Genomic DNA, 72,089 nt, shown 5'->3' with positions numbered 1-72,089 from the left:
AATTGGTGGGAGAAAACATGGACTTTTCAACAAATGATGCTAGGAAAGTAGGATAGTTATCTGGAGCAAAATGAAGTTAGATCCACAGGTCACACTGCACTCAGAATAAGTTCCAAATGAAGCAAAGATTTAAATATTTTAAAAATGAAATAATTTGGAATTATATACATCAAAGTAATAATTGTGTATACCATACTACTGGGAAACAGTGTAAGTTTGACAGGGGTAATATTTAGTTTTATGTGTCAACTTGACTGGGTTAAATATTTGGTGAAACACCAGAATGTGGCCAGAATGTGGCTGTGAAAGTCTTTTTTAGATGAGCTAAACATTTAAATCAGTAGACTTTGAGCAAAGTAGATTATCCTTTCTAATGGGGGAGGGGGGCCATCCAATCAGCAGAAGGCCTGAAGAGAAAGACTAAGGTCCTCTGAGGAAAAAGGAAATCCTTCCTTCAGACTATCTTCAGACACAAGCTGCAACATCTCCTCTTCCCTGGGCCACCAACCTGCCAGCCTGCCCTGCAAATCTTGGACTTGACACCTTCCACAGTTGCAGGAGCCAATTCCTTAAACTAAACCAATCTGTCTCTGCATGTGCGCGCACACACACACGCCTGCACACACACACACGCCTGCACACACACATCCTATTGGTTCTGTTTCTCTGGAGAACCTTGACAAATACAATGGGGCACAGGATATATCTCAAAGCCTATCCCCACCGTTAATGTATTAATTGCAATGGGCAAAAAGAGAACTTCGCAGTGGAGAGACCAGGAGGGTACCACCTTACCTGAGTGATCAACAATAATGGAACACGTTGACATCACATGCCTCTTAATGCGTTGCACTGAGAAGGATCCAACATCATTTAGGTAGAAACCCTGCCACAGATGAGCAACCTGATTCTAATCAAGACAGCTGATTATAATAGCTAGGAAACAAAGATAAAATGGGGAAATAATCTACAAAGCACATGGCCTGTAGCCCTACAAAATGCCAATGTCATGAAAGACAAATATATATATATATAATTGAAGACCAAAACCAAAAGGCTGAGGAACTGGTCCTGATAAAGGAAAGTAAAGACACATGATGACCAAATACAAGTTACAATCCTGGGCTAGATCCTGGATCAGAAAGAAATGTTTTAAAGGACATTACTGGGCAGCTGGTTAGGGTTAGAAAAGGATTGCTTTTTGTTTTTTTGTTTGAGACAGAGTCTCGCTCTGTCACCCAGGCCAGAGTGCAATGGCACGATCTTGGCTCGCTGCAACCTCCGTTTCCCAAGTTCAAACGATCCTCCTGCCTCAGCCTCCCAAGTAGCTGGGATTACAGGCATGTGCCACCATGCCTGGCTAATTTTTATATTTTTAATAGAGGCAGGTGATACCCCCGGCTCGGCCTCCCAAAGTGCTGGGCTTACAGGTGTGAGCCCCTGCATCCAGGCTACTAGAAGAGTGTTATTATTCAATCTCCTGACTCTGACTGATTGTACTCTAGTTAGGTAACAGAATGCCTTTGTTCTTACAAGAGAGAGAGAAAAGAGAAAGAGAATGAGAGCAAGAAAGCAAACATGTAACGATGGCTAGAATTGGTGGATTCAGGTAAAGAGTGTATGAAATTCGTTGAATTCGTTGTTCTATGTTTTAGTAGAACAGGCTGGAGTGCAGTGGCACGATCGTGGCTCACTGCAACCTCCGCCTCTGGATTCAAGCAATCCTCCCTGCCTCAGCCTCCTGAGTAGCTGGGATTACAGGCGCCCACCACCATGTCTGGCTAATTTTTGTATTTTTTAGTAGAGACGAGGTTTCGCCATGTTGGCCAGGAGAGGTCAGTTGGCCACTCCTGACCTCACGTGATTACCTGCCTTGGCCTCCCAGAATGCTGGCATTACAAGCGTGAGTCACTGTGCCCAGCCTCATTGTTCTATTGTTGTAACTTTTCTGATGCCTGAGATTTTCTTCAGGGTAAAAATTTTGAATAAAAAATGAAAACGTAAGCATCGTAAATTGTTAAATCAAGTATTAACAAGCTTGCTTTGTAAAGACAGATGTAAAAGAATTTCCAATTCAATTAATTATATGGTAAATATTTCTGAGCATCCGTTCCAGGCATATAATCAAGATGAAGTAAGATATCATAGCAGGGAGCTTGCCCTCTCCCCATTACCTGCTCTGGGATCTCATGGGGTCCTCACTCCCATTAACTGATATCATCAGTGTCAGTTCCAAACCAGGTGTTATCTGGCTTGCTACAAGAGCTATTTTTAAAAACGCCTGTACCTATGATGTATTTTTCTTCGTTTATCTGTTTATTCCAAAGATTTCTTGAATACCAGTGTATTTTGCCCTAACAGTCTGACCAAGCCTGCTTCTACACTTAATCAATATGGCAGCCGTGCGGTTGCCACAGGGTTTTCAGAAAAAGCCAGTACAGGAGCAGAACCTACTCAGTCTAGAGAGTGGGGCTCAGCCAGCCAACAGCCACAGGAAGGGGCCATGCAGTGGGACCAAGGCTTAGACTCTGAGAGATGGAAAGTTCTTTCAGAGAACCTGACAATGGACAGTAGGGGCAGAGCCATGAACGCAGGACTTCAAAGGTAGACTTAGGGCATGAGGCGAGATCCCAGTGCTAGAGGGACCAAGGCCTCTGGACCAAAGAACTCAGACCAGGAGCAGGACAAGAGAAGGTCCAGTGCTAAAATGCTAGTACCAACCAGGGCCCTGGGCTCAAAGGAGAAATGCAGCTGTCCCTTCCTTTGGAAGAAAAGGAGATTAGTGGAGGGTAAGCTGTAAGACTAATGTCACAAGCTTTTGAGCTCACAACTTCTCCAGCTATTTTGGTTATCCCTTGACCTTTGCCCTTCTTGTTCTTCATTGTCCCCACCCCAACCCCTCCACAGACCAGTCATGGAGAATGAGGTAGAGTCAGCCTGAAGGTCTTTGTGATCTCATATGCATCAAATGTTTATTTTGGCCAAATGGGAATGGTTGAAAGTAAAATTCAATATTGAGCTGACGCTGAAGCCAAAAATAATCATCAAAGACTGAACCTCTGGACTACAAAAATAAATCTGAAATTTCAACAAAAATTATTTATTATGTCAATGTTATCAAGAATTTTAGAAGTCAGTTTTTAAATTTTGACATTTCAACACAAAACCGATTTCTTTCATTTCAACACAAAACCAATTTCTTTCGTGGCCACAAAACCACGTTTTTGTGAGATTGGTCACTCACTTTCCAATAAAATCGGTGGGGGAGCAAGATTTCTGGGGGGTTACCTTTGCCAGGGCAAGGCATTGGGGTTGATCATGTTTCACCAAGATATTAAGCTTCCCTTCCTCTCTAAGTGGCAAGCGACAAAGGCAAAGATGTATTTGTTCTTTAACTCCTGAGCTGACAGATTTGATCAATGGCAAAAATGCAAACTCATCAAAGCAATCCCATTAACTAAGACCTATGCATTGCTTAAAAAATGTGTTTTCTGGGTGTTTTTATTACACATTAATCTGGAATATTTACTCATATTTGAAAGCAAGTATTCAGGTATAATAATAAACCTGAACAGCATTCATCACTACATTGATTAGACTTAATGGTAACCTAGGTACATGAGGTCAGGATGTCCAAAAAAGCAATGAAGTTTGCTGTCAGACACTGCAAAGGCAATCCTAACTGCAAAGCTGAATTACAGACTTTGGCCAAATGCATAGGCTAAATGAAACTTCCTGGCATCCTTATCTGCTACCAGATGCTTTTCAAGGTTTCCAAAGGTTTCCCAGTCTTTCCACTGAACAGTTTTCAGGAATATGAGAGACACAGAACTCAGACTACATGGCAGACGATTCCCAAGGATCCCTGGTCACTGCCAGGACCACTTAAGCATCCCTGGGGATGCAAGGCTCAGATCCCACAGCTTGCCACATTTCTTCAATCTGTTGGGGCATACAGAGGCAGAATCTGTCCTAAATCCATACCATCTAGAGTAGGGTCCAGTGCAGAGTTGGCCATCGATACATTTGTGTTAAAAGGAATCAACAAGTGAATGAATGTGTGGTCGGCAGAATGTGGCAATGTTGATATTTCATTCAAGATGAGACCAGCAGTTATCCACCTTGAAAACATCGGGCAATGACCTATCTGGAGGCAGAGGATTTGAATTTGTGATTTCTTTGCCATCTTTTTTGACATCTGATTGTTTTGTTAGAAACCCACTGTATAGATGCCTGAGGCCTTGAGGGAATGCTTTAGAAACAGTAGAACACCCACTCCACTCAGAGCTCCAAAAGCCATAGAGGGGACAGGGGCTGCAGTTCCAGAAAGGACTAGATTGGGAAAAGAGGACTTGGAGGGAAGACAAAAAAACGTCCACGTGTAGCAGCCGTGACTCCCTGGCAGGTTCTTCCTCTGCGTAGGTGTCAGTGCCCGAGCCACCCCGTGGAGCAGGCTTCTTTACTTGCATGTTGAACGTCTCTGACTCACCACCTGACATGGGTTGTGCTCGTATTTGCCATTACAGAAACCGTATCTGGTGAGTCAGGACCAGAGAGAAAACGTGAGACTTGTGGAGGTGTCAGAGGCATTCGAACCAGAGTGACTCCATCTTGAGCGAGGGCTGGGAAAATGAGGCTGGGACTTGCTGGGCTGCTTTCCCAGAAAGTCAGGCATTCGAGCTTCTAGAAGTTTATAGTTAAGGGAACAGATTGATGAGGCTTACTAGACAGACCCATACTTGGGAATGTCCAGATATCCCAATATCTGGAAAACAAAGGCATTCCTAATTTTGCTTTAAAGACAATAATACAGATTCTTACAAAATATAGTAATTAAAGAAAATTAATCCTTTATCACAAATGCTTGTAGAACACATCTTCCCATCATCTTTTTTTAATCCTATATAGATATATATACAAACATTGTACCTAGGGCAGCCGCATTCTTCCTCTTACTTTCGGGAACGCCCTACTCTGTTTATGGAGTAGCTTGTTCTTTCACCACTTTACTTTCTTATTTGTTTATTTATGTATTTATTTATTTTGAGATGGAGTCTCACTCTGTTGCCAGGCTGGAGTGCAGTGGCACGATTTTTGCTGTGCACTGCAGACGTACCCGGAATTCTTTCTTGGGCGAGATAAAAGAACCCTCTCTTGGGGTCTGGATCGGGACCCCCTTCCTGTAACAGAGGGAAGGTGTTCAGGCTCTGTGGGGAGAAGAAAAGGTGAGGTAAGCCCTCATGGGTCCCCACCTTGGCCAGAGAAGTGTTCCTAATGTGAATAAGGACCCCACCCCAGGTCTGGCTCCGGGCTGCGGGGGGTGTTTGCAGGGAGAAACCACCCCACTCCTGCTAGTTTCCACGGGTGACATCAGTGCCAGGCTTGATCACTGGCAGGTTCCAGGGTCAGCCCTCTGAACCAGCCCCTGATTCCTGAAATCAGGCAAATACAAATTAAAAACAACAGGGGTAATTCTCCCAGCTGAAAAGAAAGGAAGAGATGCCCCACCTTTCCCTTTTCTTCCAGAAGTTCTTTCTCCATCCTTTTCAAATGTATGTGAATCTTTTTGTTTGTTTGTTTTGTTTTGTTTGAGACAGGGTCTTGCTCTGTCACCCAAGCTGGAGTACAGTGGCACAATCTTGGCTCACTGCAACCTCCGCCTCGTAGGTTCAAGTGATTCTTCTGCCTCAGCCTCCTGAGTAGCTGGGATTACAGGCACACACCACCACACCCAGCTAATTTTTGTATTTTTAGTAGAGACAGGGTTTCACCATGTTAGCCACGCTAGTCTTGAACTCCTGACCTCAAGTGATCCACCTGCCCCTTGGCGTCCCAAAGTGCTAGGAGTACAGGTGTGAGCCACCACACCTGGCCTATGTGAATCTTCTTAATGGTTAAATAAGCCAGCCTTGTGACTCAGGAATGTTTCCTCGAGGAGCCAGGGGGAGCCCCCTCTGCAATGGAATCATCTAGGACAGGAGCGTCCCTCCAGTCTCCCACTTTCCTGGGAGGAGAAGAACCTAGAGCTTCACCTGACTCCACACTGCAAAATCTGCCTAACATCAGAGCCATGATACCTTTAGCTGCCACCTGCGATGCTCATCTTGTTCTGGTTTAAATGCTTATTCAATGATAACAGTATCTTCTTCCTCTCTACCTTTCAGGAGAGGTTTTCTGGGCTGGGAGTGGAGTTTTAAAAACTTTAATTCTATTTCACTAACACTTTGAGCAGCACCAGGCCCAGAGACTTCCTGTCAGGGCCAAAGCCAGAGATGCAAATATTCTCTGTTGATCAGACAAAGAGGGGGCCAGACCCCGTGCTCTGGCTTCTTCTCCAGATTCCAAGCCACGTATTTTTCACTCATAGACTTTGTGTTGTGGGCAGAACATGCACTGAGCTCAAATCTATAGGAACAGAGTTTCGAAGCTACCCACGCAGGGCTGTTACCAGCCCATGTGCTTTCATTAGGTCTCCAGGCTGAGAGGCCAGGTGGGTGCTGAGGTGCCTATGAATTGCACCACTCCGGGTGGCCTCAGATCCCCTGGCTTACTGTCCTCTCACTCCAGCAAGCCGGCTAAATTCAAGTGTCCCTCCCACTGCACAGGACACCAAACACCTGGGCATCTTTCCCTGAGTCACACAGCCCGGAGCTATCATGAATGCCAGCTGTGTTAGCTTCAACCAGCATCTTTTTCAGAGAGGCCGATCACTTGGGCATATTCACATGCCAGCTTTTTTGCCACGCCCACCAAGACCTCACACTCTGAGAACAGAGCGTCGGAGGCAGAAGATGAAGACGGAGGAGACGTGGAGAAGGATAAGGTGTGCTGGAGCTGGGCACGTAGGTGAGGGCAGTCTGGGGAGAGGCCCTCTCTGGCCTTTATGGGCCAAGCATTGGGAAAGGGCTGGGGAGGGCAGCAAGGCCACCAGCACACAAGGCCAGCGCCCTCCAAGGAAAGTGAGATAGGACCGTGCTCTGTCTGCACTGCCTGGCTGTTCCTACCCTCTCCGGAGGTGAGACCACTGGGCGGGCGTGCCAGTGGCCTTCAGCAGGGATTTTGGGATTGGGGAATAAGGAGCCCTTCTCCCCGGCCCACTCTCCACCTAGACATTCATGGTCCCCAGTCTCTATTATATTTTTCTTTTTTTTTTTTTTCTTTTGAGACAGTTTTGCTCTCGTCACCCAGGCTGGAGTGCAGTGGCACCATCTCTGCTCATTGCAAGCTCTGCCTCCCAGGTTCAAGCGATTCTCCTACCCCAGCCTCCTGAGTAGCTGGGACTACAGGCACTTACCATCACACCCAGCTAATTTTTTGTATTTTTTAGTAGAGACGGGGTTTCACCGTATTAGCCAAGATGGCCTCAATCTCATGACCTCGTGATCCACCTGCCTCGGCCTCCCAAAATGTTGGGATTACAGGTGTGAGCCACTGCGCCCAGCCCTGTTATCCTTCTTTAGGACCCCGGGCAGTAAATGAAGGTGGGAAGCTGAATATGCAGATGGCTCATGGCCAGATCATACATGAAAATAGAACTCTGACCCCAAAGCTGTAACAGCCAGCCCAGGACGTGGCCTGATATCTATGAGCCAGGCCAGCGGGACTGAGGCCATCACCTCCAGCCACCAGCCCAGGAAACCAAACACTAATCCCTCCAATAGTGGGCCCCAAATGGCCAGGACTCGATTACTAACTGACCACTTCCCTGATGTTTGTGCCCATTTCAAGCTCAGGACCAGCTAGCTTGCCCCTGATCAATCACGTGGCTGCCCCATGCCTATTCAGCTGCCCCCAGCTGCCCAAGATCAACAGCCTCCAACAGGGTACACCTGCTCATCTCTCATGGCTGCGGGAAAGCTCTCCCACTCACCTGCCTGTCTTTGAGTCTCTGCCAAATGCCAGGGATGGTGGCCAGCTCCCTTGCTATGGCAAGCTCTGGATAAATTGCTTTTCCTTGCGCTCCTTTGAGTGGTCTTTGTTGATTCCTTCCGATGTAAGCACCAGCCTCTCTTGCCTAGGAAGAGAGAAGACCCAGCGTCAAGGCTGGGTGAGAGCAATGTCCTCCCTGCTGCCAAAGTAAATCCATGGTGCAGTACCCAGAAGGCCGGATGCTTCTCAGGGTGACCAAGGCTTATGAAAGACATCATGCCGTGTGCCAAGGGTGGCATGGAGTCATCTCCCCTCTAGAACCCTCTACTGCCCGCCCAGCCCTCCTGCCACCTCTTCCTGGCCCCTGCTTCCAGCCTGCTTTTCCCAGAGCAGATAATGAGACAGGGGCCTGAGCTGGTTTTCCGATGTTCGGGAGGCACTGCCCAACGTGGACGCTCCAGGCCTTGAGCCATCAGCCTTGCAGGCATCTGGTTTGAGTTTCACAGGAAGTGACACTCGGGAAAGCAAATTAAAGTCTCCAGCAGAACTCACTGTGGTGGAGCAGCAGGCAGCATGGCTGGGGCAGGGAGGAGACGCTAGGGACAACCCCACAGAATTACTAGCACCCTTGGCAACCCCTGGGCGGATCAGATGACTGGTAGTAGAGTGATTAGGTACAAAACACGAAGCCTCTCCTCCACGCCAACCACGTTTAGGCAAAGACTGAATCGGGGCCCCAGTAGAAACAGTGGGCCCAGCTCATGCCTATAATCCCAACACTTTGTGAGGCTGAGGCAGGAGAGTTGTTTGAGCCCAAGGGTTCAAGACCAGCCTGGCAACATGGCGAGACCCTGTCTCTACTAAAAATACAAAAAATTAGCAGGACACGTTGGCACATGCCTGTAGTCCCAGTTACCCGGGAGGCTGAGGTGGAAAGATCACCTGGGCCCCAGAGGTTGAGGTTGCAATGAGCCAAGATCCTGCCATTATGCTCCAGCCGGGGTGACAGAGCCAGATCCGATCTCAAGAAAAAACAAAGGAAACAGTGAATCAGACCTCAGCATAGAGTTCTCTGTGTCTTCTCAGCTCTTCCTTCAAGGAATGGAATAACTTTAATATTCAGAGATGGCCCCTGCTTTTGTCCTTGAAGAGCAGCAAGTTGAAAGTATTTTTTTTATTATGATGAGTCAGTGTACATTTTTTTCATCATGAAAAACAACTCCTAGATGAGGTCAAATTCTTTTCTCATTTAAAGCTGTGTGCCCTCATATGATCTGGAAGTGTTGGAGCGAGCCTTAGGAAAAGGTTAAACACTAAAGTCTTAGGGAAAAGGCTCCTATCTCACCAAAATGGTTTATCCCATGTTTTGAGAAGGTGTAAATTCAGCTATGTGGAATGTTCTAGGGCAGCGGTTCCCAAACCCCGGGCTGTGGACTGGTACAGGTTGGTGGCCTATTAGGAGCAGGGCCACATGGCAGGAGGTGAGTGGTGGGCCAGTGAGCGCGCCTGCCTGAGCTCCGCCTCCTGTCAGATCAGCCACGACAGTAGATTCTCATAGCAGCTCGAACCCTGTTATGAACTGCGCCTGCGAGGGATCTAGGTTGAGTGCTCCTTATGAGAATCTAATGCCTGATGATCTGAGGTGGAACAGTTTCATCCTGAAACTATCCCCTCCATGGAAAAATTGTCTTCCACGAAACCAGTTCATGGTACCAAAAAGGTTGGGGACTGCTGTTCTACGGGTTGTAAAAAAAAAAATGTACAGGACCAGGCCCCAAATGTCCATACCATCAGAGACTGGATTAGACACCAAATGTCCTTGCCAATGCCAGTATTATTCTTTGTTTTTGTTTTGTTGTTTTGTTTTGTTTTGTTTTGAGACAGAGTCTTACTCTGTCACCCAGGCTGGAGTGCAGTGGTGCAATCTAGGCTCACTGCAAGCTCCGCCTCCCAGGTTCAAGTGATTCTCATGCCTCAGCGTCCCGAGTAGCTAGGATTACAGGCACTCACCACCACACCTGGCTAATTTTTGTATTTTGTTCTTTTTAGTAGCGACAGGGTTTCACCATGTTGGCCAGGCTGGTCTCGAACTCCTGACCTTAGTTGATCTGCCGGCCTCAGCCTCCCAAAGTGCTGGGATTACAGGCATGAGCCACCGCACCTGGAACCTTGTTCATTTTTTTGTTTGTTGTTATTGTTCACAAAAATTTTGTAGGCCTTACAGAATTAAGGAACTGGGATGAAAAGAAAGGAATCATGTGCCAACATGGGGGTTGAGATGTGATCTTGTCCTTAAAACCTGGCTAATAATGGACAAAGAGCCATTGCCTGCATGGTGACGACAGTCATGTGGGCTTGGTCCAAGAAGGTTCTCAAAACAACACCCGTGTAAATACTCAACCCGATGAACACACTGAAGTTTCCTTTCTGGATCTTTTCTGAATTAGGAAAAATGCTCTCAAAAATCTCTCCGAGGAGAAGGGCAGAGCATTTGCAAACTCCCTCAGCGTTCCAGAGCCCTTTCCATATAATTCAGAGGCCCTCTCAGCCGTTCTCAGGTTCGTGGGCAGCCTCACATTGGCACATTTCACTTTCTCTTCCATTCGTGCGCTTACTCACCTTACGAATTCCTATGCATTCCTGAGCGTTATTTCAGCCAACACAGTTTTCAGTGCAATTAAAATTCCATTAAGAAGAAAACACATGGAAGACAGAACCAAAATGTGCTTGTCAATGGAGAATGCTAACGATTCAGGTCCCAGTGACCTTTTCATCCCAGGCTCCAAGTAAAAGAAGTGAACCTCCTTTGACCTGGATATCAGTGAATTTCAGAGCACATGTGTTAACCTAATGATGTTAAGATGCTCTGATAAAACTAATTTACCGGATGAAGAACAGCAAGTTGAAAATGTTTTTTATTGGGATGAGTCAGAGTACAGTTGTTTTCCTAACAAAAAATAACTCCTAGACAAGGTCAGATTCTATTCTCATTTAAAGCAGTGTGCCCTCATTTGATCTGGAAATGTTCAAGCAAGCCTGAATGATTAATGAAGAACTTGGGGGAGGCACAGTGCTCTGCGAGGGCTTCACTGTTTCCTGCAGGGAAAACAGTTACCTGTGCCCAACGCCAGCCTTGCATCTCACTTGCTCTTTTTTTTTTTTTTTTTTCTTTGAGATGGAGTCTCGCTCTGTCACCCAGGCTGGAGTGCAGTGGCGCAATCTCAGCTCACTGCAACGTCTGCCTCCCCGGTTCAAGAGATTCTTCTGGCTCAGCCTCCTGAGTAGCTGGGACTACAGGTGCCTGCCACCATGCCCGGCTAATTTTTGTGTTTTTGTTTTTGTTTTTGTTTTTGAGATGGAGTTTCACTCTTGTTGCCTAGGCTAGAGTGCAATCATGCAATCTCGGCTCACTGCAAACTCCACCTCCAGGGTTCAAGCGATTCTCCTGCCTCAGCCTCCCAAGTAGCTGGAATTACAGGCACCTGCAACAACCGCTTGCTAATTTTTGTATTTTTAGTAGAGACGGGCTTTCACCATGTTGGCCAGGCTGGTCTCGAACTTCTGACCTCAGGTGATCCACCCACCTCAACCTCACAAAGTGCTGGGATTACAGGCATGAGTCACCGCACCTGGCCTCATTTTTGTATTTTTAATAAAGACAGGGTTTCACCATATTGGCCAGGCTGGTCTCAAACTCCTCACCTCGTGATCCACCCGCCTCGGCCTCCCAAAGTGCTGGGATTACAGGTGTGAGCCACCGCGTCTGGCCCTCACTTGCTCTTAATCATTCTGCAGAAGAATACAATGTGATTTCCAAATGAATGAAGTTGACACTTCTCTTAAGAGAACCACCAGATTCAAAGCAATGGCTGGCTTAGACCAGCCTAGGGGCTCACTAAACGTGCAAAAACCATTGACATCAGATATTTTTTACCAAAGTTTCTCAAGATCAATTTCCTGCCTCAGCTGGCATCATATAAAAACTTATTTTTAAGTTTCCTGTGGCAAAAAGCATATGCCCATCACACTGATATTTCCACTTGGCTTGGCCAGGGTTGCTTCACAGGGCTCTGGGCTCCTCTGCCCCAGGCCCAATCAGAATGCATCTATGGTCTTTCAACTCTGCCTTCAGCTTTAGCTATTCCCTATGAGCTCAGGATCCCACCCCCCTTTTCACCACCTTTGCACACAGAATTTCAGGTCCTTCTCTGCCTGAGGATTCATCATGGCCGTGATTCCCATTTGGCATCACCATCCCACATTTTGCTGCCTCTGAACCTTGTCTGCTGTTATTGTTAAGACTTTCTTGGCATTCAAGGCTTGCATTTATTCCTGGACTTTGATCTTCAATCCTAGCACGTAAGACTTCTGTAACTAAGCCAGCATGGTGGCACATGCCTGTAGTCCCAGATACTTGGGAGGCTGAAGCTGGAGCACGGCTTGAGGTCAGGAGTGCAAGACCAGCCTGGGCAACATAGTGAGACTTCTGCCTCTTTAAAAAAAAAAAAAAAAAAAAAGCGGGCACAGTGGCTTGCGCTTATCCCAGCACTTTGGGAGGCCGAGGTGGGCAGATCACAAGGTCAGGAGTTTGAGACCAGCCTGGCCAACACAGTGAAACCCCGTCTCTACTAAAAACACAAAAATTAACTGGGCCTGATGGCGGATGCCTGTAATGCCAGTTACTCGGGAGGCTGAGGCAGGAGAATCACTTGAAAGGTGGAGGTTGCAGTGAGCTGAGATCGCACCACTGCACTCCAGCCTGGGCAACAGAGCTAGACTCCATCTCAAAAAACAAACAAACAAGACTCCTACCTCTAAAAAACAAAAAAACAAAAAAACAGACTCCTTACTCTAGACTATCCCTGTCCAGCCTCAAGTGTGAGTTCCTACATTCCTGGTCGGGGATCTGCTCAAACTTCCTGTCTCCTACTTCTCCCCATGGTCTTCTCTCCTCCAATGTGAACAAAGAGTTCATGGACCAGGTCAGGCCTAGAGGCCTCAAAGTCACTGTTAGAATCCCCAAGAGGCAGCTTCACAAGACTCAGGTGATGATGCCGACCCTCTCTCTAGTCCAGTGGTTTTCAAAGTGTGGTCCCTGGACCAGCAGCATCAGCAGCCTCTGAGAACAACTTAGAAATGCGCCTGCTTAGGCACTGCCACAGCTGTATTGAATCAAACGCTCCGCTTTAACTTGCCGCGCTTGCGCTCTAATGAGTCTCCAGATGATTCTGATATGGAGAGGGGAAGTGGGCAGGGATTTCAAGGAAGGCTTTCCTGACATCTGTGTGGTTCAGGCCGTCACCCTGAGAATGCACAGTCCTCAGTTGGCCCCCTGGAGCCATAGCCTTGGAGTTTGGGGACTGTATCAGGAAGTCATTCAAATACTCCAAAACAAGAGTCAAAGATTTCCGGAAATGGGACCTTCAGGGAGACAAAGGGGATCTGGCTCAAGTTATCCTACATCCCCGCCCCTTCCAAGCCCCCATGCTCCACTGCAAGCCACCATCTTCCTCCACTCCAGCAAACAGATCACATTGTAATGATCCCAAGGACCACCTGATGCAGACCTGCCCGAGCAAAGTTGATCCAGGAAATCCAGGACTAGGGGTAAGGACCCTAATTTTATTTTTTTCGAGATGGAGTCTCACTGTGTTGCCCAGTCTGGAATGCCGCGGCTTGATCTTAGCTCACTGCAACCTCTGCCTCCTGGCTTCAAGCAATTCTTGTGCCTCAGCCTCCAGAGTAACTGGGATTACAGGTGCCCACCACCACACCCAGCTAATTTTTGTATTTTTAGTGGAGATGGGGTTTCACCATGTTGGTCAGGCTAATCTCGAACTCCTGACCTCAGGTAATCCACCTGCCTCAGCCTCCCAAAGTGCTGGGATTATAGGTGTGAGCCACCGCACCCAGCTATATGTATTTTAATTTGTCTTTATTTTCTCATGTATACATGTGTGTGTGTGTGTGTGTATATATATATGACCTGAGCCCCTCATATATATAGTATGTAGGTATGTATATACTGAGCTTCAAGATACCTGGAAAGATGTAAATTAGAATTAGTTCTAATGTTCTAATATCAAGTTAATTAAGTATATTACTGCTACTGACTCATGTTCCAGGCATTTTACTTGGAGTTTCTTGGTTAATCCTCGGAACAACCGCGTGTGGAAAGTATCTATTGATGGAGGGTTGTGGAATGGTGGAAGAGCTGGCCAGCAGTCGGATCAGCTGGGATAGTTGATGGAGGGCTGTGGAATGGTGGAAGAGCTGGCCAGCAGTCGGATCAGCTGGGATATCTGTTGATGGAGGGCTGTGGAATGGTGGAAGAGCTGGCCGGCAGTCGGATCAGCTGGGATATCTGTTGATGGAGGGCTGTGGAATGGTGGAGAGAGCTGGCCGGCAGTCGGATCAGCTGGGATATCTGTTGATGGAGGGCTGTGGAATGGTGGAAAGAGCTGGCCGGCAGTCGGATCAGCTGGGATATCTGTTGATGGAGGGTCGTGGAATGGTGGAGAGAGCTGGCCGGCAGTCGGATCAGCTGGGATATCTGTTGATGGAGGGCTGTGGAATGGTGGAAGAGCTGGCCAGCAGTTGGATCAGCTGGGATATCTGTTGATGGAGGGCTGTGGAATGGTGGAAAGAGCTGGCCGGCAGTCGGATCAGCTGGGATATCTGTTGATGGAGGGCTGTGGAATGGTGGAAGAGCTGGCCGGTAGTCGGATCAGCTGGGATAGTTGATGGAGGGCTGTGGAATGGTGGAAGAGCTGGCCGGCAGTCGGATCAGCTGGGATATCTGTTGATGGAGGGCCGTGGAATGGTGGAAAGAGCTGGCCGGCAGTCGGATCAGCTGGGATATCTGTTGATGGAGGGCTGTGGAATGGTGGAAGAGCTGGCCGGCAGTCGGATCAGCTGGGATATCTGTTGATGGAGGGCTGTGGAATGGTGGAAAGAGCTGGCCGGCAGTCGGATCAGCTGGGATATCTGTTGATGGAGGGCTGTGGAATGGTGGAAGAGCTGGCCGGCAGTCGGATCAGCTGGGATAGTTGATGGAGGGCTGTGGAATGGTGGAGAGAGCTGGCCGGCAGTCGGATCAGCTGGGATATCTGTTGATGGAGGGCTGTGGAATGGTGGAAAGAGCTGGCCGGCAGTCGGATCAGCTGGGATATCTGTTGATGGAGGGCTGTGGAATGGTGGAAAGAGCTGGCCGGCAGTCGGATCAGCTGGGATATCTGTTGATGGAGGGCTGTGGAATGGTGGAGAGAGCTGGCCAGCAGTCGGATCAGCTGGGATATCTGTTGATGGAGGGCTGTGGAATGGTGGAAAGAGCTGGCCGGCAGTCAGATCAGCTGGGATATCTGTTGATGGAGGGCCGTGGAATGGTGGAGAGAGCTGGCCGGCAGTCGGATCAGCTGGGATATCTGTTGATGGAGGGCCGTGGAATGGTGGAAAGAGCTGGCCGGCAGTCGGATCAGCTGGGTTTGGGTCTAGTTTGCCGCTAATCACAAACTGTTGTATAGGAGATACATAGTACTGAATTTGTGGGCTTTTTCTGATGGCCAGAAAAACAAAGGTGCTCAAAGAATAAATCTTGATTAAGAGTGGAGCCCTCCATTTTACACATACGGAACAAAAAGCTTTGGAGAGGTCAGCCAGAGGTTCTCAGCACCGGCTGTGCATGAGAGTCACCTGGATGGCTTTTAAATGCCTAATCCCTGGTAATCCCCAGACACAGCAGCCTGGTTGAAAAGCCCCGGGTTAAATATGTTGCAGGCAATCTCATGGCCAGCAGGTGGCAGGGCTGTGACTTGAGCCCAGATCTATTGACGGGAACCCAAGCTCTGGCTGAAGGAGTCAGTTCCTGGAGCTGGATGTGCAGCTAACACCTCCGGGTCACGAAGTAGGTGTACTGTGAGAAGGCTGACAGTAGAAACTCGGCTTCCCTCGACAATACTTGTCACGGAAAGATGGTGTTTTCCCAGTTGAGAGCCTCCATCTCAGGTTGTGCTGACCACAGAGAGAGAGGGAGAAAGACTTTAGAAACAGAGCGATATGTGAAGCCACTGAGAAGAATCTAAAGGTTTCCTTTTAATTAAAGGGATTACTCTGCCACATTTAGGAGACAGAAAAATGCTGCCCCCTAACATTGTATGGAGCTGTACACATCACAGCGTACGTCCATACCTACTTCCCAGCTCTGCCACTTCCTAGCTGAGTGTCATTGGGCAAGTTACATACCCTCTCTGTTTCTCAATTTTCTCATCTGAAAAAGTGGGATAATGACAGTATCTACACCAAAGAGCTTCTGTGATGATCGCATGATATGTGAAGCACTCAGAACAGGGATTGGCCCATGGAAAGTGCTCAAGAACATCAATTATTACATTGGGACTTCACAACAACACTCTAAGGCTCAATGTCTCACCCCAAGTTAATAGCCAGCAACCCAGAGCTGGCATCAAACCTGCATTTCCTAAGTCTGGGTTGAAAGGACCTGTCTGTCTACACCTGCACTGCAAAGATCCTGTCTTCATCCTCTCACCTGGGCCAATCAGTGGCTGCCTACCTGTGTCCCTGACTCCAGGCCCTTCTTCATCTAATTTATTTTTTTATTGATATTTTTAAAATTTTTATTTATTTTTGTTTATATTTTCATGTATTTTGTTTTTTGTTTTTTTTTTTTTTTTTTTTTTTTTTTTTTTTTTTTTTTTTTTTTTTTTTTTTTTTTTTTTGTGAGACGGAGTCTCGCTCTGTGGCCCGGGCTGGAGTGCAGTGGCCGGATCTCAGCTCACTGCAAGCTCCGCCGCCCGGGTTCACGCCATTCTCCTGCCTCAACCTCCCGAGTAGCTGGGACTACAGGCGCCCGCCACCTCGCCCAGCTAGTTTTTTGTACTTTTTAGTAGAGACGGGGTTTCACCGTGTTAGCCAGGATGGTCTCGATCTCCTGACCTCGTGATCTGCCCGTCTCGGCCTCCCAAAGTGCTGGGATTACAGGCTTGAGCCACCGCGCCCGGCCAAGTATTTTGTTTTATTATAAAAGGAAAATACTTTATTTGTACAGATAAAATTTGAAAATTGTGGGTTGAGAAAAATCCATCAGTAGTCCCACTGAATCTGGCCACAATTCTTTGCTGCAGTACCATGCCTCGAGCACACAGTTCTTTACATAGTTGACCTCATTCTATAGAGTTCAGAAGAACCACCTGGAAAACTCATTTAAAGTTCAGATTCCTGGACTCTAGCCCCAAAAGCTCTGATCCAGCAGTCCTAGGACTGGAGACCTAGATACTTCTGAGAGCATTGTCTTTGAGAAATCTTCTTGTACAGGGCTGAAATCTGGGTATCAGATACATTCCAATCCTATTTCACTGAACCATTTCACCATAAGCATCTTTCTTTGTTGCCACATGGGCTCCACACTGTAATTTGGCCTTTACAGAGCTCCCATATACATCGTAATAATGTCACAGTGCAGGTGGTATTTTCCTACCCGTCCCAGCTCAAACTCTTCCTCTGCTTTTGTTGATCTCAGATGAAGGGTATAGGATCTGGCAGAAGAAATACAACATTCCATCAAGGGGACGCATAGCCATTTCCCTCCATTGGAACCTTTACATTTAATCTGTTTAAGCTCTCCAGGCAAGTCTGGATGTGATTAAGTCAAGTAAGGGCTCCAGGGTGGAGAACTGGACCAAGATCTGAGCAGGTGCAGTCCACCAAGCAAAGTCAAAGTCTGGAGCAGGAGACTGAAGACCAAAAACATTCCAGAAGCCAGTGGTTGGAGCAGCTGGAAGAAGAAGGCCCAAACCACCAGGGAAGGGACTTGAGTGAGGCAGGTGCCCAGGGCATGGGAGTTAAGGAGGCTGTGCCTCCTTAACCTTTGTTTCACACGGGTCTGCCCCACCCTACTCACCACATGGGCCTTGACAATTGCTCCAGAGAGTCTGCTTTTGAGAATCTCTTTTAGTGTGTTTTACCCTGGAAAACACTTTTATGTCTACTGATTTGCTGGGGCCCATCTACCTGACCCATTCCTATGACTTAAAAGACCCTCCCTTTTTCCTAACCAGGTACCCTACTGTCTTGCTTAACTAATAAGATTATGTCCTCAGCTGGACTAATGGGGGGACAAAATCGTTCTGTGGGACAGGGAGAGACAAACAATCAGGTGTTTCTGAGACTTTATATCCTCTCTCCATCAGCGATGTCAACCATGAAGGGTTGGACAAGACTGTATCTTTTGGGAGCACCGCTCTGGTATGCAAATCTGAGCACTGAGACCTGTGCCTGCTGAAAACCATTTTTAATACCTGGTTTCTGAAAGACTTTTCCAGAAGCAATGTGGCCCCTCTTCTTGTTGCTATGGAGGTTGCCAGAGGCCTCCAGCTCAGTTTCCAGAATCCTCAGTGTTAGAGATCCCGCCTTTCAGACTTACTCAAGGGTGAACAGGCCTTTTTCATGGGCAGGACTCAACAAAACCAACAAGCTTACTTACACATTTACAATGAAAGCAGTCAAATCTTCATTTTAGCAGGTCAATAACCTTGAAAAAAATACATTCGGGTTGGAGTTGTACCGTGAATATGAAATTAAAGTGAAAGAAGCCAGCTGTTGGAAGAAATATTTTTACCAAGCCACGGTCAGCTAATAAGTTCCCATTCTCCACTATTGAGAGACAGATACTGTTCTTCCTGCTTGTGAACCCCTTTCCTCTCTGACTTCTGTGTTTCTGACCATTTCCTTTCTCTTCACCTTTCCCTTTTCAACGCTCCAAGCCAACTCTCAGAACTCAACTCACAAAAACATTGCATCATCATCATCCTTTGGGTGGAGTTCGTGCCAGTCCTAGTTGCACTTCCTCATTAGGATCTGACTGTTTTATGATCATTTCTCAAAGCTTTTCTTCTCACTCCTTGCTTCTGTCAGTTTGCCCTTCACCAAGTGCTTGGCCTCCTTGTCTAGAACGCCCTTGCGTGCCTTGGAATTCGTGTAATCAAGGAAGAGGAGGCTCGGAAGCATCAGAGCTATGCCACCACACCTCTCGTGATGGCAAGCTTGAGAAACTGGTTTTACGGGAAGCTTGCTGCAGTGAGAAACAGGTTTTAGAGACAGGGCGATTGGCATGAAGAAGTCTTGTGAAGGTAGGAATGTATGTGACAGGCACAGTTTTGGGACAAAGTCCAACTCCCAGCGTCCACAGGTGGAGCCGATTCCTGTCAGGTCAGTCTCCATCTAGGCGAAGCCCTTCCGGGAAGGGCACCGAATTCCAGGGCTTGATGACATCACTGGGGCAAAGCCGCAGAACCAGCCCCTGCCCCTGCTCACTCTCTGTGCCCTTTACAAACAATGGCCTGCCACAGGGGACCAGGGTAGAAGCCTCCACACTGTCTTTGCTTCTCTTATCTCTAGAGTACGGTTTCTCAACCTCGGCACTATTGACACTTGGGGCTGGATAATTCTTGGTTATGTGGGCTACCCTGTGCATCGGAGGCTGTTGAGTAGCACCCCTGGCCTTGAAACTGGATGCTTCATTTATGTCAAGGAAAAATGTCTTCAGACATTGATAAATATCCCTTCGGTGGGGCAAAATCACCCATGGATGAGAACTACGAATCCCAAGTTGCCCTCCACTTTCAGAGTAATAAGCAAGAGGACACAGGGCCTCTCCTTTCAAGTGGGTACAGAAAGTAAGACTGGAGAGGGTTGAAGGGAGGGTTGGAGCAAGCAGGTAAATGCTGTCATGGAAGCTTAGGCGATCCCCTGCTGCTACATCTCAAACACTTGTTTGTGCAACAAATAATTACATATGCTATGTGCAGAAATCTGTCCGTTTGTAGATTCCGGAAAATTTCAGAGACACCCTCCCAGCTCCTGCCACAAGGCTACTTGCATCTGTTATGTTTCCCCCTGCCAAGTCAAACACAAGACTCCTCTTTTAAAGTCCTCAAAGTTCTCAAAGCCCAAATTCACCACCAGCATCTTAAGAAGTATGCTTGTTGGCCAGGCGCAGTGGCTCATGCCTATAATTCCAGCACTTTGGGAGGCCGAGGCAGGCAGATCACGAGGTCAGGAGTTCGAGACCAGCCTAGCCAACATGGTGAAACCCCGTCTCTACTAAAAATACAAAAATTAGCTGGGCATGGTGATGTGCCTGTAATCTCAGCTACTCGGGAGGCTGAGACAGGAGAATCGCTTGAACCCGGGAGGCAGAGGTTGCAGTGAGCCAAGATTGCGCCACTGCACTCCAGCCTGGTGACAAAATGAAACTCCATCTCAGGGAAAAAAAAAAAAAAAAAAAGAAATGATTGTTGTTGTTGTTTGATGATGTTATTACTGCATAAACAACATTAAGTAAAATTTAAAAAACACACTGGGCTGGGTATGATGGCTCACACCTGTAGTTACAACCCTTCAGGGATCTGAGATGGAAGGACTGCTTGAGGCCAGGTGTTTGAGACCAGCCTGGGAAACACAGCAAGACGCTGTCTCTACAAAAATTAAAACAGATTAGCCAAGTGTGGTGGTGTGCTCCTATATTCCCAGCTTCCTGGGAGGCTGAGGCAGGAGAATCTCTTGAGCCCAGGAGTTTTAGGCTGCGGTGAGCTATGATGGCACCACTGCACTCCAGCCTGGGGGACAGAGCCAGACTCCATCACTTTAACAAAAACCTGACAAATTCTACTTTTATACCATCTTTCCAAATCAAGTGGTTCTCCTTTCTTCATTTACCTCCAGCCCTTCACCATACAAATACATGATTTTCTTATACATAAAACTCTTGAGTAGACCCATCTTCGATTTTCAACACACCTTCTCCTAAACATTATGGGACGATGCATACATGAGGAGTCCTTCTGATGTATAAAGATATCCTGAGCCAGGCACGATGCCTCACACCTATAATCCCAGCACTTTGGGAGGCTGAGGCAGAAGGATTGCTTGAGCTCCGGGGTTCAAGACCAGCCTGGGCCACATACTGAGACCTTGTCTCTACAAACCATCAAAAAAATCAACCAACTGTGGGAGTGCACAGGCATAGTCTCAGTTGCTCAGGAGGCTGAGGTGGAAGGATAGCTTGAGCCCAGGAGAGTGAGGCTGCAGTGAGCTGTGATGGTGCCTCTGCACTCTAGCCTGGGCAAAAGAGTGAGACCTTGTCTTAAAAAAAAAAATTGAAAGAAAATCTATGAACAAATGTACATATCTTTTGGAATAATTCATTCCACTGTGACCTAATATTTACTATAGGTCATGGAGGAAGTCAGTTTCAGTCTAGATTCCTCAGAATTGTCTACTTCACTCTACTCAGTGATGGAACTTTAAACAAGAAGTGACCTTAGGTATCACCCAGAGTTCTCACCTTACAGGTAAGTTACCTGTGGCCCAGATAAGTTGACTTTTCTGCCAAGAGAACATGAAGAGTAGATAACAAGGCTGGGAAGAAATCCCAGGGCTGCTGACTCCCTAAAACTGGTGGTTTCTCTCCACACCCTTCCCTTATTGTATGTCCATGAAGTTCACTGAAGGAAGCAGAGGTCAGAATGTAACAACAGTATTAGAAAGAAGCTGATACAAACACAGCTGATGTTCACAAAGTGTTTTTTATTGTATGTTTGTTTTTTAGAGACAAGGTCTCACTTTCTTGCCCAAGCTGAAGTGGAGGACAGATTATAGCTCACTGCAACCTCAAGTGATCCTCTTGCCTCAGTAGCTAGGACTATAGGTGTGAGCTATTATACCCAGCCAATATATATATATACACACACACACACATATTTTAATTATTATTTGTAGAGACAAGATGTTGTCCAGGCTGGTCTCAAACTCCTAGCCTCAAGCAATCTTTCCATTTCAGCCCTCCAAAATACTGGGATTACGGATGTGAGCCATCGCACCCATCCAATTTTCACAAAGGGTTTTAATTCAGTTTCTTGTACTGCAAGGGTTACGGTTCTGGGTCTGTGACATAGAGTAGAAATTTCCCCAGATTGAAAGTTAGAAAATATGGGTTAAATCTGATCTCTACTAATGAGCCCTAAAACCCAAGATGAATGGCTTAACTTCTCTGAGCCTTGGTTTCTTTATCTGAAAAAATGTCAGTAATAATTCCTATCAAGTGTTTATTAAGAATCTGAAAAAGTTCTATTGTTTAAACCAGTAATCTCGTACTTCAGGAGTTTTATCATTAAAAAAAATCTGGTAACTAGAAATAATATTATGTACAAAAGCACATAACCACTCCTCTGCTGATAATTACCATGTATTGAGCCTGCTATGTGATTGTTGCTGTGCTAGTTGAGTTATGTAATGGTCTCTACTCTCCATAACAAATCAGAGAGATGGGTATTACAGTGTTTATTTTACAAAAGAGAAAACTGAAGGCCAGGAAGGAAAAAATGCCTTGTCTAAAATCACCTAGATGGTGAGTGGTCAGAGCAGAGGTCAAACTCCCATCTGCTTTTTCAGCCAATTTTCCTCCCATTATGCCTTGTTACTTTTCGTAATGGCAAATATTTGGAAACAAATCTAAATAACCAATAATAGGGTTTGATTTAAAAATTCTAGAATGGAATATTTTCAGCTATTGAAATATTGTTTCTTTAAGGTTTATTAATCACTTTTTGTTTTTTGTTTTTGTTTTGGTTTTTGTTTGAGACAGAGTCTCACTCTGTCATCCAGGCTGGAGTGCAGTGACTCGATCATGGCTCAATACAACCTCCATCTCCTGGGCTCAAGTGATCCTCCCACATCAGCCTCCCAAGTAACTGGGACTATAGGCATGTGCCACCACACCTGGATAATTAAAAAATTTTTTTTTTAGAGAAACGGTTTCACCATGTTGTCCAGGCTGGTCTTGAACTCCTGGGCCATCTGACCTCCTAAAGTGCCAGGATTACAAGTGTGAGCCACTGCACCTGACTTTAATTACTTTTAATAAGATGCTTCATGGGCTCTTCTGCCTGATGGAGTTAGAGGGGCACTAAGATGGAAGGGAAGGGTCTCCATGCCCAGGCCTGGGCAGGGAAGGGTGGTGGCAGGATCGGGTCACCCACCTGTGTGATGAGGCCTTCACAAAGACACCAGACCAGGGGATCAAAGACCTGAGCAAGTGCAAAGCCAATGAGAACTGAGTGTAAACTCACATGTGAAGGTGTGTAAGTTAGAATGTAGGTTTGGTTGCTCTAACAGGGAAACTTCTATTTAACAAGATGGAAGTTTAATTTTCTTGCAAAGACATCCAGGCAGGTTGTCTGGGAATCCCAACATCATCAGTTTCTTTTCCTTCTGTGGCCTTACCATTCTCAGCACAGCCTACATCTCATAGTGCAAGATGACTGCTCCCGCCCCCACATTCTAAAGGAGGAGGAAAGGGGAAGAAAAGAGAACACCCCTTCCCTGCAGGGCCACAGCCTGGAAGTTACATGCATCAGTTCTAGGCACACCCTGTTGGCTAGAATTTGGTCACGATGATGCATTCATGTAAAGGGATCTTGGAAATACAGGCAGTAGAGCTACCATATGCCAAACCCAGAATCCCAGCTATAGCAAATAAGGGGAGAATGGATGTCGGGGACAACTAGAACAGAGGGCTGAGGCAAGGCAAGCAAGACACAGGTCATGGTCCCGTTACCATCTCTGGGGACTATTAGGGGTGTGTTAACCACCAAAACACAGCAAAACATCCCCAAATCCATTTTACATCACTCTAATTTTCTAGGAATTCTCCTTGTTACATCTGCTTCAATATCCCCCATTGCCACCTCCATAAGAGATACTGGATAAAGTTTTACATTATTTCTCCTGGCTTTTTTTTTTTTTTTTTTTTCTCTGAGACTGAATCTTGCTCTGTTGCCCAGGCTGGAGTACAATGATACAATCTTGGCTCATTGCAACCTCCGCCTCCTGGATTCAAGCAATCTCCTGCCTCAGCCTCCTGAGTAGCTGGGATTATAGCATGTTACCACCATGCCCGGCTAATTTTTCTGTATTTTTAGTAGAGACAGGGTTTCACCACGTTGGCCAGGCTGGTCTCGAACTCCTGACCTCATGATCCACCTGCCTTGGACTCCTAAAGTGTTGGGATTACAGGCGTGAGCCACCGCCCCTGACCTTCTCCTGGCTTTTTAAGGTCACATACGTTTTTGTTGGATAAGACACTGTGCTGAGACTGGTGGCTCAAGCTAACAAGTTATTGTTTGCATTATATTAGGTTTAAGAACCAGGACATACGATTGTATGTAAAAGAGAATCACAACTTTCATTTTTAGATGCACACGAAGAAAATTTGGGGGAAAACCTACCATTTTGTGAGTGCATTTTTTGGGTGTTAAGTTTTTTCTTTAAAAATATTATTTTCTAAAATTTCCAAAGTTTCTACAATGAACATCTATTAATTTTGTATTCAGACATCTTAAATGCTTACTTAAAAACTACTGCCTACTTGTCAATTCTTATGTAAAACCAATGAATGTAATATAGGTGAAATGCCTTAAACTTAAAGGAAAAATTGAAAAAGCAAAATTTTTAGTATATGTTATACTGGTGGTTATCCAAGGAAAGGGTATTACTACAAGGCAGTGGATTTAAGTGTAATTGATTCTTCTAATGCTAAGCAGATCAATGGTGTTCTAAAAGAATCCTTTTTGGTATTAAAGTTCTCTGTTGTACTGGCTAATATTTAATATTCACTTACTATTTGCAAGACACAGAGTCAAGGGATTTGCACATATAATGATTTTTAATTTTTACAACATTCTTGTGAAAGAGAGTCTCTCATTATTCCCTTTTTCAGACAGAAATGGAGCCTTCCATTTCTGATTAAGTAATTAGCCTAAGATACACAGTTAGTGATCTAAGAAAGAAAAACCTCCTGAAAGAAAGACAACTGGAACGTCCTGCTAAAAGAACACACTACCTGTCATACCTAGGGAAATTGACTCAGAACAGCCAGCACCAAGTCGTATTTTAGCAAAACAACTGGACAATAGAGGAAGAAAAGGTTTTTTTTTTTGTTTTTTTTGTTTTTTTTGTTTTTTTTTTTAAGACAAGGTCTTTCTCTGTCCCCCAGGCTGGAGTGCAGTGGTGTGATTTCAGCTCACTGCAACCTCCATCCCCCAAGTTCAAGTGATTTCTCCTGTCTCAACCTTCCAAGTAGCTAGGATTACAGGCATGCACCACCACGCCCAGCTAATTTTTGTATTTTTATTAGAGATGGGTTTTCACTATATTTGCCAGGCTGGTCTCAAACTCCTGACCTCAGGTGATCTGCCACCTCAGCCTCCCAAAGTGCTAGGATTACATGTATGAGCCACTGCACACAGCCAGAAAAAGGGGATATTGAAGCAAAAAAAAAAAAAAAAACGGTAGCTTTTTAAAAAAGGGTGTCATAGTGTCATCAGACTTGTTGGCTGCCATTGGTTGCCAAGAAACAACAGATTTTCAAACTGGTTTAAAAGAGCAGACTCCACTACTCTCCTATATACAAGAGACGCATCTTAAAAAAGATTCAGAAAAATTAATATGTTTTATTTATTTTTTTAAGTTAAAACTTAAAAAACTTAAAACTTAAAAAAAGTAAAAAGTTAAAACTGTCATAAAGCAGAACTTAAAGGACATGTGTGAGAAACCAACAAATACGCCAATAAGAGTGGACCTGAGCACTCTCAATAGAAGCCTGATCAAGTAGACAAAAGGAAGAAGGAACACAAAACTAAAAACCTATCTAATAGGTAGGCTGAACAGAGCTTACTCCAAATCCTAACGTTGGAGAATATACTTTTTCAAGTGCATATTCACGAATAACCACATTCTAGGTCACAAAGATAATATCTCAAGAAATGTCAAGAAACAGAAAGAAAGCATACAGTGGTCTCTGAACACAGTGCACCTTAACTAGAAATAATGAAAGCAAAATCTTCCACTTGCAAATTTCAAAGTACACTGTTAGATAATTGTTGGGTCAAAATAAAATTGAAATGGGAACTTCTTAAAAATAATGAAAATATGATGTATCAGAATCTGTGTGATACTACCAAAGCAGTGATTAGAGGAACATTTATTGCATTAAGTATCTGTAAGTATGATTAAGTACCTGGGGGATATGGAAATTAATTGATTAAACCTCCTTTCTAGAAAGTTCACGAAAAAACAAGCCAAAAGAAAGCAGAAGGAAAGAAAAAACACAATAAATATAAAAACAGAAATTAATGAGTTGGAAAATAAACAGAACTAATAAATCTAAAAGTTGGTTTTTGAAAATATAAACTAAACAGTTAAACCACTAGGATAAATATACAAAATTAGAAATAACCATAACACAGAGGAAATAAAAAATTGGGCATTACTATACACAACTCCTTGTAAATAAATTTGAAAACTCAGATAAAACACATAATTTTTAAGAAAAACACTACTTATAAAAATTAACCTGTTGAGGCCAGGCACAGTGGCTCATGCCTGTAATCCCAGCACTTTGGGAGGCTGAGCGGGGAGGGTCACAAGGTCAGGAGATCAAGACTATCCTGGCTAACATGGTGAAGCCCCATCTCTACTACCATAAAATACAAAAATTAGCCAGGTATGGTGGCGGGTGCTTGTAGTCCCAGGTACTCGGGAGGCTGAGGCAGGAGAAGGGTGTGAACCTGGGAGGTGGAGCTTGCAGTGAGCTGAGACTGTATTACTATACTCCAGCCTGGGTGACAGAGCAAGACTCCATCTCAAAAAAAAAAAAAAAAAATTGTTGAAACAGACTACCTACCTTTGAAGAAATAGAAGAAGTAGCTAAAGGGCTCTTCTCAAAAATACGCCAAGCCCAGATTTCAAAGGGGAATTCTACCTTCCATCTACTTTATTATTATGATTTTATTATAATTTTGTATTGGAAAACAAATATATAACTTGGAATGAATTTGAGGCAAATTGTACTGTAAGTGGATTTTCTTTAAGTGGCTAAACAAAGTTTAAAAAGCAAATAACAATTAAAGAAAATGTTTCTGCTACAGAACCAGCAGTACAAAAAAAGAGTATACACCAGGTGCTGTGGCTCACGCCTGTAATCCCAGCACTTTGGGAGGCCAAGGCAGGCAAATCACAAGGTCAGGAGTTTGCGACTAGCTTGGCCAATATGGTGAAACCCCATCTCTACTAAAAATATAAAAATTGGTTCCAAGATGGCCGAATAGGAACAGCTCCAGTCTACAGCTTCCAGTGTGAGTGACGCAGAAGACAGGTGATTTCTGTATTTCCAGCTGAGGTACCGGGTTCATCTCACTGGGGCTTGTCAGACAATGGGTGCAGCCCACGGAGCAGGGCAGGACATTGCCTAACCCAGGAACTGCAAGGGGCTGGGGAATTCCCTTTCCTAGCCAAGGGAAGACATGACAGACGGTACCTGGAAAATTGGGACACTCCCACCCTAATAGTGCACTTTTCCAATGGTCTTAGCAAACACTACACCAAGAGATTATATCCCGCAACTGGCTTGGAGGGTCCCACGCCCATGGAGCCTCACTCACTGCTAGCACAGCAGTCTGAGATCCAACTGCAAGGTGGCAGTAAGGCTGGGGGAGGGGTGTCCACCATTGCTGAGGTTTCAGTAGGTAAACAAAGCAGCCAGGAAGCTCGAACTGGGTGGAGCCCCCCGCAGCTCAAGGAGGCCTGCCTGCCTCTGTAGATTCTGCCTCTAAAGGCAGGGCATAGCTGAATAAAAGGCAGCAGAAACTTCTGCAGACTTAAACATCCCTGTCTGACAGCTTTGAAGAGAATAGTGGTTCTCCCAGCATGGAGTTTGAGATCTGAGAATGGGCAGACTGCCTCCTCAAGTGGGTCCCTCACCCCCAAGTAGCCTAACTGGGAGACACCTCCCAGTAGGGGCCGACTGACACCTCATACAGCTGGGTGCCCCTCTGAGACGAAACTTCCAGAGGAACGATCAGGCAGCAACATTTGCTGTTCTGCAATATTTGCTGTTCTGCAGCCTCCGCTGGTGATACTCAGGTAAAGAGGGTCTGGAGTGGACCTCCAGCAAACTCCAACAGACCTGCAGCTGAGGGTCCTGACTGTTAGAAGGAAAACTAACAAACAGAAAGGACATCCACACCAAAACCCCATCTGTACATCACCATCATCAAAGACCAAAGGTAGATAAAACCACAAAGATGGGGAGAAACCAGAGCAGAAACGCTGAAAATTCTAAAAATCAGAGCGCCTCTTCTCCTCCAAAGGAATGCACCTCCTTGCCAGCAACAGAACAAAGCTGGATGGAGAAGGACTTTGACGAGTTGAGAGAAGAAGGCTTCAGACAATCAGTAGTAACAAACTTCTCTGATCTAAAGGAGGATGTTCAAACACATTGCAAAGAAGCTAAAAACCTTGAAAAAAGATTAGAAGAATGGCTAACTAGAATAAACAGCATAGAGAAGTCCTCAAATGACATGATGGAGCTGAAAACCATGGCATGGTAACTACATGACACATGCACAAGCTTCAGTAGCTGATTTGATCAAGTGGAAGAAAGGGTATCAGTGATTGAAGATCAAATGAATGGCATGAAGCGAGAAGAGAAGTTTAGAGGAAAAAGAGTAAAAAGAAATGAACAAAGCCTCCAAGAAATATGGGACTATGTGAAAAGACCAAATCTACATCTGACTGGTATACCTGAAAGTGATGCCGAGAATGGAACCAAGTTAGAAAACACTCTTCAAGATATTATCCAGGAGAAATTCCCCAACCTAGCAAGGCAGGCCAACATTCAAATACGGGAAATACAGAGAACGCCACAAAGATACCCCTCAAGAAGAGCAACTCCAAGACACATAATTGTCAGATTCACCAAAGTTGAAATGAAGGGAAAAAATATTAAGGGCAGCCAGAGAGAAAGGTCAGGTTACCCACAAAGGGAAGCCCATCAGATTAACAGCAGATCTCTCAGCAGAAACTCTACAAGCCAGAAGAGAGTGGGGGCCAATGTTTAACATTCTTAAAGAAAAGAATTTTCAACCCAGAATTTCATATCCAGCCAAACTAAGTTTCATCAGTGAAGGAGAAATAAAATCCTTTACAGACAAGCAAATGCTGAGAGATTTTGTCACCACCAGGCCTGCCTTTCAAGAGTTCCTGAAGGAAGCACTAAACATGGAAAGGAACAACCAGTACCAGCCACTACAAAACCATGCCAAATTGTAAAGACCATCCATGCTAGGAAGAAACTGCATCAACTAATGAGAAAAATAACCAGCTAACATCATAATGACAGGATCAAATTAACACATAACAGTATTAACCTTAAATGTAAATGGGCTAAATGCCCCAATTAAAAGACACAGACTGGCAAATTGGATAAAGAGTCAAGACCCACCAGTGTGCTGTATTCAGGGCACCCATCTCACGTGCAGAGACACACATAGGCTCAAAATAAAGGGATGAAGGAAGATCTACCAAGTAAATGGAAAGCAAAAAAAAAAAAAAAAGACTTAGACTCCCACACAATAATAATGGGAGAGTTTAACACCCCACTGTCAACATTAGACAGATCTATGAGACAGAAAGTTAACAAGGATATCCAGGAATTGAACTCAACTCTGCACCAAGCAGACCTAATAGACATCTACAGAACTCTCCACCCCAAATCAACAGAATATACATTCTTCTCAGCACCATATCACACTTATTCCAAAATTGACCACATAGTTGGAAGTAAAGCACTCCTCAGCAAATGTGAAAGAACAGAACTTATAACAAACTGTCTCTCAGACCACAGTGCAATCAAACTAGAATTCAGGATTAAGAAATTCACTCAAAACTGCTCAACTACATGGAAACTGAACAACCTGCTCCTGAATGATTACTGGGTACATAACCAAATGAAGGCAGAAATAAAGATGTCCTTTGAAACCAATGAAAACAAAGACACAACATACCAGAATCTCTGGGACACATTTAAAGCAGTGTGTAGAGGGAAATATGTAGCACTAAATGCCCACAAGAGAAAGCAGGAAAGATCTAAAATTGACACACCAGCATGACAATTAAAAGAACTGGAAAAGCAAGAGCAAAGACATTCAAAAGCTAGCAAAAGGCAAGAAATAACTAAGATCAGAGCAGAACTGAAGGACATAGAGACACAACAAACCCTTCAAAAAATCAACGAATCCAGGAGCTGGTTTTTTGAAAAGATCAACAAAATTGATAGACTGCTAGCAAGACTAATAAAGAAGAAAAGAGAGAAGAATCAAATAGATGCAATAAAAAATGATAAATGGGATATTACCACCGATCCCACAGAAGTACAAACTACCATCAGAGAACACTATAAACACCTCTACGCAAATAAACTAGAAAATCTAGAAGAAAGGGATAAATTCCTGTACACATACACCCTTCCAAGACTAAACCAGGAAGAAGTTGAATCCCTGAATAGACCAATAACAGGCTCTGAAATTGAGACAATAATTAATAGCCTACCAACCAAAAAAAGGCCAGGACCAGACGGATTCACAGCTGAATTCTACTAGAGGTAAAAGAGGAGCTGGTACCATTCCTTCTGAAACTATTCCAATCAATGGAAAAAGAGGGAATCCTCCCTAAGTCATTTTATGAGGCCAGCATCATCCTGATACCAAAGCCTGGCAGAGACACAATTAAAAAAAGAGAATTTTAGACCAATATCCCTGATGAATATCGATGCAAAAATCCTCAATAAAATACTGGCAAACCGAATCCAGCAGCACATCAAAAAGCTTATCCACCACGATCAAGTTGGCTTCATCCCTGGGATGCAAGGAAGGTTCAACATATACAAATCAATAAACATAACCTATCATCTAAACAGAACCAAAGACAAAAACCAGATGATTATCACAATAGATGCAGAAAAGGCTTTCAACAAAATTCAACAACCCTTCATGCTAAAAACTCTCAATAAACTAGGTATTGATGGGATGTATCTCAAAATAATAAGAGCTATTTATGACAAACCCACAGCCAATATCATACTGAATGGACAAAAACTGGAAGCATTCCCTTTGAAAACTAGCACAAGACAGGGATGCCCTCTCTCACCACTCCTATTCAACACAGTGTTGGAAGTTCTGGCCAGGGCAATCAGGCAGGAGAAAGAAAGAAAGGGTATTCAATTAGGAAAAGAGGAAGTCAAATTGTCCCTGTTTGCAGATGACATGATTGTATATTTAGAAAACCCCATCATCTCAGCCCAAAATCTCCTTAAGCTGATAGGCAACTTCAGCAAAGTCTCAGGATACAAAATCAATGTGCAAAAATCACAAGCGTTCCTATACACCAATAATAGATAAACAGAGAGCCAATTCATGAGTGAACTCCCATTCAAAGAGAATAAAATACCTAGGAATCCAGCTTACAAGGGATGTGAAAGACCTCTTCAAGGAGAACTACAAACCACTGCTCAATGAAATAAAAGAGGACACAAACAAATGGAAGAACAGTCCATGCTCATGGATAGGAAGAATCAATATCGTGAAAATGGCCATACTGCCCAAGGTAATTTATAGATTCAATGCCATCCCCATCAAACTACCAATGACTTTCTTCACAGAATTGGAAAAAACTACTTTAAAGTTCATATGGAACCAAAAAAGAGCCTGCATTGCCAAGACAATCCTAAGCAAAAAGAACAAAACTGGAGTCATCATGCTACCTGACTTCAAACTATACTAGAAAGCTACAGTAACCAAAACAGTGTGGTACTGGTACCAAAACAGAGATACAGACCAATGGAACAGAACAGAGTTCTCAGAAATAATACCACACATCTTCAACCATCTGATCTTTGACAAACCTGACAAAAACAAGAAATGGGGAAAGGATTCCCTATTTAATAAATGGTGCTGGGAAAACTGGCTAGCCATATGTAGAAAGCTGAAACTGGATCCCTTCCTTATACCTTATCAAAATATTAATTCAAGATGGATTAAAGACTTAAATGTTAGACCTAAAACCATAAAAACCCTAGAAGAAAACCTAGGCAATACCATTCAGGACATAGGCATCAGCAAGGACTTCATGACTAAAACACCAAAAGCAATGACAACAAAAGCCAAAATAGACAAATGGGATCTAATTAAACTAAATAGCTTCTGCACAGCAAAAGAAACTATCATCAGAGTGAACAGGCAACCTACAGAATGGGAGAACATTTTTACAATCTACCCATCTGACAAAGGGCTAATATCCAGAATCTACAAAGAACTTAAGCAAATTTACAAGAAAAAATCAACCCTATCAAAAAGTGAGCAAAAGATATGAACAGACACTTCTCAAAAGAAGACATTCATACAGCCAACAGACACATGAAAAAATGCTCATCATCACTGGTCATCAGAGAAATGCAAATCAAAACCACAATGAGATACTACCTCACACCAGTTAGAATGGTGATTGTTAAAAAGTCAGGAAACAACAGGTGCTGGAGAGGATGTGGAGAAATAGGAACACTTTTACACTGTTGGTGGGAGTGTAAACTAGTTCAACCATTATGGAAGACTGTGTGGTAATTCCTCAAGGATCTAGAACTAGAAGTACCATTTGACCCAGCCATCCCATTACTGGGTATATACACAAAGGATTATAAATCATGCTGCTATAAAGACACATGCACATGTATGTTTACTGAGGCACTATTCACAATAGTAAAGACTTGGAACCAACCCAAATGTCCATCAATGATAGACTGGATTAAGAAAACGTGGCACATATATACCATGGAATACTATGCAGCCATAAAAAAGGATGAGTTCATGTCCTTTGTAAGGACATGGTTGAAGCTGGAAACCATCATTCTGAGCAAACTATCACCAGGAGAGAAAACCAAACAATGCATGTTCTCACTTACAGGTGAGAACTGAACAATGAGAACACTTGGACACAGGATGGGGAACATCACACAATGGGGCCTATTGTAGGGTTGGGGGAGGGGAGAGGGATAGCATTAGGAGATATACCTAATGTAAATGACAAGTTAACGGGTGTAGCACACCAACATGGCACGTGTATACATATGTAACAAACCTGCATATTGTGCACACGTACCCTAGAACTTAAATAAATAAAAAAAAGAAAACACACATGCACAAAAATATATATATATTAGCCAGGCGTAGTGGCAGGCACCTGTAGTCCCAGCTACTTGGGAGGCTGAGGCAGGAGAATTGCTTGAACCTGGGAGGCAGAAGTTGCAGTGAGCTGAGAGCATGCCACTGCACTCCAGCCTAGGTGACAGAACGAGACTCTGTCTCAAAGTATACGAGTACCTGAATAATATACCCATTTTGCGATAGTGCCACTTTTAAGTACATATTTTTTTGTGGTGTTTGTTTGTTTGTTTTTGAGACAGTCTTAATCTATTGCCCAGGCTGGAGTGCAATGGGGCTATCTCAACTCACTGTAACCACTGCCTCCTGGGTTCAAGCGATTCTCCTGTCTCAGCCTCCCGAGTAGCTGGGATTACAGACGTGTGCCACTACGCCCTGCTAATTTTTATATTTTTAGTAGAGACCGGGTTTCACCGTGTGGACCAGGCTGGTCTCGAACTCCTGACCTTAGGTAATCCTTCTGCCTCGGCTTCCCAAAGTGCTAGAATTACAGATGTGAGCCACCACTCCTGGCCTCAATTTTCTAAAATGGGGTTTCAGGACATTGACAGTGAGATAGGGGAAGAACACATGGAAGAATTAAGTCCTAATTACTATTCACGCATTTGGTTGTGCTTTTTTTTTTTTTTTTTTTTAACAGTAGAGAGAGAAACCTTTTACAGATAAGTTACAAAGAAAAGGCAAATAAATAATTTTGTAAAAGAAATTTAACACATGTTGTACAAGGTCTTTGCTATCATCATTTGTACAAATTTGTTTTTGTTGTGTTGTTTTGTTTTTGTTTTTGTTTTTGTTTTTGTTTTTGTTTTGAGATGGAGTCTCTCTGTGTTGCCCAGGCTGGAGTGCAGTAGCGCGATCTCGGCTCACTCCAGCCTCCATCTCCGGGTTCAGGCAATTCTAGTGCCTTAGTCTCCCAAGTAGCTGGGATTACAGGTGCCTGCCACCACGCCTGGCTAATTTTTGTATTTTTAATAGAAACGGGGTTTCGGCATATTGACCAGTCTGGTCTCGAGCTCCTGACCTCAGGTGATCACCCGCCTCAGCCTCCCAAAGTGCTGGGATTACAGGTATGAGCCACCGGGCCTGGCCAATGTGTTATTTTTTAATGCGCTGTTGGATTCTGTTTGCTATAGTTAAATTTAAGAGTTCTGCACTGATATTCATAAGTGATGTCGATCTATAGTTTTCTTTCTTTCTATGGTCTGGAATTAAGAGCATTGAGATTATCTGATCTTTAAAGCAGATGGGAATCCGAGTGGAGCGAGTGAGCCGAGCGGCCGTGCAGTCGCGTCTCGGAAACCGGTAGCGCTTTCAGCATGGCTGACCAACTGACTGAAGAGCAGATTGTAGAATTCAAATAAGTTTATTTACTATTTGACAAAGATGGTGATGGAATTATAACAGCAAAGGAACTGGGAACAGAAATGAGGCCTCTTAGGCAGTCCCCCAGAAGCAGAGTTACAGGACATGATTTATGAAGTAGATACTGATAGTAATGGCACAGTGGCTTCCCTGAATTTCTGACAATAATGGCAAGAAAAATGAAAGATGCAGGCAGTGAAGAAGAAATGAGAGAAGCATTCTCTGTGTTTGATAAGGATGGCAATGGTTAACTAGTGCAGCAGAACTTCACCATGCGATGATGAACCTTGGAGAGAAGTTAACAGATGAAGAGGCTGATGAAAAAATGATCAGGGAAGCAGATATTGATGGTGATGGTCAAGTAAACTATGAAGAGTTTGCATAGGCTGGGCACAGTGGCTCACACCTGTAATCCCAGCACTTTGGGAGGCCGAGGTGGGCAGATCACTTGAAGTCAGGAGTTCGAGACCAGTCTAGCCAACATGGTGAAAGCTCGTCTCTACTAAAAATACACAAATTAGCCGGGCATGGTAGCACTTGCCTGTGGTCCCAGCTACTTGGGAGGCTGAGGCAGGAGAATCACTTGAACCCTGGAAGTGGAGGTTTCAGTGAGCCGAGATTACACACTGCACTCCAGCCTGGGTGACAGGTGATACTCTGTCTCTAATAATAATAATAATAATAATAATAATAATAATAATGATGCATTATGTGGCTGAATTTTGAGACCAGTTGTATCTTATTCCACCAATTAACAATCTTGATTACTAAATAAAAACACATTTATTTTTAAAACTTGTGTAAAACATACACAGAAAAGTGCACAAATAATAATAGTAAAATTGGTAAATTTTCACAAATTGAACACACCCATGTAATGGGACTCGTATCAAGAGACCAAGTGTTATCAGAAGCTCTCTCTTATGCCTCTTTTTGCTCTTACACCCCTTTGGGTATCTGCTATCTTCATTCCTAACCCCATAGATCAGTTTGGCTTATTTTTGAACTTTATGTAAATGGACTCACACAGTATGCGTTATTCTGTGGCTAGATTCTTTCACTTGACATTATGCTTGTACACTTGTGAGATTCACCCACAGTATTGTATGTAGTTACAGGTTGTTCATTCGTGGTTTTTTTTGTTATTGTTGTTGTTGTTGTTTTGAGATAGTGTCTTGCTCTGTTGCCCAGGCTGGAGTACAGTGGTGTGATCATGGCTCACTACAACCTCAAACTCCTAGGCTCAAGCAGTCCTCCTTCCTCAGCCTCCCAAGTAGCTGGGGCTACAGGTGTGTGCCATTAAACTCACCTAATTTTTTTTTTTGATATGGAGTCTTGCTCTGTTGCCCAGGCTGGAGTGCAGTGGCACAATCTTGGCTCACTGAAACCTCTGTCTCCCAGATTCATGCCTCAGTCTCCCAAGTAGCTGGGATTACAGGTGCTCACCACTGTGTCTAGCTAACTTTTTTTTTTTTTTTTTTTTTAGTAGAGACAGAGTTTAACCATGTTGGCTAGGCTGGTCTCGAACTCTCGACTTCAGGTGATTTGCCCGCCTTGGTCTCCCAAAGTGCTGGGATTACAGGCATGAGCCACTGTGCCCAGCCTAATTTTTTTTTTTTTTTTAAACTTTTCCAGAGTCAGAATCTCACTATGTTAAGCAAGCTGGTTCAAATTCCTGGCCTCAAGCCATCCTTCCACCTTAGCCTCCCAAAGTGCTGGGATTCCAGTGTGAGGCACTGCACCTGGCCTTTATTCTTGGTGGACATAGTTTTGTGTACAGCAATGTGACTATACCATAATTTCTTTGTCCATTCTACTGGCGTGTGTGTGTGTGTGTGTGTGTGTGTGTGTGTGGTGGTTTTTTGAGATAGGGTATCGCTCTGTTGCCCTGGCTTGAGTGCAGTGGTGTGATCACAGCTCACTGTAACCTCACACTGGGCTTATGCAGTCCTCCTGCCTCGGCCTCCTGAGTAGCCAGGACAACAGGAACACGTCGCTATGCCTGGCCAATTTTTTAAATGTTTTTGTAGAGACCAGGGCTCCCTATGTTGCCCAGGCTGGTATCAAACTTCTGGGTTCAAGCAGCCTTCCAGCCTCAGCCTCCCAAAGTGCTGGGATGACGAGCATGGACCACCACACCTGGCCCATTCCACCGTTGATGGAGAGTTAAGTAGCTTCCAATTCGGACTAGTCTCATAGTGCTGCTATGAATATTCTTGTGTATATCTTTTGTCAAACATAGCTGTGCATTTATCTTGAACACCTACTTAAGTCTGTAATTGGCAAGTCATGGGATATGTATAGTAGCATTAGATAGATATCACTAACTTTCCACATTGTACCAATTTATATTCACAATGGCAGTGCGTAAACATTCTGGTTTTTTCATATCCTGACTAATAGTCAGTATTGTCTTTTTCCATTTAGCCATTGTGTTGAGTATGTAATAGTGTCATTTGAACTTTAATTTGATTTTTATGGTGTTTTATAAGATTGAACATGATTTTTTATGTTTATTAGTTGTTCTTGAAATCGTACTTAAAATTTTCAGGACACTTGAATTTTAAGCCTCATTTCACATTAGTAAACACACTCTTGTTAAAATGGAATGTGGGCCAGGTGCAGTGGTTCATACCTGTAATCCCAGCACTTTGGGAGGCCGAGGCACGTGGCTCACTTGAGCTCTGGAGTTTGAGACCAGCCTGGCCAACATGGCAAAACCCCGTCTCTACTGAAAATACAAAAATTAGTTGGGTGTGGTGGCGAGTACCTGTAATCCCGCTACTTGGGAGGCTGAGGCAGGAGAATCCCTTGAACCTGGGAAATGGAGACTGCAGTGAGCTGAGATCGCACCACTATACTCCAGCCCGGGAGTCAGAGTAAGACTCCATCTCAAGAAAAAAATGAGTGTGGATACCTTTTGTATCCTTGAGGTAATATGACCCCTGTAGAGCTTTCACTCACATCATCCAGTGTGAGTGGAATGCGATTAAAGAATGGAGTTCAGTAATTAAAACATTAATTTCAAAATAACTCAAGTTCTCATATAGCATTTCTCAGACACCATGAAAAGAAATACATAGACTACAATGATACATGACTGGGTCTCTCCTTCTCCCTCATCCAGGCCTCACCAATGTAACTGCCCTAACATCTTTTTTTTTTTTTTTTTTTTTTTTTTTTTTTTTTTTTTTTTTTTTTGAGATAGAGTCTTGCTCTGTCTCCAGGCTGGAGTACTACAGTGGTGCAGTCTTGGCTCACTGAAACCTCTGCCTCCTGGGTTCAAACTATTCTCCCTCAGCCTCCCAAGTAGCTGGGACTACAGGCACACACCACCACACCCAGCTTATTTTTGTATTTTTATTAGAGATGATGTTTCACCATGTTGGCCAGGATGGTCTCAGTCTCCTAACCTCATGATCTGCCTGCCTCAGCCTCCCAAAGTGCTGGGATTACAGGCATGAGCCACTGTGCCTGGCCCATCATTTTTCAAAAAAACATAAGAAGGAAAGTTATAAAATAACTTTCAGTGGGAAAGCAATTTTTATCATTACTCAAAGTAAAAAATGTAAGGATAATGCATCAGTCATTTCTTAATGATACATTAACAGGAACAGAAAACCAAATACTGCATGTTCTCACTTATAAGTGAGAGCTAAATGATGAGAACACATAGACAAAAAGAAGGGAACAGCACATACTGGGTCCTCTGTGAGGGTGGAGGGTGAGAGGAGGGAGACCATCAGAAAAAATAACTATTGGATACTAGGCTTAAGGCCTGGGTGATGAGACAATCTGTGCATCAAACCCCCATAACACAAGTTTACCTAGGTAACAAACCTACATATGTACCCCCAAACCCAAAATAAAAGTTCAAAAGACAGATTGATTGGCCAGGCATGGTGTCTCACATCTGTAATCCCAGCACTTTGGGAGGCCGAGGTGGGTGGATCACTTGAGGTCAAGAGTTTGAGACCAGACTGGACAACATGGTGAAACCTCATCTCTACTAAAAATACAATAAGTAGCCGGATGTCATGGCACACATCTGTAATCGTGGCTATTCGGGAGGCTGAGGCAGGAGAATTGCTTGAAACTGGGAGGCGGAGGTTGCAGTGAGCTGATATCACACCACTGCATTCCAGCCTGGGTAACAGAGTGAGACTCCATTTTAAAAAGAGAGAGAGAGAGAGAGAAAAACTTGATAAATGCAACCTTGAAAAGTAAAAACAAAAACTACAAAAGTGTTGGCATCTTCTTTGCCATCATGCTGGAAGTCCTAGCCAGTACAATAAGGCAAGACCTAGAAATAAGCACATACACATTAGGAAGGGATCCAAATGGTTTTCTTGCACAGACAACATGATTGGCTACATAGAAAATCCCAAGGAATCAACAAAAAGCCTCTGAGATATGATAAATGTGCTTAGTAGGTTGCAGAATACAAGGTCAACATGAAAATCAATTGTATTTTATGTACTAGCAGTACAAAGTATACTGAAGAATTTAAATATATATACACACACATTATTGACAATCGCTCACTAAAAATAAATGATTAGGTATGAACCTAACAAAATATGTATAGAATCTGAATACTGAAAGCTATAAAACTTGAACACTGAAAACAGTTAAAGAGACATAAATTAATGAAGAGATAGACTGTGTTCGTAGATTAAGAGATTCAAGCTACTCAGGGGGATCACCTGAGCCTGGGAGGTTGCGGCCGCCGAGCTGTGATTGTGCCACTGCATTCCAGCCTGGGCAACAGAATGAGCTCCTGTCTCAAAAATATAGATTAGGAAACTCAACATAGTAAATATGGCAATTCTCCCAAAAGGAATGCACAGATACAAGGCATCCAAAAAAAAAAAAATTCCCAGTAGGGATTTTTGTAGATATAGACGAGCTGATTCCAAAGTTTATTTGATAAGGTAAAGCAACTAGAATAATCAAAGGAATTAGAATAGTCAAAACTATTTTGAAAGAAATAAATATATTCAGAGGGATCATACTACTAAATTTTTAAATGTTTATAAAGCTAAAGTAAGCAAGACAGTTTGGTATGGCAAGGGCTAGGCACATTGATCACTGCAACAGGATAGAGAGCCTAAAAATCGGGCCAAATATGACCAATTTTGAGTAAAATGCAAAGGCAATTCAGTGGAGAAAGCGTAGTCTTTTTAATAAATGGTGTTTGAGCAACCGAACATATGCACACACCCAAAAATGAGCCCCAAATCTCACAGCTTATGCAAAAATTAACTCAAAATATATCTTAGCTCTCAATGTAAAATGAAAGACTATCTTTCAGATGAAATCATAAAATAAAGTATTCATGAACTCGAGTTAAGCACAGTTCTTAGGCAGAATGCCAAATGCATAATCAATAAAAGATGGCCGGGTGCGGTGGCTCACGCCTGTAATCCCAGCACTTTGGGAGGCTGAGGCGGGCGGATCACAAGGTCAGGAGATCGAGACCATCCTGGCTAACACGGTGAAACCCCGTCTCTACTAAAAATACAAAAAATTAGCCGGCGCGGTGGTCCCAGCTACTCAGGAGGCTGAGGTAGGAGAATGTCATGAACCCGGGAGGCGGAGCTTGCAGTGAGCCGAGATCGCACCACTGCACTCAAGCCTGGGCGACAGAGAGAGACTCCATGTCAAAAAAAAAAAAAAAAAAAGAAAAAAAGAAAAAATAATTAAACATTATCAAAATTATATGATTTTGTATCATGCAGATAAAAATTTGTTTCTGCAAAGACTGTCAAGAGAATGGTAACCTACACTACACACTGGGACAAAATGTTTTCAAATCATGTATCCAACAAAGGACTTGTGTTTAGAATATACAAAGAACTCTAAACTGAACAGCAAAAAAAACACAAGTAGCCCAATTTAAAAATGGGTAAGACTTGAGCAGATATTTCACCAAAAAGAACATAAGAAAATAATCACATGAAAATATGTTCAATATCACAGCCATTTTTAGGGAAATGTAAATTGAAGCCACAATGAGACACCGTTACACATCTATTAAAATGGCTGAAATAAAAAGTACTGTCACCAATTGCTGGTGAAGATGAGAAGCAACTAGAATGCTCATACTTTCATGGTGGGAATGCAAAATGAGACAGCCACTCTGGAGAACAGCTTGCCACTTCTTATAAAGTCAAATATACAACCCAGAAATTCCACTCTTGGGTATTCACCATATGTTTATTCAAAAACCTGTACAGGGATGCTTTTTCTTTTTCGTTTTCTTTCTTTCTTTCTTTCTTTCTTTCTTTCTTTCTTTCTTTCTTTCTTTCTGTCTTTTTTTTTTTTTTTTTTTTTTTTTTTTTTTTTAGACAGAGTCTTGTTCTGTTGCCCAGGCTGGAGCACAGTGGTGCAATCTCGGCTTACTGCAACCTTCACCTCCTGTGTTCAAGCGATTCTCCTTTCTCAGCCTCTGAGTAGCTGGGATTACAGGTGTGCACCAAGCCTGGCTAATTTTTGTGTGTGTGTTTTTAGTAGAGATGGGGTTTCACTATGTTGGCCAGGCTGGTCTCGAACTCCTGACCTCAAGTGATCCGCCTGCTTCGGCCTCCCAAAGTGCCAGGAATTCAGGCATGAGCCACTGCGCCCAGTCAACACAGATGCTTATATATCTCTATTCACAATTGCCAAGAACTGGAAACTATCAAAGTGTCCTTCAACGGGTAAATGGACAAACAGCTGTGGTACATCCATGTAATGGTTTACTACTCAGTAATCGAAAGGAACATGCAATCAGTGCAGCAACACATCAGGCGAATCTCAAGACATTATGCTTGCTAAGTGGGACAAGCCGGTCTCAAAGGCTCCAGATTTATAATTCCATTTATAAGATATTCTTGAAAAGAAGAAACTAGAGTGAATGAGAACATATCAGTGGTCTTTGGAGGGGTGGAGGGAAAGATAATACGGAGAAGTTTTGGGATGATGGAACAGTTCTGTCTGCTGATTGCAGAGGTGGTTACACAGTCTATACATGTGTTAAAATTCCTAGAACTCCACATCAAAAAATTCAATTTTACTGTATGTTAATTTAAAAAAACAAAGTCACTTTTTGCATAGCACAAAGCATTATAGGCAAAGTCAGAAAACAAATGACAAAGCATTTATGTGATTTATGTCACAAACCAACTACTACTCTCCCTAATACACAAAAATCTCTAAGTGTCAACAAGGCCAGAACACCACCCCTGAAAGAGCAGAACATGAACAGCTAACATTAAAAAAAAATACAGATTGCTTTAAAATATGAAGACATGGTTCCCATTACACATAAACAAAATGCATATTAAAACTACAGTAAGATGCCAATGTTTATCTGTAAGATTGGTAAAAATTCCCAAGTTTGACAATGCAAACTGTTGGCCAGGCACTCTCACTCAGGGAATGGATATTAGACAATATATGATATTAGACAAATGACAGATATTTGGCAATATCTACTTTTTCCTCTGACAAGGCATACTTATTCTATGTGTACAAAATGAAGTATATTTAGGGTTATTCCTTGCATCATTTTCTGTAATAGCCAAAGAATGGCAACTAGCCAAATTCCATCACTAGGGAGCTAACTAGATAAATCATGGAATAGATCCATTCAGTGAACTGTTCTGCAGCTATAATAAAGAATCAGATAACTTCCTATGCCCTGATAATAGATGAGTTCTAATATATATTATTGTTAAATGAAAAAAGCAAAGTGTGGAAGAGTGTGTAGTATGCAAAATTCTGTATAAAAGGTAAGGGGTGGCCAGGCGTGGTAGCTCACACCTATAATCCCAGCACTTTGGGAGGCCGAGGTGGGCAGGTGGTTCACCTGAGGTCAGGAGTTTGAAATCAGCCTGGTCAACATGGTGAAATCCCATCTCTACTAAAATACAAAATTAGCCAGGTGTGGTGGCAGGCGCCTGTAATCCCAGCTACTTGGGAGGCTGAGGCAGGAGAATGGCCTGAACTCCGGAGGCGGAGGTTGCAGGGAGCCAAGATGGTGTCACTGCACTCCAGCCTGGGCAACAGAGCGAGACTCCATCTTAATAAATAAACAAATAATTAATTAAATAAAATTAAAAAGATAAGAGATAACAGAATAGATACTGGTACTTGTACCACATGGAGAAGCTCTGAACAAATAAGAAAATAATGGAAGTGATGATTGATGGGAAGAGAATGGAAACAAAAAGATGGGACATAATAGCAGAAATATTTTCCCTCTATGTTTTTCTGTGTTTAATTTTTGAGCCATTGATACAAATTACGTGTTCAAAAAATTAAATTAACAATTATATTTTCAAATAAGAAGATCCATTTTCAGTGATAGCTCATTCATCAGCTCTGTGGAATGCAATAGAACGGGCAGAAGGGCTCCCTGGCAGAGCTGAGACAGGAAGCCAGAAGAAACACTTCCCTTGCACAAAAGAAGTGAAAATGCAGAAGGAAGTGGCATTGGTGAAATCTAATGCAAAAGGAGCAGAGAGGGTATGAGAAACGGCATGAGAGAGTGGAAGACATCCGTTGTTTTGGATGTGGCCTTGAATTTAGGTCTGCTTCCTGCTGACTACGGAGTTTGGGCAAGTCTTTTAAGTTCTCTGAGTCTGTTTTCTCAACTGCAAAATGGCAGTAAGGACAAAACCTACCTCGCAAGGTGATTGCAAGTGTTAAAGAAAACATGGAAAGACTTTGCAGCAGAGAGCAGGGCTGTGTGCTGACAATGCTGTATTAATAAATAGATAAAGGAGGCTGAATGTGGTGGCTCATGCTGTAATCCCAACACTTTGGGAGGCCGAGGCAGGAGCATCACTTGAGGCCAGGAGTTCAAGACCAGCCTGGGCAACATGGCGAAACCTGGTCTCTACAAAACATTTTTTAAAAAATTAGCCAGGCATGGTGGCACATGCCTGTAGTCTTAGCTACTTGGGAGGCTGAGGCAGGAGGATCGAGGCTGCAGTGAGCTTTGATCACACCACTGTACTCCACCCTGGGCAATAAAATGAGATATCTCTAAGTTTTAAAAAAATAATTGAAAAAGAAGAAATAGACAAAGGAAAAAAGCAAAGCCTCTCAGAGCTTTCTACTGCCTCCTTTCCTGCTGGGCTTCTGTACCACTGAGCCCCAAAGTTTGGACTTGCCTGGGAGGATGGAGAGACAGGAAGCTACTGAGAGACAAAGGCAAAATCCCCCTGGCCACACAGGAGGAGGACGACTGGAAACCCACCCAGTCTTAGAGGATTATCTTCCCAACAAACTCCAGTTTGCTGATTTGGTTGTGAACAGACCACCTTACTGTGGAGCATTTTAGGAAGTTTGAGTGTTATTCTGAGGGCAAGTTTTGAGCGTTTTGGGTGGAGGTAGGGGTGGGGTGCTGATCAAATTTGCATCCTGGAAAGATCACCGTGAACACTGTGCAGAAAGTGCGTTGGAAGAAGACAAGATGGGGGGCGGGGACCTCATTAGGAGGCTGCTGTGGGAATCTGGAGGGGAGTCGGAGGTGGCCCTAACTCAGGTGAAGGGATGGAGGAGACACTGGCAGGAGCCTCCAAGGGCTTGGTGAGTGTCTGATGGAACGCTGAGGCAAGGAGGAGGAAGAGGCAAGGACGACTCCCAAATTTCAAGTGGAGCAGCCCAGTGAGTGTCATGAACACCATTTGCTGAGACAACAACAAAACAGCAAGAAGCAGCCGGGCGCGGTGGCTCACGCCTGGAATCCCAGCACTTTGGGAGGCCGAGACGGGCGGATCACAAGGTCAGGAGATTGAGACCATCCTGGCTAACACGGTGAAACTCCGTCTCTCCTAAAAATACAAAAACTAGCCGGGCGAGGTGGCGGGCGCCTGTGGTCCCAGCTACTCGGGAAGCTGAGGCAGGAGAATGGTGTGAACCCGGGCAGCGGAGCTTGCAGTGAGCCCAGATCATGCCACTGCACTCCAGCCTGGGCCACGGGCAAGACTCTGTCTCAAAAAAAAAAAAAAAAAAAAAAAAAACAGCAAGAGGCCACGACTGTGGGAAAGATCATGAGTTCAGCCATGAGATCACGAGATCATGAGGCCACAGAGCATCTGAGTGCCTGTGAGACTCAGGGGAAGTGGGTCATGGGCAGTTGGATGTTACAGTCTGGACTTGCAAAGAGGTCGGCGAGAGACATCTACCTACAAACAGCAGGCGTGTGAGCCTGGAAGTGCATGGAGAACCAGAAAGAGAAGCCTGAGACACAGTCCTCAAGAATGTCACTCAGGGCCGAGCGCGGTGGCTCACACCTCTACTCCCAGCACTTTGGGAGGCCAAGGTGGGCACATCACTTGCAGTCAGGAGTTCCAGACCAGCCTGGTTAACATGGCAAAAACCCATCTCTACTAAAAATACAAAAATTAGCCAGGCACGGTGGCACGTGCCTGTAATCCCAGCTACTCAGGAGGCTAAAATAGGAGAATTAGTAGAACCCAGGAGGCAGAGGTTGCAGTGAGCCAAGATTGCCCCACTGCACTCCAGCCTGGGTGACAGAGCGAGACTCCATCTCAAAAACAAGAAAAAGAGGCTGAGTGCAGTGGCTCACACCTGTAATCCCAGCACTTTGGGAGGCCGAGGAGGGTGGATCACCTGAAGTCAGGAGTTTGAGACCAGCCTGGCCAATATGGTGAAACCCCATCTCTACTGAAAATACAAAAATTAGCCAGGTGTGGTGTCAGGTACCTGTAATCCCAGCTACTCAGGAGGCTGAGGCAGGAGAATCACTTGAACCTGGCAGGCGGAGGTTGCAGTGAGCCAAGATCGTGCCACTGCACTCCGGCCGAGGTGACAGAGCAAGAAGCTGTCTTAATAATAATAATAATAATAATAATAATAATAATACAATGGAATCCTCTACTTTAGATGTTTAATCTATGGTAAGGGATTTAGAAAATATACTACATCTAAAGAAAAGGTTACAAAGCAACCTGATCTAAAACTTGAAAATGTGGACGTAAAGTGAGAGGAACATCTGGCTTCTGAGCAGGAACCTTTATAATGGGAGCAACGAAAAAAGAGTATTAAATAGGGGTAGTGTGGAGAAAGGTAAGAAGACTTTGTAATCCCAGCACTTTGGGAGGCTGAGGCAGACAGATCACCTGTCAGGAGTTCAAGATCAGCATGGCCAACATGGTGAAACCCCGTCTCTACTAAAAATACAAAAATTAGCTGGCATGGTGGCATATGCCTGTAATCCTAGCTACTCAGGAGACTGAGGCAGGAGAATTGCTTGAACCCGGGAGGTGGAGGTTGCAGTGAGCCGAGATCGCGCCATTGCACTCCAGCCTGGGCGACAGAGAGAGACTCCATCTCAAAAACAAGAAAACAAAACAAAACAAAATTCACCGCTTGCCATACCGTGGAAAATGGAAGCAAGCACATAACTGGGCCAAATCCCCATGGTCTCTTTGGGCAGAAGACACGTCAGGCAGCTGGATCCTCTCGCACAGAGGCCAGTAAGCACAAAGGCATCACCTGGGGAGAGGAGACGCCGATGGGGTCTTAGGAGAATCCCAAGAAGTACATCCCTGGAACAGAAATCATCTTGGCTGACATTGAGAGGTCAGAAAGGGTAGACTTGATAGTTTATCTCAAAAAAGCTGCTAATGGATAATAATTGGCCACTGCCTTATTTATTACAAAACAGAAATGTCTCATGAGTTTTCAAATGTGTTACCATAATTTGATTTTATACACCAGAATTCAGATCATGAATGACTGACAGGATATTTTGGTTGAACAGTCCTGATTTAAATAAGACTGGCTTGTAGCTAAGTGAATATGATCAGCTCTTTTGAATTTTGATAGTAATTCCAATTCAGTAAATACTATTACCCTTTTTCCCTTCTAAAGATATGATTGGACTTCACTAGTAATGTCTAACTTTTCCCAAAGATGGTAAAAGTTGTCTCAGAGTATCTTGGAGGTCAGTTTTATATTTAGATTTATACAACTGGTTATATTAATATATTTAAATACTGGGGAAATTTCTTCACTGTCTCAGAACGAAGTAACGCTCACCTGTGGTTTAATCTGTATTCATTAGCCTATTAAAGGCAAGGACTGAAGATAAGATAGCAATGTCTACTTTATATTTTTGGTTATAACTATGATAATCTAATCAGAATTCCCTGTATCTAAAATTCAGGCTTTTTGACCAGGTGTGGTGGCTCACGCCTGTAATCCCAGCACTTCGGGAGGCCGAGGCAGGTAGATCACTTGAGGTCAGGAGATCGAGACCATCCTGGCTAACATGGTGAAACCCCATCTCTACTAAAAAAACAAAAAATTAACCAGGTGTGGTGGCATGCACCTATGGTCCCAGCTACTCGGGAGACTGAGGCAGGAGAATCTCTTGAACCCGGGAGATGGACCTTGCAGTGAGCCGAGATCGCACCACTGCACTCCAGCCTGGGCAACAGGGCGAGACTCAGTCTCAAAAAAAAAAAAAAAAAAATGCAGGTTTTTTACTTATTGAAAGACATTTTAGTGTGGTTTCTGTGTAATATCAAAAAATATGTAATACGTTTCACATTTTATAGATGATCTATAAGGGCAGGTGTTTTGTTTTGTTTTGTTTTTCTGAGACGGTCAAAATCTCACCTGTCACCCAGACTGGAGTGCAGTGGCGTGCTCTCACTCCCACCAATCTCCCTGCTCAATCCTCCCCAGTGCCTGGCCTGGAGAGGGCAAGTTATAATTAGGATTGTCTTGAAACAGCTATTCAAAAACACATAAAACTACAGAACTATTGTGTATGTGTGCTTTGGCAACTCATTAGAAGAATTAAAGTAGAAGAGATATACACAAATCTATAAATTATGTGTGATCATAAGATTTAAGATAATCAAAATAAAATCAGGCGGGGCATGGTGGCTCACACCTGTAATCCCAGCATTCTGGGAGGCCAAGGCAGGGGGATCACTTGAGCCCAGGATTTCAAGATCAGCATTGGCAACATAGTGGTACCTCATCTATATAAAAAATAAAAGATAGCCAGGCATGGTAGTGTGTGCCTGTAGTCCCAGGTACTTGGGAGGCTGAGGCAGGAGGATCACTTGAGCCCAGGAGTCCAAGGTTACAGTGAGTCAAGGTTGTGCCACTGCACTCCAGCCTGGGCAACAGTGCAGTGTCTAAAAAAAAAAACAAAAAACAAAAAAAAACCCCACAATCACAGATTATGAAAAAATAAGTATATATGCCAGGATGTGAATAGTGACTACTATTTTCTTATATATTTTCAATATTTTTTTTGGCATAAGTTACTTTAGGAATAAGAAAAAATAGTTAACATTTTAATAAAAAATTTGAGTTTCAAAATCAGAGATAATTCAGTTGATGGGTTGAAGTTAACCTCTTGGGGGCCAGATCTTACAAATTCTAAGCTGGCCGGGAGCAGGGGCTCACACCTGTAATCCTAGTACTTTGGGAGGCCGAGATGGGTGGATCACTCGAGGTCAGGAGTTAGAGACCAGCCTGGCCAACATTAGCGAAAACCTGTCTCTACCAAAAATACAAAAATTGGCCGGATGCAGTGGCTCACTCCTATAATCCCAGTACTTTGGGAGGCCAAGGCAGGTGGATCACGAGGTCAGGAGTTTGAGACCAGCCTGCCAACATAGTGAAACCCCATCTCTACTAAAAATACAAAAATTAGTTGGGCGTGGTGGCAGGTGCCTGTATGTAGTTCCAGCTACTTGGGAGGGTGAGGGAGGAGAATTGCTTGAACTCGAGAGGTGGAGGTTGCAGTGAGCTGAGATTGAGCCACTGTATTCCAGCCTGGGTGACAAAGCAAGACTCCATCTCAAAAAGAAAAAAAAATTAACCAGGTATGGTGGCGGGTACCTGTAGTCCCAGCTACTTGGGAGGCTGAGGCAGGAGAATCGCTTGAACCCGGGAGGCAGGAGTTGCAGTGAGCTGAGATCATGCCACTGCACTCTAGCCTGGGCAACAGAGTGAGAGTCTGTCTCAAAAAAACAAAACAAAACAAAAAAAATCCAAGCCAGAGTTCCAAGAGTATGACCCTTGGCCCCCATCCCCAGTGTCTGCAGGGGTCTGGACTAGAGACTGTAGGTGAAAATGCAGTCCTCTGGCTTTCCCATTTTTCCTTGGGCTCAGAGCTTTGGAAGCAACTGTGTGATGAGTTCTTCTCCCACCAGAATGATGGTGTCTCCATGTTTAGAAAAATTCTCCATGTATTTGATTATTTCTCACCAGGAATATATCTTCTTTAGACAGTTTAGTTTGCATTGACAAATATTTATCTTACCAGGCACCATGCTAAGTGCAGTGAGGGGCAATTTTGCAATTATGACTGTGAGATCTAGAAGCAGACTGGCTGGGATTTGACTCTTGCCTCTATAACTTACTGACATTGTGAAATGGGCAAATTAATTTCTTTAATCCTCAATTTTTTAACATACAAGATGGAGGAATATATTTAATCAAATGTAAGATGCCTTTCATTAAAGGCTTACATTATTTCTTTACTTCTAAGAAAGACAAGTGCTGCTAATTAAACTTTGGCACGTTGCCTGAAACAATAGCCCTATATAATGTATGAATTGACCACACTAGCCTCTTCTTGCTTTGAAATTTCTTTCCTCTGCACCAGAGATCTGGCAGTTTCTCCTTGCTCCTATTGCATTGTTTGGTATGTAATGGGCAGTTTTTTTGCACACAGGTCAGTACTAAAGGTGACACAGCTTCATCTACCTTTGGGGGGAAATCTTCATTTTCTGGGTGCATAAAGCCCTTGGTGGTTGTTTCACAAGAAAATGTGCAAGTGCAATCATTTCTCCAACAGCAAGTTTCCAGCTTCCTTCCCATGGTTTTGCCATGTTGGCCAGGTTGGTCTGGAACTCCTGACCTCAAGTGAACCATCTGTCTTGGCCTCCCAAAGTGCTGGGATTACAGGCATGAGCCATCACACCAGGTCAACTTCTATATTATATTTTCTCTGCTTTTGATTACACAGCCACTTAGCAAACATGTACTGAAAACTTATTATGTGCAGGTGCTATGCAAAGGGCCCTCTGGACTTGCGGTCAGCAAGTGACAAAATAAAGTACAGTGATCTGGGAATGCTGGATGAACACGTTTGGAACCCCTAAGCATTGTGTCAATATGTACTGAAAGTTAACATGTGTTTAAGATAAAAGATGATCAGGGAATCTAAAGAATAGCTGGAGGCTGGGTGCGGTGGCTCATACTTGTAATCCCAGCACTTCAGGGGGCTGAGACGGGGTTGGGGGATCACTTGAGGTCAGGAGTTCGAGACCACCCTGGCCAACAAGGTGAAACCCTGTTTCTACTAAACATACAAAAACTAGCCGGGTGTAGTGGCAGGTGCCTGTAATCTCAGCTACTCAGAAAGCTGAGGCAGGAGAACTGCTTGAACCTAGGAGGCAGAGGTTGCAGTGAGCTGAGATCATGCCACTGCACTCCAGCCTGGGTGACAGAACGAGACTCTGTCTAAAAAAAAAAAAAAAATCAGGAACAGCTGGAAACAAAAGAGACAGTTGGGGAAAACGTGGAAAAGAAGAAAGTCCTACAGAAAAGGGAAAAGGACGAGGAATGAGAACTGGTTTCTAGTCCTGTGCTTCTCCAAGTCAACACGTGGCCAATATTTCCTTCCAGGATATTTTTTTTTTTTTTTTTTTTTTTTGGGAGACGGAGTCTCACTCTGTGGCCCGGGCTGGAGTGCAGTGGCCAGATCTCAGCTCACTGCAAGCTCCGCCTCCCGGGTTCACGCCATTCTCCTGCCTCAGCCTCCCGAGTAGCTGGGACTACAGGCGCCCGCCACCTCGCCCGGCTAGTTTTTGTTTTTTTTTTTTTTTTTGAGACGGAGTCTTGGTCTGTCGCCCGCGCTGGAGTGCAGTGGCCGGATCTCAGCTCACTGCAAACTCCACCTCCCGGGTTTACGCCATTCTCCTGCCTCAGCCCCCCGAGTAGCTGGGACTACAGGCGCCCGCCACCTTGCCCGGCTAGTTTTTTGTATTTTTTAGTAGAGACGGGGTTTCACTGTGTTAGCCAGGATGGTCTCGATCTCCTGACCTCGTGATCCGCCCGTCTCGGCCTCCCAAAGTGCTGGGATTATAGGCTTGAGCCACCACGCCCGGCCTAGTTTTTGTATTTTTTAGTAGAGACGGGGTTTCACCGTGTTAGCCAGGATGGTCTCCATTTCCTGACCTCGTGATCCACCCGTCTCGGCCTCCCAAAGTGCTGGGATTACAGGCTTGAGCCACCACGCCCGGCCTTTTTTTTTTTTTTTTTTTTTTTTTTTTGAGACAGAATCTCGCCCTGTTACCAGGTTGGAGTGCAGTGGTGCGTGATCTAGACTCACTGCAACCTCTGCCTCCCAGGTTCAAACAACTCTGCTGTCTCAGCCTCCTGAGTAGCTGGGACTACAGGCATGCGCCACCACGCCCAGCTAATTTTTGTGTGTGTGTGTATTTTTAGTAGATACGGGATTTCACCATGTTGGCCCAGATAGTCTCGATCTCTTGACCTTGTGATCCGCCCACCTCGGCCTCCCAAAGTGCTGGGATGACAGGCATGAGCCACCGCACGCAGCCCCAGTATCTTCTTTTTGAGCATTTTAAAGAATCATTGGGGTCTTTGGGGTCTACTACCTTATTTCATTAAGAAGGATGCTGAAGCCTGGGAGGTGAGGTGAGTTATTTGGAAATATGGCTTCTGGCAGGTCTAAGGGTGATTTCCCTCATTTCTTTCTGGTTTTCTGTATGGATAATTGCTGCATAATGTGTTCTCTTTATAATGGAAACAGCTGCTCTATAGACAGAAAAGTATATTAGGCAATATTAGTTTTCATCACAGCCAGGGAGGAACCTGATAATTAATATCCAATGAAATCCATGGCTTTTAGGAAAGAACAACAACAACAACAACAAAAACTCTTTAATCAGCCACAAAAATACCTTTCAGGCAGGCCAGAGTAAGAAGCACAGATACCAAATAAGGAACGTGGGCTCGTTTTTTTTCTATAGATAGACTTTTGGATAAGTCTATTTATAGACTTATAAATAGTAGACAAAACATGCATATAAATATGTTTGGAACGGCACAAGACATGAACTTTCCATTAAAAGAGTATTTTTAAAGCTGTTAATTATATTAAAAATATTGTTCTAGGACAAGAACAATACACACATATGTAATACAGGTTTACTTATAAAATATGTATATTAAATTTATATTTATTTTATAAAAATAAATGTATATTTCATTTTTAAATGTCCAGAAATAAATGCAAAAGCATACACAGGGCCAAAAATAGCCATGATGAGTGATTTAAAGGTCTAGAAATCCTACTGAAAACCACTTTCCAGGAAAAGCATCTGATAAATTCTAAACTTGCCTTGCTGATAATTTCATCTACCAGATGCCGGGCAATTGGAAATCAGTGGCTGCAGTGAAAGACTGAGACCTTTGGTAGATGAGATGATGCTAGCCCTGAGGGAATGCTGGGTGCCTGCAGCAAGGTTTTCAGAAATGGGCTGGTTGAAATTTAACCCAAATAGGAAGCTGGTTGAAGATTGAGGAATATGTCATAAAAGCCACAAACTGGAAGAGCTTTGGGTCTCCCAAGGGACCTGGACGAGAACTAGCAATCCTCAGGCCCAGGGCGCTCCCTCCATTCCTCTGGGCCGCCTGGTTTCACATCTGTTCTCCTAAACGCCAGGGATTCAGGTGGAAGTGAGATGCTCCCAGGAGGTGCTCCCAGGGGAAACTGGTGAAGGGGTGTGGGAATGGGAAGTTCGGGAGTGTCAGTGGGACCTCAGGGTGTGTGCTGCCTCAAGCAATGGAGCTGGACCTTTTCACTTGCACACGAGCCAGCTGAGGGTCACACCCATGGGTAGGGGTGGGGCTGGAGGTAATGGGGAGAAGAGAAAACTCCTGGGGGCTTCTCGCTCTCCATATGGGTGGGATGCCTGCAACACCCAAAGGCAATCTTCAGAAAGTCACTGGCGACGGCCATGAATGACAGAGTTTGCAGGAACTGGGCTGTGAGCATGCACAGAGCTGGTGAATGAGAGCCGAGGAGATCTGGGCAGGGCAGCAGCTCTGTCTGCTAGGGCAACCCTGCTTCCTTCTCTGCATCTGCTTTGTTCTCCTCTGTCTCTGAAAACCAACTTCCTCTGCTACCTGCATGCATCTGGGCTTGCTTGCCATTTTTTTTTTTTTGAGACGGAGTCTCATTTTTTTTGCCCAGGCTGGAGTGCACTGGTGCAATCTTGGCTCCCTGCAACCTCCACCACCATGCCCAGTTAATTTTTGTATTTTTAGTAGAGATGAGGTTTCTCATGTAAATTCCTTGAAGAGATAGACTAATAGACTCTGAGTCAAGGTATGTAGTCCCAGGAAAGAAAATCTATTTGCTTGATTTGAACCAGATGTCTTTGCCCCAGTTCAACACCCTACTGTGACCAAGAAGCCAATGGTAGTCGCTAGGCAACCATTGAGCCATCGAGTGCAGGGTTTCAGTGTGTATTCGTGTGTGTGTGTGTGTGTGTTGCTATATCTGGGCATATGAATGGGCAAAACAACAGATTCTCAGAAAGCACCAGAATAGGCCTGGCCTGGCCCACTTGGAATTGGATCCCCTGCTCTGGGTTCAGCGAAGCAGATGTCAAAAATGTCCATGGGAGGCCAGGTGGTCAAAAATGTCCACGGTGGCTCACGTCTGTAATCTCAGCATTTTGGGAGACTGAGGCAGGCAGATAACCTGAGGTCGGGAGTTTGAGACCAGCCTGGCCAACATGGAGAAACCCCATCTCTACTAAAAATGCAAAACATTAGCCCAGCATGGTGGCACATGCCTGTAAGCCCAGCTACTCGGGAGGCTGAGGTAGGAGAATCGCTTGAACCTGGGAGGCTGAGGTTGAGGTGAGCCAAGATCTTACCATTGCACTCCAGGCTGGGCAACAAGAGTGAAACTCCATCTCAAAAATAAATAAATAAATAAATAAATAAAAGTCCAGCCGGGTGCGGTGGCTCACACCTGTAATCCCAGCACTTTGGGAGGCCGAGGCGGGTGGATCACGAGGTCAGGAGATCGAGACCATCCTGGCAAACACGGTGAAACCCCGTCTCTACTAAAAATACAAAAAACTAGCCGGGCGAGGTGGCGGGCGCCTGTAGTCCCAGCTACTCGGGAGGCTGAGGCAGGAGAATGGCGGGAACCCGGGAGGCGGAGCTTGCAGTGAGCTGAGATCGCACCACTACACTCCAGCCTGGGCGACAGAGCGAGACTCCGTCTCAAAAAGAAAGAAAAAAAAAAAAAAAAAAAGGCCAGGGAAAAGAAATAGATCTCACTCCACTCCAAAGCTTAGTTGGCTCAAGAGGCACAAAGTCTTCACAAAAGCAAAATTCTGAAGAATCTATGATAAAATGACAGGCGATGCTCTTTCTTTAAAAAGAAATGGGAAGATATCTAAAGACAGCAGGGTCATGTATGGGTGACACCACCAAGGACAGATGATAAACAATGGAGTACACAGACAGAAGGAGGCACACAGGATCAAGTAAACAATGGTTATAGAACTGAACAAATAACCCTGAGAACCCAAAGAACAAATATTCAAGAGCTTATAAAAATAGATGTATTTGAATAAGAAGAAGAATGAAGAGGTTACTCGCTGCTCACGCCTGGGGATCATGTTCAGTGGTGAGTGTGGGAAAGCGGGCCTTAGCAGGCATATTGTTAAGTGGAAAAGGCGGTTTCTTTTTTTTTTTTTTTCTTTGAGATGGAGTTTCGCTCTGTTGCCCAGGCTCGAGTGCAGTGGTGCAATCTCAGCTCACTGCAACCTCCGCCTCCCAGGTTCAAGCAATTCTCCTGCCTCAGCCTCCTGAGTACCTGGGATTACAGGTGCCCACCACCATGCCCAGCTAATTTTTGTATTTTTAGTAGAGACAGGGTTTCACCGTGTTGGCCAGGCTGGTCTCGAACTCCTGACTTCAGGTGATCCGCCCACCTCGGCCTCCCAAAGTGTTGGGATTACAGACATGAGCCTCCACGCCCGGCCCGCCAGTGGAATGTTTGGTATACATGATTACACTTCTATTTATCCATTATCAATGAAGGAGTCTGGGTGTTGGATTTATTGCTTTTTCTTCTCTTGTCCATCTTTTCTCTATTTTTGTAAAAGACTTCTAAGCTTTAAAGCAAGCCAATAGATTCTCCCTCTTGGGAATATGAAAGTGGGACCCAGAGTCTAACAATCTAGCTCTTCCAGGAATTTACGTGAGTAGAAACTTCCACTGTTTGTATAACGAGAATAAAGTTAGGCAATGAGAGAAAAAAGTGGAACTACTTCATTTCAATTTAATTTTTTTAAATAAAAATGTTCCAACTAGAATGAAGAGAACACACATCCTTAAGAGGGCATAAAGTCCTACATAGAGTTCACAAGACAAGATCTAGATGTTTTAAATGAGGTCAGGTGCGGTGGCTCACGCCTGTAATCCCAACACTTCGAGAGGCTGAGGTGGACAGATCCCTTGAGATCGAGACCATCCTGGCCAACGTGGTGAAACCCTGTCTCTACAAAAAATACAAAAATAAGCTGGGTGTGGTGGCACGCGTCTACAGTCCCAGCTACTCGGGAGGCTGAGACACGAGAATCGCTTGAACCTGAGAGGCGGAGGTTGCAGGGAACCGAGATAGCACCAGTGCACTCCAGCCTGAGCAAGACCTTGTCTCAAATAAATATATAAATAAATAAATAATAGATGTTTGAAATGAGTTTAAGACTCCAGGCCCAAGCAGATTATATCCCCAGAGTCCTGTAAAAACTTTAAAATCATCTCTGGAACCACTGCTAGAAAACTAGACAAACTCAGGAAAACTCCAAAGGGTGAAAGCTGGATCAGTGAATAGATGTTAAAGAGGCAGAAGCTGCCTTCCATGGGAGCTGTTTAGAAAGGGCCTGGGAGGCAGCTGTTTCTGTGCCCAGACCTGTTCAAGCAGGAGCTTGGGTGACGGCCGTGGGAGGGATGTTGTGATGCGTATCTTCCATGAATAGAGGAAAGGACCAGATCAGGATTCTCAAAGAAAGATTGGGGCTCATCAGTGGACCACAAAGTTCCCCTAAAGGACCTAAAACTGATTTAAAAACTCATATCCTCTCTTTAGTATTATTATTATTGTTATGAGAGACAGGGTCTCACTCTGTTACCCAGGCTGCAGTGCAGTGGCATGATCATAGTTCACAGAAACCTCGAATGACTGAGCTCAAGCAATCCTTCCATCTCAGCCTCCTGAGTAGCTGCGACTACAGATGTGAGCCACCATGCTAGGCTGGTTTTTATTTTATTTTTTGTGAGGCAGGGTCTCGCTATGTTGCCCAGGCTGGTCTTGACCTCTTGGCCTCAATTGATCCTCCCACTGCGGACTTCCAAAGCACTGGGATTATAGGCATGACCCACTGCACCCAGCCCTCTCTCAGTTCTTCTCCATGATTAATGCGCAAGCCATACGTTTTCACTTTACAAACAGCCAGGATCACTTATGATCTATGTGACAGGGCCATTTTTTGGAATAATTTTTCCAACGCTTCTCCTCTCCATCCCAAAATAGACAGGACCTGTGTGCTCCCCCATGTCCCCCACTAACCCTGTGCCTCAGAGGAAATTGGGGCTACTCTGATAAGGTGAAATTGCTTTTAAAATGCTTTTTCCCTGAGCTTTATTTTTCTGAAATTGGAGTTCACAAAGAAGATAATGTGGCCGGGCGCGGTGGCTCAAGCCTGTAATCCCAGCACTTTGGGAGGCCGAGACAGGCGGATCACGAGGTCAGGAGATCGAGACCATCCTGGCTAACACGGTGAAACCCCCGTCTCTACTAAAAAATACAAAAAAAAACCTAGCCGGGTGAGATGGCGGGCGCCTGTAGTCCCAGCTACTCGGGAGGCTGAGGCAGGAGAATGGCGTAAACCCGGGAGGCGGAGCTTGCAGTGAGCTGAGATCCGGCCACTGCACTCCAGCCTGGGCGACAGAGCAAGACTCCGTCTCAAAAAAAAAAAAAAAAAAAAAAAAAAAGAAGATAATGTGCTCCTCTTTTGAGGATACCAATGAGAGAGAAGCATTTTGCCTTTGAGGCAAGAGAAGGCAGCAGGAGGGATTTCTTCCAGCCAGTGGGCTCTGCTCTCTGCTTCTCCCAGGTTGTGAAGATTTCAAAGAGGCTGACTTGGTGAGCAGGGCCCCAACCATAAGGCTCCCAGCCTCAAGGAAGCAGAGACCAACTAGACTGAAAGAAACCTGGACGGGTATAAAAACTGAAGATAAGGCTGGATATGGTGGCTCACGTCTGTAATCCCAACACTTTGGGAGGCAGAAGCAGGAGGTCAGGAGTTCGAGACCAGCCTGGCCAACATGGTGAAACCCATCTCTACTAAAAATACAAAAATTAGCCAGGCATGGTGGTGCACACCTGTCATCCCAGCTACTCAGGAGGCTGAGGTAAGAGAATCGCTTGAATCCGGGAGGGAGATGTTGCAGTGAACTGAGATTGTACCACCGCACTCCAGCCTGGGCAACAGACTGAGACTCCTTGTCAAAATAAAAGTAAAATTAAATTAAATTAAATTAGCCGGACATGGTGGCATGCACCTCTAGTCCCAGCTACTCAAGAGGCTGAGGTGGGAGGATTGCCTCAGCCGGGGAGGTCAAGGCTGCAGTGAGCCATGATTGTACCACTTTACTCCAGTCTGGGCAACAAAAAGGGACCCCATCTAAAAAAAAAAAAGAAAGAGAGAGAGAGAGTGAAGATAAAGAGAACACAAAACATAGGATGGTGTCTTGCCTGTTTTAGGCACCACAGAGAATGGCTAACTTCTGTTGAGAGCTGGGAAGAGAAGAGACCTTAACACCAATGACAGTATAATTTTCTCCCAGCCTAGGAGTCTAAGGAGTTGAAAGATTTAGTTTGATATAATGAAAACAAAGAAATTGATACTTTATGTACACTTTGAGTTTGTGAGTCAAGATTCATACCTTCCACAGCTACTAAGCATGGTACAGTTACTGGTACTAGGGTTAGAAGTGACTAGAATTAACACAGAGGAATCTTTTTTTTTTTTTTTTTTTTGAGATGAAATCTTCCACTGTTGCCCGGGCTGGAGTTCAATGGTGTGATTTCAGCTCCCTGCAACCTCCGCCTCCAGGGTTCAAGCAATTCTCCTGCCTCAGCGTCTCGAGTAACTGGGACTACAGGTGTGCGCCACCATGACCGGCTAATTTTCTATATTTTTGGTAGAGATGGACTTTCACGATGTTGGCCAAGCTGGTTTCAAACTCTTGACCTCATGATCCACCTGCCTCAGCCTCCCAAAATGCTGGGATTACAGGCGTGAGTCACCGCACCTGGTGGATTCTAAGCCGGGTACTTTGCCGAAGTCTGACTGGCAGCTTGAAGTTCTTGGTGACTTGGCTGCCCTTGTGCATCCTTGGATTGTTGGGATCCTGCAGTTCGGGGAAAGGATGCTGTTTATCTGGACATTAATGATGCTGTCTCCAATTGCTGCTACTCCAGTCCTGCTTCATTTTATTGATGAATACTCTTAGTTTAGTGATGAATACTCTTAATTTAGTTCATCATCAGTTCCGTGACTACTAATTTCCATTACTATCACTGTTTATTTTTATGCTCAGGTTGCCCCCATGTTTGACCACTGGGGACTCCTTCAAGCTGGTTCCACTGTCTTTTTGATACTCTCCATCAGCCTTGGAGCTACTGTCTATCTAACATGTTTCAGGGTCATTTTGTACTTCCCCTGCCCCAGCCCTAGAGCCAGCCATTTCTAAAAAGAGCCCTGGTTTATCTTAGTAGAGAATGGCATTTAGAAACCAAAATCCCAGTTCTAAGCATGCTCATTCTTCCTAGTGTGTCATTGCTTCTAGGCCCTTTCAGCAGATAGAGCTAGGAAATGGTGTGTGTGCACATGTGTGTGCAAACACACATAAACATATATACATAGGTCCGTCTCTATCTCTCTTAATCCATAGAAAACCATGAGTTCACATGGATACATCCAACACCACAGGGTACATTCTAGTCTTCACTCTGTCCATATTTATTTATTTATTTATTTATTTATTTTTATTTATTTTTTTTGAGACGGAGTCTCGCTCTGTCGCCCAGGCTGGAGTGCAGTGGCCGGATCTCAGCTCACTGCAAGCTCCGCCTCCCGGGTTTACGCCATTCTCCTGCCTCAGCCTCCCGAGTAGCTGGGACTACAGGCGCCCGCCACCTCGCCCGGCTAGTTTTTTTGTATTTTTTAGTAGAGACGTGGTTTCACCGTGTTAGCCAGGATGGTCTCGATCTCCTGATCTCGTGATCCGCCCATCTCGCTCTGTCCATATTTATAATGCCCTTTTACAAGAGCAAGAAGCGTAGTTCTCATTATCATCTGCTACAGACTTGAGGACTCAGAAAATACTTCCAGAGGTAAGTTTTACCACTGCGAGAAGTGCGTCTACTACCTAGAGTTAACTATTTCTTTATAGCTCTTTTTCTAAGGTAAAATTTACACACACATATATAGAAAGAGACAGAGCGCACATACAATTTTTTATATATACGCTCTCGCTCTCACTCTCTCTATATATATATATATAAAGAAATAAAGAGAACATACAATTCAATGAGTTTTGATGAGTGCATAAACCGTACAGTCCACATACTTATTAAAATATGGGCAATTCCTATCATCTCAGAAAGTTCTCTCATACTTCTTTGCAGTTAATCCCTGTACTCTACCAGAGACAGCCACTGCTCTAATCACCTCCCCTTCAATGGATTAGTTTTGCCTGCTCTTTTTTTTTTTTTTTTTTTTTTTTTTTTTTTGAGATGGAGTCTTGCTGTATTGCCCAGGCTGGAATGCATGCAGTGATACAATCTCAGCTCACTGCAACCTCTGTCCCCTCAGTTCAAGCAATTCTCCTGCCTCAGCCTCCTGAGTAGCTAGGACGATAGGTGCACACCACCATGCCCAGCAAATTTTTGTATTTTTAGTAGAGATCGTATTTTGTATTTTTAGTAGGGTTTCGCCATGTTGGCCAGGCTGGTCTTGAACTCCCAACCTCAGATGATTCACCCACCTTGGCATCCCAAAGTTCTGGGATTACAAGCATTAGCCACCATGCCTGGCCTGCTCTTTTTTTTTTTTTTTTTTTTTTTTTGAAACTAGGTTTTCCTCTGTTACCCAGGCTGGAGTGCAGTGGTGCAATCTTGGCTCACTGCAGCCTCAACTTCCTGGACTCAAGCAATGCCCCAACCTCAGCCTCCCAAGTAGCTGGGACTACAGGTGTACGCCACTATGCCTAGCTAATTTTTCTATTAGAGATATTAGAGATGGGGTTTTGCCGTGTTGCCCAGGCTGGTCTTAAACTCCTGAGCTCAAGTGACCTGCCCACCTCAGCCTCCCAAAGTGCTGGGATTACAGGTGTGAGCCACCATGTCCAGCCTGCCTGTTCTTTAACTTATGTAAGTGGGATCTTGTAGGCCAGGTACAGTGACTTATGCCTGTAATCCCAGCACTTTGGGAGGCTGAAGCTGGAGGATCACTTGAGGCCAGGAGTTTAATACCAGCTGGGCAACATAGCAAGACCCTATCTCATGTTGTTGCATGTATCAGTCGTCCACTCTTCTTTGTGGCTGAGCAGGATTTCAGTAGACAGATATACCACAATTCGTTTATGCATTCTCTTGTTGATGAACTTCAGGATTGTTTCCAGGTTGGGGCTATTGTGAATAAAGCTGCTATGAACATTCTTAGCAAATAGGAGAAAAAAATAGCAATTGTACTGAACTTTTTGTTTGTTTGTTTTTAAGGCAGGGTCTCCCTCTGTCACCCAGGCTAGAGTGCAGTGGCATTATCTCAACTCACTACAACCTCTGCCTCTCAGGTTCAAGCAATTCTCCTGCCTCAGCCTCACTAGTAGCTGGAACTACAGGCACATGCCACCATGCCCAGTTAATTTTTGTATTTTAGTAGAGATGCGGTTTTACCATGTTGGGCAGGCTGGTCTCGAACTCCTGACCTCAGATGATCCGCCCACCTTGACTTTCCAAAGTGCTGAGGTTACAGGTGTGAGCCACCACGCCTGGCCTGTATCAAACATTATTTCTGCTGCATCTCCTCTTCTCAATTTACCACTGTCTCCAAGCATTGGCCCAGCAGCAGGTGTAATCTGAACGCACCTCACCTCAGCTGCCTCACACAGCTAGACTTCTCCAGCTCTGCAGTGTGGTACCCATGCCTGTGGAAACATAAAGTTGGTGGATAAATGCTTCCCCTTCTACCTCTAGGGTGGACAATTCTAGAGTCTATTCTACATGGCCCATCAGAAGTCTCCAGAAGGATTGAACCCCACTTGCCCATGTGCCAACTGACTCATCACGAACCTGCCATTGGCTTCCCTCCTCCACATTGCATAATCCCTTACTTCTGTTCTCTAGGATCACTAGTCCAAACAAACACCCATATGCAAGCCCTTGTCCCAGGCTCTGCCTCTGGGAGGAATGCAACATAAGACAGCAGCTTCAGCAAATTATTTAGACACATTCAGTCAAATGGCAGAGGTAAAACCTAAAAGTGTTAAAGAATAACTATATTACACTGCTGTCCACTAACTTGGAGGTTTCTCTCTCTCTCTCTCTCTCTCTCTTTCTCTCTCTCTCTCTGTCTCTCTCTCTCAATCCCTCCCTCTCTCCCTCCCTCCCTCCCCTCATCATCACCTATAAGATGCATTTCAATTTCAGAAATGTTAAAATCTAAAATACTATGCATCTTCCGTTCAAGTACATATTGTTGTCTGCTCGTTTAATATCTGTCTGCCTCACTTTTGTCATTTTCACCAGGACAGAGATGGAGTCTGACTCAAACATTGATAAACACATCATAGGTGTTCAGTAAATATTTGTGAATAAGAGAATAAGGGACAGCAAGAAGAGAAACTGACAAATTATTTCCCACTTTGGAATTGGTTTTGGAAGAATAACTTTAAGGGGTAGATAATTAATAAAAGATGTGAAGAGGAAAGGAAATCAGATGGAATCCCCAGGGAACTGAATGAATAAAGAGAAGATTCATGAAGAGTAAGGCTGGTAACAAGAAATAGCTTAACCACCTAGATACCCAGGGCGGAGGCTTCCTTTGGAGGCCCTCCTTCACTGGCCGGTAAGGAAGGAGAGCTAACAACCTCAGCAGAAGGCGATACTAGCCCTAATCCCCTTCCCAGTATTTAAGAGAAAAAATAGGCTCAAAATGATTATTCGAATAACCACACTTCCTAAACTGTAACCACAGCAGCTTACAGCAACTTTTCCATAAATCCTCTCCATGCTGCTTTTGTGATCCAAAAAATTCTATTTCTCAGTTCCCAGCAACAGCACTTCCTACATAACAAGTTTGGATTTCACACATTAAGACGATTACTGTGGATTAATAGAACAATAGGAGGATCAAAAATGCCATGATAGTTAGACCCAGGGTCATTTGCAAACAGAAACAGGTTTTGAGGCATCTGAAGAGTGGTCCTGACGATACGTCTCTGTCTCTTTCTGGAGCATCCTGTCAGCTCCCCAAGTCAGGACCTTGGATAGACCATAAGTGCTTCGTGTGAGGGACCAAGAAGGGATTATGTAGTCAGAGAGTAGTTTAGGAAAATGAACAGGTTTCCCCCTCTTGTCCTTGTTAAGAAATCATAGACAGGCTGGGCACGGTGGCTCACACCTATAATCCCAGCACTTTGGGAGGCCGAAGCAGGAGGATGACCAGAGGTCAGGAGTTCAAGACCAGCCTGGCTAACATGGTGAAATCCCATTTCTACTAAAATACAAAAAAATTAGCCAGGCGTGGTGGCGGGCACCTGTAATCCCAGCTACTCGGGAGGCTGAGGCAGCAGAATCGCTTCAACCAGGGAGGTGGAGGTTGCAGTGAGCTGAGATGGCAACATTGCACTCCAGCCTGGACAAGCGTGGAAACTCTGGCTGAAAGAAAGAGAAGAAAGAGAGAAAGAGAGAGAGAGAAAGAGAGAAAGAGAGAAAGAAAAGAAAGGAAAAGAAAGGAAGGAAAGAAAGGAAAGAAAAAAGAAAGGAAAGAAAAGAGAAGAGAAAAGAAGGAAGAAAGAAAGAAATCATAGCTGGATTTGCATTAGAGAATTTAGACTGGATTTTAAAAAGTAGTCTAGCGTTCTTGTCCCATCTCAGAGAAATAGGGCTTTCTGTCTACCAGGATGAAAAAATGTCTTCTTTGGAAAATGCTGTAAGCTTAATAGATAAAGGCAGTGTTGTTTCACGCTTTTTTTGTTTGTTTGTTTGTTTGAGACAGAGTCTCGCCCTGTCACCCAGGCTAGAGTATAGTGACATGATCTCAGCTCACTGCAACTTCTGCCTCCCGGGTTCAAGTGATTCTCCTGTCTCAACCTCCCGAGTAGCTGGAACTACGGGTGTGCACCACCATGCCCGGCTAATTTCTGTATTTTTTTTTTTTTTGAGACGGAGTCTGGCTCAGTCGCCCAGGCTGGAGTGCAGTGGCGCGATCTCGGCTCACTGCAAGCTCCGCCTCCCGGGTTCACGCCATTCTCCTGCCTCAGCCTCCCGGGTAGCCGGGACTACAGGCGCCCGCCACCTCACCCGGCTAATTTTTTGCATTTTTAGTAGAGACGGGGTTTCACCGTGTTAGCCAGGATGGTCTCGATCTCCTGACCTCGTGATCCGCCTGTCTCGGTCTCCCAAAGTGCTGGGATTACAGGCGTGAGCCACCGCGCCCGGCCTAATTTCTGTATTTTTAATAGAGATGGGGTTTCACTATGTTGGCCAGGCTGGTCTCAAACTCCTGACCTCAGGTAATCTGCCCGCCTCAGCCTCCCAAAGTGCTGGGTTTACATGTGTGAGCCACTGCACCCGGCCTATGCTTGATGTTTTAAGTAGAGTTTTAACCTTTCTATTCATCCAGAAAACTACTAGGCATTAGGCTTGCATACCTCAGTAACGGACCAGCCAGGGGCCAACTGGATTTACTGGTTCAGAAATCTCACCATCCTTCATGTCACTGCTGTGTGGGGTGGGGACAGTGGGGCTCCCACTTAACCAGCAAATGAGCAGCTCGTGAGCTGCAGATGCCTCTGTTCTCCTGTGCAGATTCAGTGAGACAGAAATGTGAACCTGGCCAAAGAGCAGGGCGGGGAGGCTGGCTATGTCCTGATTTGGGTGTGAGCTGGTTATACAAAAAAAAGAGGGCCCCAAAATGCCAGTCAAGGGAGCACTGGATTAGTTCCCCAGGGTTTGCCAGTGTTAAATACTGGAGCTAGCCCCTGTCCTACCTTTGAAGATGCATCTCTCAGAAACGCTCAGAAATGCATCCTTCTGTGCAATCCCAATCAAAATTCCAGCAGGTTTTTTCACAGAACTTGACAAGCCACTTTTTCTTTTCTTTTTTTTTTTTTTTTTTTTTTTGAGACGGAGTCTCACTCAGTCATCCAATCTGGAGTGCGGTGGTGCGATCTCTGCCACTGCAACCTCCGCCTCCCAGATTCGAGCGATTCTCCTGCCTCAGCCTCCTGAGTAGCTGGGACTATCGGCATGCACCACCACACCAGGCTAATTTTTGTATTTTTAGTAGAGATAGGGTTTCACCATGTTGCCCAGGCTGCTCTTGAACTCCTGGCCTCATGTGATCCGCCTGCGTTGGCGGTTTACAAAGTGCTGGGATTACAGGCTTGAGCCACCACCCCCAGCTGACAAGCCACTTTTGAAATCCATATAGAAATGCAAAGGACCTTGAATAGCCAAAGCAACTTTGACAAAGTTGGAAGGCTATTACGACTTGATTTCAAGACTTATTAAATCCTGCAGTCATCAAGACAATGTGGGATTGGTATAAAGATGGACAAATAGACCAAAGGAGCAGAATAGAGTGCCTAGAAATAGACCACACCTATATGAACAACTGATTTTCAACGAAGATTCAGAAAACAATTTAGATGTGCACATGGGCCTGGTGATACCACGGTGGAACAAGAGCCCCGTTTCTCGGACGTTACACGCCTCGTGGTGTGGTGTATGGCTCTGGCCACCTCCTACATTCGTGTCTACAACCACCAATCTTTTCAAAAGAAATAATTCCAGATTGATGGATGAAATTTTAAAACAACAGCAAAAATTCTGGGCCTAGATTGTTCAAAATACTCACCAGAGTTTGCAAATAGTAACGACAAAGATGATGAAGTTCTAAATTGCCATTTGGTGGTGAAGGTGCTGTCCCCAGTAGATGGAAAAGCAGATATTCTGAGAGCTGCTCAGGACGTTTGCCAGTTAGTAGCCCAGAAGCAAAAGCGACCCCCACAGATTTGGATGTAGCTATGTTAGGCAGTTTACTTAGTTCAAATGGTTCTCCTGATCCTGATTTAGTATTGAAGTTTGGTCCTGTGGACAGCGCATTAAACTTTCTTCCCCGGCACATCAGATTGTCTGAGATTGTCTCTTTGCCTTCCTACTTAAACATCAGTTCTGAGGACTTTTTCTCTTCCCTTCATCAGTATGTAACTGTGACCAGCGTGTGGAAAAGCAGTGGTCATTTGTGGCATAATTGGATTTTAGGCTTTTAAAGAAAAGGACCCAAGTGACTCTGATGTTTACAAAGCATCTATGAAACCCTATACACACCTAGTCCATAATCCTCATGATTTATCAACAAACACAAGTGTCTGACTTGAGAGAAGGTGTGTATGTGTGTCTGTGTGTGCATGTGTGAGTGCACATATGTGCACGTTTATATGTATGGAAATAAACTTATACATGGGGACATATTGGAGAAGGAAATATATAGACCTAGAACTTTGAGCAAGTAGCAGCGATGTTTTAGGAACTGAAATGTCACACTTAAAGTCTTCAGCCCCGACAACTTCCCTGTTTTTGTGGGGAGAAGGGGGCCTGATTACAGCTGCACTAGTTGTGTCTGGGGGGAGGGGAATAATTTTTGTTCAGTCCTTCTTAGTGACCAAACTTTAATTTTTAAGAATAGGATATTTACTTGTTGAATTGAAGGATTCTGTGGGGTTTTTGTTTGTTTGTTTGTTTGTTTGTTTCGTTGTTGTTGTTTTTGAGACAGAGTCTCGATCTGTCGCTCAGGCTGGAGTGCAGTGGCGTGATCTCGGCTCACTGCAACCTCCATCTCTCAGGTTCAAGTGATTCTCCTGCCTCAGCCTCCTGAGTAGCTGGGATTACAGGCGCCCGCCACCATGTCCGGCTAGTTTTTGTATTTTTAGTAGACATGGGGTTTCACCACGTTGGTCAGGCTGGTCTCGAACCCCTGACCTTGTGATTTACCCACCTCGGCCTCCCAAAGTGCTGGGATTACAGGTGTGAGCCACCACACCTGGCCGCATTCTGCATTGAAAGGAGCTCCAGAGGAATGAAGTTCTGTGTTGCTCCCATGTTAAAAACTTCCTTACCTTCAGAGCAGAAGGAATACAGATCTTCAGATATCAGTCCATTTTCTTCTCTTCATTATGGTCAAACAGTGTGACTTGAGAGTGTTGCTCTGGTGTCTGTGTTCCAGACTATGAAGATCATTTGAAAAATAACTCTTACTACATTGAAATGCAGAATTTTAAAAAGTTAAATATTAGATTAGGCAGTCAAAAAAACAAACAAGCATAAAAGGTGAATACGTTGTAATCTTCGGAGTAAAGGTGAGCACTGCTATAAAAGGAAGAAGATTTAGATTTTCTTTTTTGTTTGGTGGGCAGTATGCCATATTATACGCAAAGTTGATTTTAAAAATATTTTCATCTGGCTGGTGTGGTGGCTCACGCCTGTAACCCCAGCACTTTGGGGGCCAAGGTGGGTGGATCACTAGAGGTCAGGAGTTCGAGACTAGCCTGGCCAATGTGGTGAAACCCTGTCTCTACTAAAAATATAAAAATTAGCTGGGCTTGGTGGCAAACACCTGTAACCCCAGCTACTTAGGAGGCTGAGAGGGGAGAATCGCTTGAACCCGGGAGTTGGAGGTTGCAGTGAGCTGAGATCGTGCCACTGCACTCCAGCCTGGGCAACAGAGCGAGACTCCATCTTCAAAAAAAAAAAAAAAAAATTCCATCAACGAACTTCTTTCTCTTTGGAATAGCACATTTTAGGGCCGTGGTTAATACACCTGGGATTTTACTCAGTAAATCCTGATGGTTACTGTGCATCAAAGGTCTTTAAGTAGGATTGAAGGCCTGTGTGGGGAATAAAAGATTACCAAAGTCTATAAAAACAATTTAATTTTACGTGTTCTCTTTTATGACAGAGAACAGCACTGGTTCTGTTATTTTTAAAATGAGTAACTGATTTATTGATAAGTGTTTAATATTTCTTAAGTCACTACTGATTCTTAGAAACCATTCTTTATATTTGATAGACTGTTTTCAGAAAACTCTTATCAACAATGGAGAATAGTTATCTAAAATCATACATTTAGAATCAAGCAGTTTAATACTAGATCTCAGAAGTTTGAAAAATAGCCAAGAAGACTGGTTTGGAAAGCATAGTCTAGAGTTGCTTATCAAATTCTGAAGCTATGAAGAATAAACGTTTCAACTTTGGGTTGCAAAACCCCATTTATGATTTTATGAAATAAAAATGATTAAAAAATCAGACAATTTAGAGAAAAAACGATAGGGTTTTCAAGGAATAGTGTTGGAAAAAAAATTGGATATTATATGCAAGTAAAATGAACCTTGATACAATGATTCATTGAACCATTTACAAAAATTAACTCAAAATGGATCATAGACCTGTATGAAACATACTAAACTTAAAACTTATAGAAGAAAATCTTCATGAATTTAGGTAAAGATTCTTAAGGTATGACACCAAATACATGATCTATAAGAGAAAAAATATATAAATTGGATTTTGCCAAAATTAGAAACTTCTGCTCTTTGAAAGACTGTATTAAGTAAATGAGAACACCAGTCATAGACCAGGAAGAAATATTTGCAAACAATCTGTTTGACATAGGACTTGTATCCAGGAGATAAAAGCACTCTCAAAATACTATAGTAAGAAAATTACAAAATCAATTTAAAAATAGACAAAAGATTTGAAAAGACACCTTATCTTATATTCAAAGAAGATATATGAATGGCAAGTAAACACATGAAAAGGTGCTATTTTTAGTCATCAGGGAAATGTAAGACAAAACCACAAAGCAATACCATTAGACATCTATTAGAATTGCTAAAATTAAAAATACTTGGCCGTGCTCGGTGGCTCATGCCTGTAATCCCAGGACTTTGGGAGGCTGAGGTGGGTGGATCACTTGAAGTTAGGAGTTCCAGACCAGCCTGGCCAACATGGCAAAACCCCATATCTACTAAAAATACAAAAATTAGCTGGGCGTGACACGCACCTTTAATCCCAGCTACTTGGGAGGCTGAGGCAAGAGAATCACTTGAGCCTGGGAGGGGGAGGTTGCAGTGAGCCGAGATCACGCCCCTGCCCTCCAGCCTGGGTGACAGAGTGAGACTCCATCTCAAAAAAATAAAAATACAAAATAAAAGTAAATGACCATAGCAAATGTTGGTGAGAATATGGAGCAACTGGAACTCTCATACACTGCTGGTGGGATTGTAAAAAATTACAGCCATTTGGAAAACAAATGTTCTATGTTTTGAAATGTTAAACACACATACAGCATATGATCCAGCTATTTTACTCCTAGATGTTTACCCAAAACAAATGACAGCCTGTGTCCATACACAGACTTGTCATGAATATTTACACCAGCTTTATTTATAATAGCCAAAACTGGAAACAACCCTGAAATCCATCAACAATAAATTAATTATCAAATTTTCAGGCCGGGCACGGTGGCTCATACCTATAATCCCAGCACTTTGGTAGGCTGAGACTGGTGGATCACTTGAGATCGGGAGTTCGAGACCAGCCTGACCAACACAGAGAAACCCCATCTCTACTAAAAATAAAAAATTAGCCAGGCATGGTGGTGCATGCCTGTAATCCCAGCTACACGGGAGGCTGAGGCAGGGGAATTGCTTGAACCCAAGAGGCGGAGGTTGCGGTGAGCTAAGATCACGCCATTGCACTCCAGCCTAAGCAACAACAGCAAAACTCTGTCTCAAAAAAAAAAAAAAAAACATATATTAATGTAATGAAATACTACTTGCATTAAAAAAGGATGAACTATCGCTACATACAACAACATGGGTGAATCCCACAATAGTGATGCTGAGCGAATGAAACCAGGAAGAAAGAGTACATACTATCTGACACCTGAGTGGAATTAGCAATCAGGACGATAAGGAATCCAAGATACTGCTGGACCAGTTTGACTACATCTGTTGCCACAGCATTCCAAGGGCAATGATCTCCCCATCTGTACTGCATGTCTCCCCCGACTGCTGCCAGCCCGTGCAGCCAACGCTATGCACTCCTGGCTTGCTTTACAACACCGTCTCCCAAGTACCTCCTCCTCTGCATTAGTTAGAAATCCAAATGCAGTTAGACACTTAGGAATCTAAAGCATAAATTGGTTTGTGTTAGAAAATACACACTAATCGGCCGGGCGCGGTGGCTCAAGCCTGTAATCCCAGCACTTTGGGAGGCCGAGACGGGCGGATCACGAGGTCAGGAGATCGAGACCATCCTGGCGAACACGGTGAAACCCCGTCTCTACTAAAAATACAAAAAACTAGCCGGGCGAGGTGGCGGGCGCCTGTAGTCCCAGCTACTCCGGAGGCTGAGGCAGGAGAATGGCCTAAACCCGGGAGGTGGAGCTTGCAGTGAGCTGAGATCCGGCCACTGCACTCCAGCCTGGGCGACAGAGCCAGACTCCGTCTCAAAAAAAAAAAAAAAAGAAAAAAGAAAATACACACTAATCTAGAGCGACAGGGCCAGATCAGTGGTTGCCTGGGGCAGGGATTGCAGAGAGGCTTGAGGAAACCATTGGGGATGGAAGCTATGCTCATTATCTTGATTGCAGCGATGGTTTCACAGGTATATACATACGTCAAAACTTAGCCAACTTTACACTTTCAATGTATGTCTTTAGCATATGCCAGTTATCCCTTAATAAAAGCGTTGAAACAAAAAAAAATCAGTGAATGAATGAAGTGAAATAAACATTCGAAAATGTGAAACATGTACAGTTAATTCTTTTTTTTTTTCTTTTTTTTTTTTTTTTTTTTTTGAGATGGAGTCTCGCTCTGTTGCCCCGGCTGGAGTGCAGTGGCACAATCTTGGCTCACTGCAAACTTTGCCTCCCGGGTTCAAGCAATTTTCCTGCCTCAGCCTCCCAAGTAGCTGGGATTACAGGCACCCACCACCACACCCAGCTCATTTTTGTATTTTTATTAGAGACAGGGTTTCACCATCTTGGCCAGGCTGATCTTGAACTCCTGACCTTGTGATCCACCCATCTTGGCCTCCCAAAGTGTTGGGATTACAGGCGTGAGCCACCACACCCGGCTTGATTCTTGTTATTCATGGCAGTTATGTCCTATAAAGTCACCTGAGCACTGAACTAGCGAATACCGAGCCATCTCTTCTGGGGAAAAGACAGAGGTAGGTTCCTGAGAGCCTCAGCTGACAAAATGTAAGAGCCTTACATTTTAGCTGGCATGCACCACCACGCCCGGCTAATTTTTGTGTTTTTAGTACAGACGGGGTTTCACCATGTTGGCCAGGCTGGTCTCAAACTCCTGACTTTGAATGATCCACCCACCTCGGCTTCCCAAAGTGCTGGGATTATAGGCATGAGCCACCGCACCCAGCCAGCAAAGGGATTTTTTTTTTTTTAAGTTATATACCCACAGGAACAAAGGAAAAATTAAAGAGATAACGGTTGGGGGGAGGGGGGAATAAAAAAGAACCTAGCTGGCATGCAGATAACCAAGGGGCAATTGACTCAACGGAAGAAAAAAGCTGATGTTTCAGTTGGTGGTAGGGGTACCCTAGGAAGTAAGCTGATTTGGGTGCCCCTCAGAAGGCTCAGGTTTTCCATGCTGCTGGTGTGGCAGGACAGGCTGCACTGTTGTTTAAGAAGCACTTAGAGCCCCAGACTCCAGCCTCTCTCCTTAGCGAAAAACAGAGGCTGCCTCTGAGGAGTTCAGGAGCCTTCTGAGCTCTCCCGAACTGAGGAACTTCGGGCTCAGCTGAGAGCAGGGATGTTGCTTGGACATTTCACAGTGAACGGTGCACTCCCACACTTGGTTCCCAGACCCTGACAGCCAAGCATATTCCGGTAAGACTAAGGAGCGGAGAATTCCATTCTGGGAGTTCTAACCAGTGGGCAAGAATGGCAGTCTTATGGGGAAGGTGTCAGTACACAGGGCAACGATGGCAGTGACCACCTCAGCAGGGTGAGGGGAGTGCCTGTGTATTGGTGGGGGTGAGGGGCGGGAGCCTGGCCAGGTGCAGGGTGTTGGGGTCCAGTGTGCTGAAGAGTGTCAGGCAGGGAAGCTGAGAGGGGCAGGCTGTGACACAGTTTGGCTCTGTGTCCCCACCCAAATCTCACCTTGAATTGTACTCCCATCATTCCCACATGTTGTGGGAGGGACCCAGTGGGAGTTAATTTGAATCATGGGGGTGGTTTCCTCCATACTGTTTTCATGGTAGTGAATAAGTCTCACGAGATCTGATGGATTTATCAAGAGTTACTGCTTTCGCATCTTCCCCATTTGCTCTTGCCGCCTTCATGTAAGAAGTGCCTTTCACCTCCCACCGTGATTCTGAGGCCTCCCCAGTCATGTAGAACTGTAAGGAAGTCCAGTTAAACTGCTTTTTCTTCCCAGTCTTGGGGATGTGTTTGTCAGCAGCTTGAAAACAGACTAATACAGGCTGCCATAACAAAACATCATAGACAGCGGGGCTTAAACAACAGAAATTTGTTTCTTCCTCATTCTGGAGGCTGGGAAGTCCAAGACCAAGGAGCTGGTGGATTAAATTCCCTGGGAGGCCTCTCTTCCTGGCTTGCAGACGGCTGCCTTCTGGTTGAGTCCTCACATGGTGCGTAGGGGTGGGGAGTTGCATTCGAGCTCTCTGGAGTCTCTGCTTACTAATCTCATCATGAGGGGCTCATTCTCATTACCTCGTCTAATCCTAATTACCTCCCAAAGGCCTGTTTCCAAATAAATCACATTGGATGTAATTAATTTGCGTATTAATTGGGGAGTAAGGGAACACATTCAGTCCGTAACAGTTACATACAGGGAAATTGATCAAATAAGTGAAAATACAGAAGAAAATGGGAGCCAGGGCCAGGCATGGTGACTCACACCTGTAATCCTAGCCCTTTGGGAGGCTGAGGTGGGTGGATCACCTGAGGTCAGAAGTTCGAGACCAGCCTGGCCAACATGGTAAAACCCTGTCTTTACTAAGAATACACAAATACCTGACTATGGTGGCAGGTGCCTGTAATCCCAGTACTCAGGAGTCTGAGGCAGGGGAATCGCTTGAACCTGGGAGGCGGAGGTTACAGTGAGTCGAGATCATGTCATTACACTCCATCCTGGACAACAGAGCAAAACATCTACATACATGTGTTTGTGTAAATATATATGTGTGTGTATATATATATATGAAAGGGAAAACTAGAATGGACCCTGTATTGTTGGTTTGAATTGGAGATACTGATTGGTGTGTACTCATGGTTTTTAATATATGTA

The 72,089-nt window shown here is 44.3% G+C and overlaps 2 pseudogenes; both read left to right on the top strand.

Moving 5' to 3' along the window:
• Window positions 1–34,309: 34,309 nt before the first annotated feature.
• LOC103214700 (calmodulin-alpha-like) lies at window positions 34,310–34,975 on the top strand (annotated as a pseudogene).
• An 8,843-nt stretch (window positions 34,976–43,818) lies between these two features.
• Window positions 43,819–65,024, top strand: LOC103214880 (dehydrodolichyl diphosphate synthase complex subunit NUS1 pseudogene; annotated as a pseudogene).
• The last annotated feature ends 7,065 nt before the right edge of the window (window positions 65,025–72,089 follow it).

The sequence above is a fragment of the Chlorocebus sabaeus genome, chromosome 3, assembly GCF_047675955.1.
Source record: "Chlorocebus sabaeus isolate Y175 chromosome 3, mChlSab1.0.hap1, whole genome shotgun sequence".
Lineage (NCBI taxonomy): Eukaryota > Metazoa > Chordata > Mammalia > Primates > Cercopithecidae > Chlorocebus > Chlorocebus sabaeus.
This window is presented reverse-complemented; position numbering and strand designations above follow the sequence as displayed.